This window comes from Zalophus californianus, chromosome 14 (genome assembly GCF_009762305.2).
Source record: "Zalophus californianus isolate mZalCal1 chromosome 14, mZalCal1.pri.v2, whole genome shotgun sequence".
Lineage (NCBI taxonomy): Eukaryota > Metazoa > Chordata > Mammalia > Carnivora > Otariidae > Zalophus > Zalophus californianus.
The window spans coordinates 23,575,594-23,644,148 of record NC_045608.1 but is presented as its reverse complement, the minus strand read 5'-3'; the positions used below and the strand labels follow the sequence as shown (position 1 = coordinate 23,644,148).

General features: G+C 51.7%; 4 protein-coding genes across 6 annotated transcripts in view; 2 read left to right on the top strand and 2 right to left on the bottom strand.

The window, feature by feature from the left end:
- Positions 1–10,596, top strand: part of LOC113913347 (SEC14-like protein 4) — a 15,311-nt gene extending 4,715 nt beyond the window's left edge. Inside the window, exons 3-12 of the mRNA XM_027577641.2 lie at positions 2,053–2,096; positions 2,411–2,452; positions 2,571–2,759; positions 4,207–4,302; positions 4,591–4,651; positions 5,537–5,695; positions 6,030–6,136; positions 6,214–6,353; positions 6,444–6,616; positions 8,110–10,596. Coding sequence (XP_027433442.1) covers positions 2,053–2,096; positions 2,411–2,452; positions 2,571–2,759; positions 4,207–4,302; positions 4,591–4,651; positions 5,537–5,695; positions 6,030–6,136; positions 6,214–6,353; positions 6,444–6,616; positions 8,110–8,249 — 1,151 coding nt within the window. The 3' untranslated portion in view covers positions 8,250–10,596. The remainder of the gene's footprint in view (positions 1–2,052; positions 2,097–2,410; positions 2,453–2,570; positions 2,760–4,206; positions 4,303–4,590; positions 4,652–5,536; positions 5,696–6,029; positions 6,137–6,213; positions 6,354–6,443; positions 6,617–8,109) is intronic.
- Positions 10,597–18,852: 8,256 nt separating this feature from the next.
- On the top strand, positions 18,853–29,517 carry SEC14L3 (SEC14 like lipid binding 3). The gene is made up of 12 exons (XM_027577580.2): positions 18,853–19,001; positions 19,985–20,060; positions 20,325–20,368; positions 20,502–20,561; positions 21,585–21,773; positions 22,725–22,820; positions 23,473–23,533; positions 24,708–24,791; positions 26,897–27,003; positions 27,404–27,543; positions 27,642–27,811; positions 28,661–29,517. Exons 1-12 carry the CDS (start codon positions 18,948–18,950, stop codon positions 28,780–28,782), a joined length of 1,203 nt encoding a protein of 400 aa, XP_027433381.1. The 5' UTR covers positions 18,853–18,947; the 3' UTR covers positions 28,783–29,517.
- Positions 29,518–41,986: 12,469 nt separating this feature from the next.
- MTFP1 (mitochondrial fission process 1) lies at positions 41,987–47,109 on the bottom strand. Its single transcript, XM_027576341.2, has 4 exons — positions 45,264–47,109; positions 44,197–44,324; positions 43,570–43,802; positions 41,987–42,593 (listed from the first exon to the last, which is right to left on the bottom strand). The coding sequence occupies exons 1-4, from the start codon at positions 45,328–45,330 to the stop codon at positions 42,521–42,523; spliced, it is 501 nt and encodes a 166-aa protein (XP_027432142.1). The 5' UTR covers positions 45,331–47,109; the 3' UTR covers positions 41,987–42,520.
- A 137-nt stretch (positions 47,110–47,246) lies between these two features.
- Positions 47,247–67,110, bottom strand: SEC14L2 (SEC14 like lipid binding 2). Of its 3 annotated transcripts, none has more exons than XM_027576338.2 (13): positions 66,927–67,061; positions 66,297–66,400; positions 64,610–64,685; positions 60,300–60,343; positions 59,848–59,907; positions 59,384–59,572; positions 58,208–58,303; positions 57,973–58,033; positions 57,494–57,577; positions 54,193–54,299; positions 53,949–54,088; positions 53,630–53,799; positions 47,247–48,856 (listed from the first exon to the last, which is right to left on the bottom strand). In XM_027576338.2, exons 2-13 carry the CDS (start codon positions 66,357–66,359, stop codon positions 48,726–48,728), a joined length of 1,221 nt encoding a protein of 406 aa, XP_027432139.1. In that variant the 5' UTR covers positions 66,360–66,400; positions 66,927–67,061; the 3' UTR covers positions 47,247–48,725. The 3 variants fall into 3 exon arrangements, with proteins under 3 accessions (XP_027432139.1, XP_027432141.1, XP_027432140.1); XM_027576340.2 differs by lacking the exon at positions 66,927–67,061 and adding an exon at positions 62,428–62,628 and having other exon boundaries at positions 66,297–66,335; XM_027576339.2 differs by lacking the exon at positions 66,297–66,400 and having other exon boundaries at positions 66,927–67,110.
- Positions 67,111–68,555: the final 1,445 nt, after the last annotated feature.

The following is a 68,555-nucleotide window of genomic DNA, read 5'->3' as shown; positions in this document are numbered from 1 at the left end:
GGGAGTTTATCTTAGGTATGCAGGAAGAATTCAACATCAGACAATCTACCAGTGTCATTGAACACATTAATAGAATTAAAAATGAGAAATTATGTGGCTATCTCAATGCAGGAAAAGCATTTGAAAAGGCTCAAATCCTATTCATAAGATAAAAACAAAATAAAAGGGGCGCCTGGGTGGCTCAGTCATTAAGCGTCTGTCTTCGGCTTGGGTCATGATCCCAGGGTCCTGAGATTGAGCCCTGTATCAAGGCCCGCATCGGGCTCCCTGCTCTGAGGGAAGCCTGCTTCTCCCTCTCCCACCCTGCCCCCTGCTTGTGTTCCCTCTCTCGCTGTGTCTCTCTCTGTCAAATAAATAAATAAAATCTTAAAAAAAAAAAGTCTTACCAAACTAGAAATAGAAGGGGATTTCCTTGACTTGGCTTGGTAATGGTTATGCAACAAAGATCTTACAATATACGTTGCAAGTTAAGAAGAAGTTTTAGGGGGCACCTGGGTGGCTCAATCACCTAAGTATCTGCCTTCGGCTCAGGTCATGATCTCAGGGTCCTGGGATCAAGCCCCACATTGGGCTCCCTGCTCAGCGGGGAGCTTGCTTTTCCCTCTCCCTCTGCTGCTCCCCCCGCTCATGCTCTCTCTCTCAAATAAATAAATAAAATCTTAAAAAAAAGAAGAAGAAGTTTTAGATGCATTTTCTTTAAAATCGGGAACAATAAAAAGATGATGTTAAGCAGCATCATAGTTTAAACAGAACTAGAGACCTTGCCAATATTATAAGGAAAAAAAGTAATCTAGTCTATAAAGACTAGAAGGGGTTCATTTTTAAAATAAAGCATCACATTTTCAATTAAAGTGAATTTATTTCTTCAAAATAAGTAATCACAACAATAGTTAACCATTTACTGAGAAGTTCCTGGGAGCCAGGTAATGTGTCAAGCACTTTATGTGCTTTATCTCATGTCATCCTTTGAATAACTGAAAAATATATTATTCCTATTTAACAGATTAAAAAACCAAGACTTAGAGAAGGTAGGTGAGTTGCTCAAAGTTGCACAGCAAATAAAAGGACAAAATTAGAATTTAAACCCAAGTCTGTTTGATTCCAAAGCCTATGCTCCTCACTACCCCTAACACCAAGAGGGTCTGTGCCCCCTTGGGGGCATCAAATATTACAGGCCAGATCAACCTCTGGAATGAAGAGTTTATTTATTTTTATTTTTTAAAAGATTTTATTTATTTATTTGACAGAGAGAGAGATATGAGCAGGGGCAGGGAGCCCGATGCGGGGCTCGATCCCAGAACCCCGAGTTAAGGCAGATGCTTAACGACTGAGCCACCCAGGCACCCCTGGAATGAACAGTTTAAAAAGGCTTGGATACTGAAATCAAGGGCTTCCAAAGTCTTCTAGAAGATTAAGGATACTTGCTTTTTAAAAAATGTCCAGGGGCACCTGGGTGGCTCAGTCGGTTGAGTGGCCAACTCTTGATTTTGGCTCAGGTCATGATCTCAGGGTCTTGAGATTGAGCCCCAAGTGGGGCTCTGCACTCAGCAGGGAGTCGGCTTGAGATTCTCTCTCTCTCACTCTCCCTCTGCCCCTCCCCTCTGTGCTCCCCTCTCTCTTTTTCTCTCTCCAAAATAAATAAATAAATATTTCTTTTTAAAAATTTTTTCTAAAGATTTTATTTATCCATTTGAGACACAGAGATACAGAGAGAGAGAGAGAGAGAGCAAGCATGAGCAGGGAGAGAGGCAGAGGGAGAAGGAGAAGCAGACCCCCCGCTGAGCCAGGAGCCGGATGTGGGGCTCGATCCTAGGACCCTGGGATCATGACTTGAGCCGAAGGCAGACGCTTAACTATCTGAGCCACCCAGGCGCCCCAATAAATATTTCTTAAAAAGAAAAAATGAAATGACAAAGAAATGTCCAGACCCCCAATGTATTCTTGGGGCATCATGGAAGACTCAGGCACCCTCGTGTTTCTTCATGAGTTTTCAGAGAACTGCGAGTTCAAGATCCAGCCTCAAGCCTCCTCTTACTTTGGGTCTTTTTGCAGCTCAGAAATTTGACCTGCAGAAATCTGAGGACATGCTCCGGAAGGTGAGGCCTCATTCTCAGGAGTGTCCTGCCTCCCACACATTGTACCCCAGGGATCAGTGACAAAGAGTAGGAACGTTGGCCTCTCCTGTTCTCCTGTGTTTCCTCCCTTCCTCCTTGGATCCCTTTCTGCATCAGACCTGGGTCCCCCACAGCCCTCCTCCTGGCATTGCCACCTCCAGTTCTAGGTCAGAAGAGCCTGGGGGTGCTCTGGCAGGGTCTTGGGGGCTGTAGGCAGAGGGATCTGGCCCGATGCCCCCAGGTGCCTTCAAGGTCTTTGTGGTAGGCAGTCTTCAGGTCCTGCCATTTCTCCACAGCAACAGGACCTGGACAACATCCTCTCGTGGCAACCCTCAGAGGTGAGCCCCATGCAGCATCCCCCACAGACCATCCGATGCCTTTCATACGTGCCCCCGAAATCCAGCCATCTGATGGCTGATAGGCTGGTTTGAGTCAGGACCTCATCCCCGTGCCCAGGTGATCCGGCTGTACGACTCCGGTGGTCTGAGCGGCTATGACTATGAAGACTGCCCTGTGTGGTTCGACATCATTGGGACCCTTGAACCCAAGGGTCTTCTCCTGTCACCCTCCAAGCAGGAGCTGATCCGGAAGCGCATCAGGGTCTGTGAGCTGCTTTTGCGGGAGTGTGAGCTGCAGAGTCAGAAGGTACGTGACTGGGTCCAGGATGGGAAGCGCATGGTGGGCCCGATCTGTCTAAAGGGTGGCACCAAGGCGGCGACCAGGTGGGAAAGGCATGCTGCCTCCACTTCTCGCCAGGCCTCAGCACTCTGGGCTTTAGTGGGACATGGCTTCTCCTGCAGTCACCCATCTCTGAGCATCTAACGTGTGTGTGATACTCTCTGCTGGCGAGGGCCAAGGATCACCAAATCCCTTTCCCCTCTGACCTTGGGTGAGATGTTGACCTTGGGTGCAGTGAACGCTCTGGCTCTGTTCCCCGGGAACCCTGGGAACAGTGGATGGTCAGCTTGCTTATGGAAAAGATGTCCCCAGTTGGACACTGCACAACCATAACCTGTTGGGGGAGCCATCGCTGTTGGCTTCCCTGAGAGCAGTGACTTGAAACTTGGCACATCTGTCGTGTGTCCCTAGAAGCTAATATGGAATTGCTACCAAAAAAAATATGGAGTCCTGTGGGGCAAAGGCCTTCCAAGCCAGGAGGGACCCACACCCATCTGTACAGATCTTCTCTTTGCTCTGACTCTGTGTTTCCTTGTCCATACCCTTCAGCATGAATCTATTGCCAAGTGTGGTCTGTTGGTTTTGTGAATCTAAGTGTCTCCATGAGTCTGAGAAGACCTCTGGGGCGGGGGGGGCTCTTGTGTCACTTTAGGATGATCTGCCTGATGGCGAGGACAGGGCCTGCATCCCCAGTGTCTGTCACGGTGCTGGACACCAAATAGACCCTTGGCACAGAGATTTGTGGCAATCATGAGAGACTTGCAAACAGTGCCTGGTCCGAATAGATGTGTGTGTCTCGAACAAGATGGCTGATTTTATGGGGTCACAACGGAGTCTTCTACTTCGTGTACATTTCCAATCAGAGCTGGTAATTGTGGTGATGATGATACCAGTAATAACATCTGCTGACATTTACCAGGGGCCAGCTCGTGTCAGGCACTGGGCTCTTTGTGACTCATCTCACTGAATCCTCCTGGAAATTTTGTCAGAACCTGGAATTACCCCCATCTCACAGAGGGAGAAAATAAGGCTCAGAGCTGTTAAAACCCCACCCAAGGCCGCACAGCCTGCCAGCACTGTAGCTCTGGCTTGACACACCCCCAGACTGCAGACGCTGACTGACGCAGTGTACTATTGTACAGGGAGATGCCTGGTGGGCAACGAGTGAGGTCTTCAATTCTGTAGTTAACTAAGTCCGGCCAATCATGTTGAGCAAACAGTGTGATAAGGGGTCACTTTGCCGGGGCTCAGATGCAGCATCTTCTTAGACGCTAGGTGGGCTCGATCTGTTTGGAAGGCCCTATGGGCAGTTAGGGGTGGGGGTAGCAGGAAGGTGGGAGCAGTGCGGGGTCTCCCAGGCCGGGACCCCCTGGCTGGAGTTGTGTGACATCTATCATTGTGCTGTCCCATGTAGCTGGGCAGGAAGATTGAGACGGTGTTGATGGTGTTTGATGTGGAGGTGCTCAGCCTGAAACACCCGTGGAAGCCAGCTGTCGAAGTCTACCAGCCGGTGAGGTAGGCGGCTGGCTGGGGGGCCAATAGGGAGCTACCTCCTCCATGGGGAGGAGGATCACCCCCCCCCCCAGGGGCCCAGAGCAGCCAGTAAAGCTGGCCTGGAGTCCCCCCACCTCCAAGGAGAAAGATGAACAAGAGTATGACAGGGGATGAAGTGCATCTCATGGGGAAGGTGGGTGGCCAGGGGGTGGCAGGGGCTCTTGTGTCAGCAGCATGAAAGGCCATCAAATCCAGGCATAGAATGTGTTGAAGCATGACCTTGACCAGACTCATCTTGCCACAGTTTTTTGCCATCCTGGAAGCAAATTATCCTGAGATGCTGAAGAATTTGTCATTCGAGGTGGGCCCGTGATGGGGATGACCGCTTGGGGGAGGAGGAGTGGGGAATGGGGGGGCCAGTGGGTAAATCACCCAGGGTAGGGCTTCTCAAGCCATCCTTTGTGAAGATCAGGGGTTTTTTGTTTGTTTTTTTGTTTTTTTTTTAGTCAGTCCTTCATAGACCGATACTTTTGGAATATACAAAATCTGCTCTGGTATGTTGCAGCAAATGTCAAATAAGTTATAAGTTTCTAAAAGTGAACTGTTATTTTCTTTACTTTTCTCAGTGTGGAATGGTAACAGATCGTTCATGGACCACACTGGCTGATAGACATGCTTTGAGAGGGAATGGTCCCTGTCTGTGACAGTTGTACAGTGAAGGGAACACCATGTGTGCTCTGGGGTCAAATGATCTGCTTTCCAGTCTAGCTAGCTCTGTGATTGTGAGCAAGTGTACTTAACCTTACTAAGCCTCAGTTTTCCCAGTCTGTAAAATAGGAATGCAGTGACACCTTCCCTATAAGAAAGCCATGAGGTTAAATGAGACAGTCTGTGGAGAAAGAGCCCACAGAAAGCACCCAGTCAGTGTGAGCAATTCAGGTGGGACATGAGGTCTAATGCAGATGCCCCATTTACTTGCACCCAAGAAAATTCCAAGACAACCTGGGAAAACTGTGAGTGTGGACAAGAAGAGGCACCATAGGGAAATCCACATTATTGACACCCTACAACTAGGTGGGGGGGGCAACCATTTATTGAGAGCCAGGAGCTGTGCCAAGTGTTATGCATACATTGTTTAATTTATCTACGTTTTATAGTTAACAACACTAAGACTCAGAGAGGCTGAGTAACTAGCTGAAGGTCACACAGCAGGAAGTAGCAGAATCTAGATCTGTCCAACTCTTGTCCAGCCCAGGCCCCTGGCCATGACTATACCTCTAAGTCCTCTCTAAGCCAGCTTCCCAAAGGAGTTTCATGTGTTTCAGCCCCCAAGCTGTTCCCCGTGGCCTTTAACTTGGTCAAGTTGTTCATGAGTGAGGAAACACAAAGGAAGATAGTGATTCTCAGAGGTGAGTGTCTTGACTTCCTGGCTGGGCCCATCTCTGCCTGGGCAAGTAGAGGTCAACGTGAAAGGCCCCATTTCTCCCTGGCTCGTCCTCTTTACTCAGGCACTGACCTTGGCCTGACTCCCACTGGTCTTTGCACACTCTCACAATGCTTCGGGCCCTAGACCCCAGCCTGGGTGGCCACATAAAGCATTTGGGTGCTTTCAGGAGTAGGCGCTCAAGGGAGTAAGCCAAAGACATATCAGGTTTCCTCCCTGGGCGTGGCCTCTCTGCTCTCTGTTAAGCGCCCCCCCCCCCCCCCCCCCCCCCCCCCCCCGCTGAAACCTTGCTCCCATAGGCAACTGGAAGCAGGAGCTGCCCAAGTTCATCAGCCCTGACCAGCTGCCCATGGAGTTTGGGGGGACCATGACTGACCCCGATGGCAACCCCAAGTGCCTGACCAAGGTACAGGGTACCCAGAGGAGTAGGAGGGAGGGGTGATGACCATGGTGTAGTGCTTACTCACCAGCCTTCACCCACAGATCAAATACAGGGGCAATGTGCCCAAGAGCTACTACCTGCGCAACCAGGTGAGGATGAATTATGAGCACACGGTGACTGTGGCCCGAGGCTCCTTCATGCAGGTGGAAAACGAAATCCTGTTCCTGGGCTGTGTGCTCCGGTAGGGATGGTGGCCACGCCACCCCTGGGCACAGCCAGGAGGGGCCTGCAGCCCAAGCAGGTGGCATTAATGGGACCTTGTCTCCTGCAGGTGGCAGTTCGCATCAGAAGGGGCAGACATCGGCTTCGGGGTTTTCCTGAAGACCACCAAGATGAGCGAGAGGCAGCGAGCAGGGGAGATGGTGGAGGTGCTGCCCATCCAGCGCTACAAAGCCCATGTGGTCCCTGAGGACCGGAGCCTCACCTGCCTCAAGGCCGGCGTCTGTAAGAGCTGTAGGATTCCCTGGAGTCGTTTTCCTCCTTATGGCACAGAAATGAGCCGATAACATCTTGCCAGGCTGTCCTGCTTACCCTCTATTTCCAGCTCTCAGGGAGGGTGTGGGGGTCTATGCGAGCTACTAGATCCCGTGGTGGTCAGGGGAATTGGCTTCAGGACGTTAGATCTGGTGAGTGGCCCCTGGGTATGCGTACAACTGCAGAGAGGCATTTTAGAGAGTGGGATTCACAGCCCGAAGCCACTGACTCAGCTCCTGGGAAGCCCTTACACAGCACTCAACAGGCTGAGGGGCAGGTAAGTAAACAGCCATGGGCTACCCTTTAGGGGTCCCCGGCTGCCCAGGTGCATACGCAGTCCTACTGTGGGAATCCCAAAGAGATGATTCTTCCATGTGTTTATCCTTCATTCTCAGGCCACCCAAGCCAGATGCAGTTAGGTCAGTCTTACCAGAAGCAATGTTCCCCAGGAGCAGCACTGACCTTCCGCCTCTGTCGGGAACAGAGCTAGGAGAAGGGGAACCCCGGGTTGAGGAGCATGAGTTTTACTAATGCTTTGGTTAATCCATATCTAGTTCACCTTTGTGGAGAGGGAGAATTAGAAGGGTGGAGACCGAGAAATCTGGATGATTCATCACATCCCAGAGTTCACTTTGCACCTTGGCATCTAAGGAAATGCCTTCTTTATTTAAAAAAAAATTTTTTTTAATTTTTTTATTGTTATGTTAATCACCATATATTACATAATTTGTTTTGGTGTACTGTTCCATGATTCATTGTTTGTTCATAACACCCAGTGCTCCACGCAGAATGTGCCCTCTTTAATACCCATCACCAGGCTAACCCATCCCCCCACCCTCCTCCCCTCCAGAAACCTCAGTTTGTTTTTCAGAGTCCATCATCTCTCCTGGTTCGTCTCCCCCTCCGACTTACTCCCCTTCATTCTTCCCTTCCTGCTATCTTCTTCTTCTTCTTCTTTTTTCTTAACATATATTGCATTATTTGTTTCAGAAGTACAGATCTGTGATTCAGCAGTCTTGTACAATTCACAGCGCTCACCGTAGCACATACCCTCCCCAATGTCTATCACCCAGCCACCCCATCCCTCCCACCCCCCACCACTCCAGCAACCCTCAGTTTGTTTCCCGAGATTAAGAATTCCTCATATCAGTGAGGTCATATGATACATGTCTTTCTCTGATTGACTTATTTCACTCAGCATAACACCCTCCAGTTCCATCCACGCCGTTGCAAATTAAGGAAATGCCTTCTTTAAAAGGCATGATGGGAAAGTGGCTTATGGAGCTCAGCCCTCTCCTCTGGGGAGAACAGAGCTCCTCTCTCGGTTGGAGCAGTGGGCACTGGGAGGGCGGGGCAGTGGCTGACCCTCCAGCACCACCCCCAGTCCTGGGCCCATTGCCAAGGGCACCAGGTATGCAGATATGTCAGGTTGGTTTTGAGGGATGACTTCTCCACCCTTGCAGATGTCCTGCGCTTCGACAACACCTATAACCTGATGCACACCAAGAAGGTCAGCTACACTGTGGAGGTGCTGCTCCCAGACAAGGCCTCCGAGGAGAAGATTCAAGGTTTCAAGGCGAGGAGACCATCCCCAGTGCAGTGAAGACCCTGGCTGCCTCTGTGCCTGGGCTCCTCAAGCCCTTAGCAGTCCCCTCCCTATCCCCTGCCCTCCCAGGTGGGGTGGTGTTTGGAGGAGCCAACCACCCTGTATCACCATCTCAGCTCCTTGTGGGGCCCACCAGGCACAGGGGCAGAGCAGAAGGGGGACATCCAGTGCATGGCCACACTGAGGATTCAGACAGACACCTGATCCCCTGATTGCAGAGACTGACGATGAGCCAGGGTCCACCAAAGAAGTGTCCCGCCCACAGAAGCTTCTGTCACTCCTGACAAAGTTCACCAGTCTCAGGACTCACCCACACCTAGCGATCTGGTCTGGGGATGTGTGCATGAGCCCCAGGCCATGCAGGGAGCATAGCGTCAAGTCTGAAGAGCAGAGAAGGTCCCATCTCTGCACGTGGGGGCTCAGCAGGGGTGGACAGGGCCAGCTGGAAGTGGCCGGGTGGAAGGATGGGGCCAGTTAGGTGGTAGAACTGAGGGTCTTGGTTCTGGGAGGGCACCAGGGCCCTTTGGACCTGCCCTCCTGCCTTTGGAGGGAAGATCAGAAACGGAACATGAGGCCCAGCAGGGATAACCATCAGGAGGAAAAGCCACGCTCGTCACACAGAGCTACATGGGTGAAGACCGAGTCTCTCGGAATTCTCAGTGACCCCAGCCTCCCCCTCCCCATCTGCCGTGATCCAGCTGACATTCAGCTTGGGTTCTTTCTGGCTCTGAGTAAGGACCAGGACTGTAGCAGAGCTGGAGTGAAGTGGAACATGCTGGAATAAAGTAGAACAAGTTGGGGTGGAGCTGTCATCCTAGCGTGCTTATCCTAAACTCTGATTTTCTTCTTGGAGAACCATCGAGCTTTTTCTCCATCTTTGTGTCTCGCTAGAGGGACTGCTAAGGGTTGGCTGCCAACTCCCCACCACCCCACCCCAAATGCGACTCAGTAACTGGCCGGTAATGGCTTCTGTTTCCCAAAGACTGGCTCTCCTGGTGCCCACAGCCCACAGTCAGGACCACCGTCTGCTCTGCTAGATGAGCTGCCCCCAACAGAGCAGACCTGGCCTGCAATGAGCCAGTGCAGCTGCTCAGTGGTCAGAGGTCCCTGTCCTTGGTGCAAAGCATTAGCATCCTGGCCGCCAAGACCTTTACCAGAGGCAGGAAGCCTCAGCAAACACTAACATCCAGGTGCTTTGTAAAGAAGAAGCCGGCTCAGGCCCCTTTCTTGCTCTCAGATTCTGTGATTTCATTTTTTTCCAGTTAATAGCTTTCCTGGTTTCCCATAGCCCGTTTTTCCCCAGGCAAGAAAACAGTGAGGCTTGGGAAGATGGGGGTCTTCAGGTAAGCTATGTGAGGTCCTCGGGGCCTCTGGCCCTCCACCTGTGGCAGGCTGCATCGCCCATGGTCCAGCACACAGTCTGAACAGGGGCTCTGCTGCTACAGAAAGCAAACTAATGGGAGGAAACACGACTTGAAAGCCAGTGCATGGAGGCATGGCTGGTCCAACAGTGTTTGAGGAGTTTGGCAAGAAAAAAATGGCCCTGCCTGCACCAAGGAGACAGCCCGGGGCTGCCAGATGAAAATCACCGGACATCCTTGTGTCCAAGGGCTGCTTCTGCCTCCCCGCTGCAATGGGCTCTCCCACCACCCCACTGCACGCCGTGGCCGCCCTCCCCAGACCCAGAGGCACTTGGGCGTTCCAGAGCCATCTTCCTGCTGCACAGGTTAGAGAGGGTGCGGCTGGCTGGGGTTGTAAGGGCCCCAGGTCAGGTTTCCCTGGGCCCACCTGTTGTCATAACCGGGTTGGGGTGCGGGGGTTCACAATGCCTCACTTCAGCCTTACATCCCCAGCCTAAAAACAAGGCGTTCACGGATTTGAACCCCGATCCTTGCTTTTCCAACACCCACAGCCCATTTCCCACAATCAGCACAGCCTCCTCTGGCTTCCTTGCAAGTAGCAGATTGTCCCCACCGTGTACAAGGGTTTAATTTACACAAATATGGGCTGCCCAGGGAGTGGCAAGTAACGGAGGGCTCAGGGGTCACGGGTGCGGGCACCAGTGACCTTGAACCCCAGAGCCGGCAGAGTGTACTACATGTGAAGCTGTGAGTACAGTGGTCACCTTCAGAAGTGAGGACAGGATCTTTTGTCTGGCAAGGTGGACAGGGGACATGTCCTCAACAACTCCGTCCCTGACTCAAAGCCATCGCTTCTTTACCAAAAAGATGGGGGGGGGGGCGCCTGGGTGGCTCAGTCGTTAAGCATCTGCCTTCGGCTCAGGTCACGGTCCCAGGGTCCTGGGATTGAGCCCCGCATCGGGCTCCCTGCTCCTCGGGAAGCCTGCTTCTCCCTCTCCCACTCCCCCTGCTTGTGTTCCCTCTCTCGCTGTGTCTCTCTCTGTCAAATAAATAAATAAATCTTAAAAAAAAAAAAAAGGGAGTAGCCCAGACAGGGGCTGGTTCACCTGCAGTTTGTTTCTTCCTTTCATTCATTCATCAGTGTTTATTGAGTGCCCAGGACCAGGCACTTCAGGCCCTGGGGACACTGGGGGTGCTGGGCTTACCCCAGTCTGCTGGCAGGAAGCTTGCCTGCACTAAGGGAGGCCCAAGTGATTCTGATGGCTGTTATCAAGTGGGCAGCTCAGTAGGGCAGGAGCCAAATTCAGGGGGAGCATCCAGCAAAGAAAAACAAAAACAAAAAACCTGATGGGGGAGCAGACGTGCTTTGCCTGAGGCAGGGACCCCAGAAGGGAGAGCTGGAGGTGTGAGCGAACCTTCCAGACGGAGGAATGGAGTAAGGGCAGCTGTGGGGTGTCTGAAGCCACAGGAAAGCCAGAAGGGCCCTTGGGTGATGCTGGTAATGGGTCACTGATGTTTGCTATTTCTTTGTGAATGACTGTGTACACATTAGGTAGTTAATACGATCATTTCATAATGGAGGTTACAAAACAGAGATTTGTTGTTTGTCAGGAAAGAATGGCAAAATCTTGGCAGGAAGCCATGGATCAAAGCTCTTACTCAAAATGAGGTGGTTGGAAATAGCCAGGCCTTCCCTGTCCCGAGGAGTGGAGGCAGGGCCTGCCCTTCCCAGGGCCAATCTCCTAACTGGAATCTTAACAATCTTCCAGGGGAAGCAGGGAAATAAGCGGGGGGTGTGGGGGGGTAACTATAGGGTTTTTTGAGGGCAGTTGGGAAGTCTCCCCTGCCCCCCAAATCTCTACCTCAGTTCAGCTCACCTTCCAAGAGCTCAGGCCGGAAGGGACACCAGTGTGGGACAATCACGGCTTCACAAGCACTCGAGCAAGTCTTTACCGGGGCTCCAGGGCACGGCACACCACAGTTTGTACACAGCCCCTTCTGTGCGACCCCGAAGAGGCGGGGATTCTAGTGAGGACGCCAAGGCTCAGTGAGAGGGAGTGCAGTGGCCAAGGGCTTAGTGTCTCATGGCAGGGGTGAGGCCGGCAGCACCCAGATGAGCCGCCAGCAGTGCCCCTGCCCTGCCCTGCCTTTCGGGGTAGGATAGGGTCAATGCGGGCAGGGAGGGCCAGCCTGGGGCAGAGAGTGGCGCTGGCCAGAGTCTGGAAGCTGCCTCTCTGCGGGATGGGACAGTGCCGGCTCCAGTCCACGTGCCAGGCCCAAGCTGATGCAGGAAGCATCACCCCCTGTTTACCGAAGAGGAGAGTAAGGCCCAGGGCAGGAAGTGACTTGTCAGGTCACTCAACATTAAAGGCAGGGGGGGAGGTAAGACGTGAAGCGAGGTTCATCTATCCAGACAGCCCAGGTGCTAAATGAGCTCATTGGGTGGGCAGGCTTCAGGCTTGATGACTTCAGAGAGGAGGCGGGGGGCAACAGGCTCGGGCAGGTTGGTGCTCAGCTGACGGCGGTGACCTCCACGCTCAGCCACCAGAGGGTGGTGTTGGGCCAAGTGCCCCTCTTTCCCTACGGTGGAAGCCTGAACAGGACTCCTCAGCGTCCAGCTCTCCGGCTCATGAAGGGTTTTGCAGGCAGGTTGAGGGGAAGTTCACCGGGCCCAGGCTGTTTGTGGGCCCATCCGGAGCAGCAGAGAGAGGTGGTCCCACCTGGGTTCAGATCCTGGTTCTGCCCCTTACTGGTTTTCTCTCTAAATCCCTGTGGACTCCATCCTCCATCCCATGTCTGCCACCCTAGTCAGGGCCTCAGTCATCTCTTGCTTGGATTATTAGAAAAGAGTCCATGAGTCAGTCTCCGTGTGCCCGTTCCTCCCGCCTCCCAGGAGACTCCACAGGGCAGCCAGAAAAAGCCTTTCTGAAATGAAAATCTGATCATCACTTCCTGTGTGAGCCCTTCACTGGCACCTCATTTCCTCCCGGGAAAGTTCGGTTTTCATTGGTTGCTTATAAGGCCCTCTGTGACCTGCCTATGACACCCTCATTGCGGCTTCACCCAACGACCTGAACTCACCAATTCCTCAGACTCCTTCCTGCCTCCCTGCTTTTATTCATGCTGTGCCCTCAGTCTAGGACACCCTTCCCAGTCTTGTTCTGTGCACCCTCAAGGCTCCCAGGGCCCTCTTTCCCTAGTCAACCTCCCCCTCCCCAGTGCCTAGCAGAGTTAGAGTCTTGTCTCCATGCCCTTGGGATAACAGGGCCAGTGCTAATCATGCAGGAGAGTCGTCATCTGTCTCCTCTTCCCCAACAGCCTCCCCAGATGTTCAATAAAGCCTTGCAAAAATAATAGGCACCATTTACTGAGCACCTATGTAGGACCGCTGCTCTTGTGCTATCTTGTTTGATCTTCATGGCAGCCTTGTCAAATAAATACAGTCATCCTGGTTATATAGGGGAGGAAAGTAAGGCTCAGAGATGCACTCATTTGCTCAATGATGTCGCCAAGACTGGAATTCAGGATGTCTGACTCCAGAGCAACATGTCTCCCTCACCCATCCACCCCCAGAGGTTAGGTCATACCAGGAGCACTGCCAAAAAGCAGAGCCTAACAGCATGACTCAGCACAGGGAGATACCCAAGTAGAGGATCAGAGAGTCACAGAACAGTGGAGAAGGAACCAGAAAGGATGGGCTCACCTAACTGTGTCCCCATCCTGGAGTTGATGGTAGGCCTGACAATAACTATAAAATCCAACACTAAAAAAATAATAATAATAATAATAAAAGCCAACACTATCCAACACTGGCTGGCTCAGTTGGAGGAGCATGCAACTCTTGATCTCAGGGTCATGAGTTCAAGCCCCACATTGGGTGTAGAGATTACTTAAAAAAGTAAATAAACTTAAAAGAAAAAAGCCAACACAATTGGTCACTTACCGTGTGCCAGGCAGTGGGTGGTTACTGGCTTCTAACCATTTCAGTAGCCTTATAAGAGGAGGATGTTATTAGCCCCAGTTTGCAGGTGAAAAAACTGAGACTCAAAATCACACAGAACATTACAGGTGAAGCCAGGATTCAAACCCAGGCCCCCAGGCCTAGGCTTCAGCTCCACACATTTCTGAACTATTTGGGGATTATTTGCTCAGTGTTGGGAGAGGAATTACACCTGCTTGGGTGGTTTGTTTGTGGTCACCCCCAGACTCAGCCTCCTCACAGTAGTCTTGGGCACTCCAGGTTTCCCAAGGATGGCAATAAAAAGAAGAGAACAGTTTGGAATGAAGAACTTGGAACACTCAATGCCCTTAGGGTGCCCCAGGTATTGTGAGAGGGATATGCCAGCACCTGTCCCAGAAAATATATAAGCTCCCCTACCTTGCAGCCTCCTTCACTCTTCTCCCCCATGTTCCTATCACCATAGCATCCCATTCCTATGATAAGCAGCAAATGAGAGAAGGAAGGGAAGAGCCTATGAACTTGACCAGCAGCTTTGTCACCAACTCAAAGTTCTTTGGGGTCTCCTCCAGCAGGGTTTTGACTTCTCAGTGGCTCTTGGTACTCCATGGCTCTTGGTACTCCATTAGTACTCCAAGGTACTAATGGCCCAGCATCAGAGGCAACAGTAACATCAACATCATCATCATTATCATACTTCATTTTGTTTTTTGATCCCAAAGGGAAATTAAAGAATGAAGAATATACACCAGAAAAAAATTGGGGTTACCAATTTCAACCAGGTTGCAGGATACAAGAGTAATATACAAAAATCAGTTGCATTTCTATACATTAATAAGGAACATTCAAAAAATGAAATTAAGAAAATAATTTCATTTACATCAGCATCCAAAAGTAAAGTACTCCAGGTATAACCCTAACTAAAGAAGTGCAAGATTGGTACACTGAAAACCAGAATACCAACAGTATTGTTGAAGGAAATTAAAGACTACATGTAAAAAGACACCTATGTTTATATTTCAGAAGACTCAATAATGTTAAGATGGCAATATTCCCTAAAGCAATCCACAGATTCAGTGCAATCACTACCAAAATCCCAACTGCCTTTTTTTGCAAAAATGCACAAGCTGATCCCAGAGTTCACATGGAAATGCAAGGGACTCAGAGTAGCCCAAACAATCTTGGAAAAGTAGAATGAAATTAGGGAGGACTTGCATTTCCTGGTTTTCTTTTCTTTTCTTTTTTTTTTTTTAAAGATTTTCGTGGGGTGTTTTTGTTTGTTTGTTTGTTTGTTTGTTTTTTATTTGACAGAGAGAGACACAGCGAGAGTGGGAACACAAGCAGGGGGAGTGGGAGAGGGAGAAGCAGGCTTCCCACGGAGCAGGGAGCCCGATGAGGGGCTCAATTCCAGGACCCTGGGATCATGACCTGAACCGAAGGCAGATGCTTAATGACTGAGCCAGCCAGGCACCCCGCATTTCCTGGTTTCAAAATTTAATATAAAGCTGCAGTAATCAAAACAATGTTGTACTGACATAATGACAGACATACAGATCAAGGGCAAAGAATTGAGAGTCCAAAAATCCACTCATCTACAGTCAAGTGACTTTCGACATGTGTGCGAAGACTGTTCAATGGGAAAAGAATAATCTCTTCAACAAATACTGCTCGACTACAACATGGATGAACTTTAAAAACATTACGCTAGGTGAAATAAGCCAGTCACTAAAGACTATATGAGTCTCTTCATATGAAATATCCAGAACAGGGAAATCTATAGAGATAGAAAGTAGATTTGTAGTTGTCAGAGGCTGCAATAGGGGAGCAGGAAATGGGGAATGGTTGCTAATGGGTACAAGGGTTGGTTTTCTGGGGGGTGATGAAAATGTTCTATAAGTAGATAGTGGTGATCGCACAACTTCGTGAATATACTAAAAAAATCACTGAATTGTACTTTAAGGATGGTGAATTTATGGTATGTGAATTATAACACTTAAAATTTTTTTCATTTAAGAAGGAGACAATACTACCCAAGAGTAAAGATGGAAAGTAGATTGCCTCAGGGTGCTACCCAGAGCATCATTACAACTCTGGTGGGGCACCCCCAAATCCCCTTCCATCTCCTATTTTCAAGACATCCCCACCTCACCTTACAGCCCTCTGAGCTCTCCCCACTTGCCTCTTCCCAGCAACGCTCACCCCGCTCATCCTGTAGAAAGGCTTCTCCTGGGCCCCCTCTGTACTGGCCCAACTGGTTCTGGCAGGACCCATCTAAGGGAGGGTGGATAGAAAGGTGGATATGATCGCCCTGGGGCCTGAGGGACCTGAGAGGCAGCCTTTTCACATTTCCTAGTAACCACCTAGAAGGAGGGGTTTCAGGGTGTGGTGTGGGTGGCCCTGTCTGCCCCCCTGCCATTGTTTGCTTGTTGCCATGCCATGGTCCCCTGAGAGTTTGGCAAACTAGGAGCTAAACACGATCTGGGGATTTACTGGATCTACTGGGAGAAAACATGCAGTGTGGGTGGGGGTTGGAGGTTCTCCTTTGCCAGGGCATTTGTTTCAAAGGAGGGAAATTAATTTTGCTGGCCTCAAGACACTCCACACTCCCTGGGGTGTGGACCCAGGCTTCCTAACACACGATGATGATTTAGACCATTTATTGAGCACTTACAATGTACCAGGCACACTTTCCTCCAAGGGAAGACAGGCCTGGGCTGTGGTTCTGGTGCAGGTTCCAGAGTCAGAGAGGCTTGGGTTCAAATCTTGGCTCCCCATTTCCTGGCTGTGTGTCCTCAGAAAATTTTCTTACTCTCTCTGATCTTCCATTTCTTTGTAAAATGGGGATACCCTTGCCTGCTTCCAAGTGGTCCAATAATGATGTAATGCTCTCAGCACAGAAGAAATGCTCCACTAATGGGAGACTGTGAGCTCCATGCAGACAGAGACCTAATCTCTCTGGTTTATTGCAGTATCCCCAACATTCCCCTCCACATGCTCTTCACTTTCCCACCTCCACGCCTTTGCCCATGCACTTTCCCTCCACCTGGGATGCCCTTTCCTCTACTCCAGTCTCCATCCTTCTTTTCTTGAAAATCTGGCTCAAATGCTACCTGCATCCCATTGCGATGACTTCTGTGCCTGGGTCCTCTCTCTGATTAGGATGGAAGCTCCTGGAGCTGAGACTGTGGGATAACCTAATAGTGCAGAGTGCTTAATTGGGTGGGCTTAACTCTGGCTAAGTTTACTTAACTTCTCTATATCTCAGTTTGCTTGTCTATAAAATGGGCTTAACCATGGTACCCACCCCTAGGGGTGTTCTGAGGTTTAAATGAGGCAATGTACTCAGGATGGGGTTTGGCGTGGAATAAGCCTTCAATAAGTATAATAAACCTGCACTGTCCAATATGGTAGCCACAACCCACATGGGATGATTTAAAGTAAAATTAATGAAAATTGAATTTAATTCCATTCACACTTGAATTCCTCAGTCTCATTAACCATTTTCCTGTGTGACTAGTGGCTACCAAATATGTTCATTAGGACAACCCAGATACAAAACATTTCCATCTTTGCAGAAAGTTCTATTGGGTGGCGTTATAAGTGATGATGCTGTGTGCACAATGGGCGCTCCTCCTGGCTCTCCCTGCCCAGCCTCTGATGTCCCTAGAAATAACTGGGGTGCCTCACATGAAAGGGATGAGGGAGAGAAAGGAGACTGGTGGGAAATAAGCAGGATTAGGCGCTAATGGGAGGGCAGTGGAGGAACCCAATCTCTACCTGCTCCCAGCCTGGCAGGAAGTAGGTGTTGACAGCGGCCAGGAACTTTGCAGAAAGAGGCTGGAATGTGAAGTGGGGCAGGGTTGAGGTGTGGAGTTACCTAACTGCTCCTGGCAGGTGCCTCAGATGGAGGGAGATGGCTAAAGATGCTCCCCCTTCTCCTTGTGGGTCAGATTCTATCAGGGACCCAGAGCAAGGAAGGTGTCCAGCACTAACCAGCGTCAGCTAGCCTCAAGAAGTCCCAAGCTAGCCCAGGGATGGGGATGCAGGATGCCACAGACAGAGAATCAGGGAGAGCCCTGGGCAGAGTGGCTTGAGCTGGCCCAGGGGTTGTTTCAGCCCACATGGACCCCCTCAAGTCCTGAAGATATGGCCACATGGATGTGCTGTGCTCTCAAGCAGATGTGCTCCTGGTTTCTTTGTAGACAGTCATTGACAACGTGGCCTCTGCTCTTTTGGAGCTACTGACAGCTGAACAAGAATAATGCCTTAGATGTGATGACCCTTGACAGTCTATATGTCTCCTTAGATATTCCCTCCAACTGCACAAGGACAGGGCAAGCACTGATAGCCTCATTCCATAAATGAGGCAAGTGACACTCAGAGATGTCCTCTTGAAAGGGAGGTCTCATAGGGGAATGGGGAACCTGGCCAGTCCTGGCAGGCAGGTCTGATGGTGGACCATCAGGCAGCATGACAGAAATCAAAGGACAGGGAAGTCTTCTGGGCTTCCTTCATCACCTTGCATACTTGCTGGACACCCCTCACTGATCAGGTGTTTAAAATCCCAAGAAACACCCTCACCACCCCAAGACCATCAGTATGCCCCACCTCTCCCTTAGGGCCCCCCGGGGAATGTGGGATCCCAGACAAGAACCCTCATGTCCTCATGATCCCAACAATGGGAAGGCAGGCAACAGGGTGGGGGCTGCTCAGTCCTTCCCCATGTTGAAGGTGCAGGGCCCGCATTGCATGATAGGATTTGAAAGACACCAGGAAAAGTAGTGTCAGCCCTGTGGAAAAAACAAACCTTCAGCAAGGACATATTTGAGTTCCATTTCTCTGCCCCAGCCCGTCTCTTCTCGAATATGGACGTTTGGTGCAAAAGGATGTGAGTTTCCCACCCCAACAAACTGAATGAACCGTTTACTAGACTGACCAAGTCCCTGGCTCTTACCAGCCAGAGCTGGGTGTAGGGGGTGACCTTTGCACAACCCTCGGTGTGGGGTCTCTTCATTAGGGAGATGGGAAGATTGATGATGGGAGAGAAAGGGTGCCTGCAGGGGGCAGTCCTCGTTCTTCCTGAAAGTCCCCCCTTCTCTGGAGGCCTGGGAGCACGAGTAGGGGTTTTACAGACATTCAGCCTGGGCTCCCATGCCCTCTGGCATGCCCTCCTGTGCCCGCCTGCCCCCCAGACCTGTCCCAGATCCAAGCATGGGACCTTACTTAATCCCAGTTATGTAACGTGCGATCCAACAGTTGGCCAAGAAGGAAGTGCCTGGTGCCGCACCCAGGAGTGGGGGCAAAAGTCCTCAGCTGGGCAGGGCCACAGATCAGGCTTGGTTTCTGCCGGCAGTGGCCCCCACTCCTCCAGACACCATGAGTGGTCGAGTTGGAGACCTGAGCCCCAAGCAGGCGGAGACCCTGGCCAAGGTGAGAGCCTCTTTCCCTGGAGCCCCAGCAGAAAAGGGCTGAGGAGGGGGGGGGGCGGGGGGGGCCGGAAACCTGCCCCACTCTGTTGGCTCAGCGTGTTTTTGACATTTTCTCTTTACTGTCACCTTACCCAGGGTCATGTTCTACAGTAGCCAGTGGTATCAGCTCTGTCCAGGGTAGGGACTGAGGGAAAATTACCACCTCCAAGCAGTAACAGTGTGTGTGCCAGATCAAACTTGACTTCTCGTGTGGGAGCCAGAACCAGAGAGCTTTACCCACAGCAGCCCCTTCCCCATCCCTCCCAGGCCCCTTAGGTGGGGAACTGAAGGATGTTAATGGTGTGCCCTCTGATTCTGTTCCCTCTCCTTCCCCAGGACCTGAAAGATGACCTGTCTGTAAGAGTGAGAGAGACAGAGCAGGGTGTGTTGTCATCCCCACAACCAATGGGGAGGAGAACATGTAATCACTAACCATGCTTTTGTAGAAAATGGGATGAAAAAAGGCAGAAGTCTTGGTGGGCTAACACACGGAAAGAACTATGAATACACTCATACTCCAATCCACTTACCCACCCACCCACTCATTTATCCTTTCATCCATCCTTCCACCCCACCCACCCATCCATCTATCCCTCCTTCTGTCTATTCACCTACCAATCTCTCTTTCCTCTACTCACCCATTTCTCCTTCCTTCCATTCACTGATTTCTCCTTCCTTCTTTTTCCATCCACCCACCCACTCATCCAACCACCCATTCAACCATCCATTCTTCTTTCTATCCATTTACTCAAGATCTATCCTTCCATCCATTCATCTACCCATCTATCCATATACCCATCTCTCATCCTATCCATCTGTCCACCCATCCTTCCATCATCATGGACCAGACTGCATGGGGAAGAGAAGGGATGATGACAACAATTATTGAGTTTGGGGGCCAACATTCAGTGCAAAAGCCACTTTAACCAGCACCTCCTTTCCTAGTTCCGAGAAAATGTGCAGGAGGTGTTGCCCGCCCTACCCAATCCTGATGACTATTTCCTTCTGCGCTGGCTCCGAGGTGAGGGAAGAGGTGGGGAGATCAGGGTGAGGGGCAGCGAGAGGGGCCTGGTCCCAACTGCTTTGGAACAACTCACGGCTCTCAGGATCCAATCACACCATCCTGCTTCACATGTTCAGATCCAGGAGAGGGGAGGGTGCAGGGAAGGAAGGTCCTACCCAGGCCCCCAGTGCCATGCATAGCTCCTCACAGCCCAGGACCAGGACAAAGTGACTACAAGGCAGCCTCTCTCCTGCCTCACACCTTCCTTCCATCTTCACACAGCTCGGAAGTTCGACCTGCAGAAATCAGAGGCTATGCTCCACAAGGTGAGACCTGTCCACCCCTGGAGATTTGGGAAGGGTTTTGTGGGGGGCAATCCACACCTCGAGCCCCCATCTCCATCCCCTTCTTGGAGGTGCTGGGAGCCCAATAGGGCCTTACCTCTCCTCTCCCTTGCAGTACATGGAGTTCCGGAAGTCCATGGACATTGACCACATCCTTGATTGGCAGCCCCCAGAGGTAAGCCAACACCCCTCCAACACCCCAGTCTTTTACAGACATAATATTAAAACAGCGTCTAGGTCACTGGAGAGCATGAATGAAGGGCAGCATGCCCGAGAGGGCCGTGGAACTGCCCACAGGCATACAGGCACCTCTCCTCTAATAATTATGGATATTTCCTGGGTGCTTATGAGGTCCTGGCCTGAGATGAAACTTTACCTGCATGAACTCATTTAATCATCACAACTCAGTAAGGGGGGTGCAATTGTCCCCATTTTACAGATGAGGACACTGAGGTCCAGCAAAAGTTAAGCACGCTACCCAAAGCCCCACAGCCCCAACGTGGAACTGGGATTTGAATTCGTGAAACTGGCCCTTCACCACCACCATTAGCTTGTGCCTCCGGGCCCTCACCCCTGGGATCTTGCTCAAAGCATCCCATCTGTGTGGGAAAGAAATTTAGCCCACCAAGTTGTTGGAGAGAACAGTCCCACCACTGGCACTTCGGTAAAGCAAGGGGCAGAGTTTCATTTGTAGAGCATGAGCTCTGGCTCAAGCACTGTGCTTGGCCAACATGATATTGGGGACTTTCCCTAAGGGAGGGGTTATCCAAGCCTTCTTACAGAAGAGGAAGTGGAATGGGACTCAGAGAGGTAGGTGTCACTTGTTCAAGGATGCACAGCAAGGAAGCAGCAGTGTCTCTATTTGAACCAAGTATGTTGACCTTCAGAATCCATGTTTTCCATCACTAAGCCCAACTTCTCTCAATGGAAATGGACATGGGAGAGGCTGGGGGACAGAATTAAGAAGCCCAGAGGCCTTCAGCCAGGCCCAGCTGAGGCCTGGCTCTGCCATGTACTCGCTATAAGCAAGGCCCTCCCCTCAGGGTCCCTTAGTTTTCTCACCTGGACAATAGTGTCACCCTTCAGGGAGAGTGCTTGTACCATGCTGTGTGCAGGCTTGGGCCAGCCAGGTCAGCCTAGTCTGGGGGTCTCTGGGGAGGTGCATAATGCCAAGTTCTGTATATCTTTCCATGCCCAGGTGATCCAGAAGTACATGCCTGGAGGCCTGTGTGGCTATGACCGGGACGGCTGCCCGGTGTGGTATGACATCATTGGGCCACTTGACCCAAAGGGCCTGCTCTTCTCCGTCACCAAGCAGGACCTGCTTAAGACCAAGATGAGGGACTGCGAGCGCATCCTGCATGAGTGTGACTTGCAGACGGAACGGGTAAGGCACAGGCTGAGCGAGGCGGGCAGCTGGGTACAGGTGAGGCTGCCAAGGGACATAGTCCCAAGAACACACTGTGCTCTCTGCTATCACAGTCAGAGGACTCTGGGGTCAAACCATCTCAGCAGCTCGGCTGCTTCCTAGCTGTGTGGTCTTGGAGGGTCATGTCACCTCCCTAAGCCTATTCCTCACCCACAAAACAAGAATAATAATAATGTTGCAAAGATTAAATGAGATAATGCAAATGTATGGCCCAGCACACAGCCTCATGCATATTTCTCAATAATACGTTACTGTTATTCCCTCTGAGTCTTTGCCCCTGCTGTTCCTTCTGTTTGAATAACTTTACCTCCCAGCACACCGCTACCTCCCACACTTCTCTTGGTTCTCTCCCTTTTATCATTCAAGTCCCAAACTTAGATGTCACCTTCTCTGAGGTCCCTGTCTGGGTTAACGTGTGTCCCCAAAGCTCCTAAGCTGTTTATTTGCAGCACTTACCTCAGGACTTATAGTGACCTGGTTGCTTGTCAGTCTCTCCAAGTAGACTGTGAACCCTTTGACGACAAGAGTATTATATGTTATATTCTCCATGTCTGGCACAAAATAGGTGCTTAACAAATATCATTTGGACAGAGGGATGGATGGATGATTGAATTGTAGTATGAATGGATGGATGGGTAAATTGATGGGTGGGTGGGTCAATTAATGGATGGATGGACAAAGGGATGGATGGATGATAAATGGATAATGGGTGATGGATGGATGGATAGATGGATGGTTGGGTAGGTGGATGTGTGAGTAAATGCATTCAGTTTTGTCCACTTGTTCCTCTGAGGACAGAGTAGGGGACTGGGAGAATTGCTGAGGGGGTCATATGCTAGGGTCACCATGTCCCAAGTTCTGAGCCTGCACCCTGAACATTGGGACTGGTCTTTGTTTTCATCCTTGCAGCTGGGGAAGAAGATTGAGACCATTGTGATGATATTTGACTGTGAGGGCCTGGGACAGAAACACTTCTGGAAACCTCTGGTGGAAGTGTACCAAGAGGTGAGGAGAAGGCCCCCTGGATGACCCCTGCTTCCTTAATGATGAGCTTGGTCTGCTGTGACCTTGTGGCTCACTCAGAGCCAGGATTTGGTAAAAGGGGGTGGACTTCCCAGGCTCTGGCACTGCAACTCAGGACCCAAAGGGCCTTAATGTGTTTCCCAAAAGACAGGCCTCAGATTCAACACTGTACTGAGACCATAGAGGCCACCTTCTGCCAAACATTCCCAACTCTGTCCTCCCTAGCTTTGTGACTCCAGCAAGTCATTTCATGCCTCCATGCTTCAGTTTCCTCACCTACAAAATGTGGATACCAATAGTCTGCATTTCAAAGGGAGGTAGGGATATTCCAGTGGGTTGATATATAAAATGTGTACACAGTGCTTGACAAATTGTGAACATTTAACGAACAATAGTCATTATTATTGTTATACTACTATTACTATAAGATTTACTCTGAAAATGATTATATTAGAGTGTGGTTGTAATAGTCTGAAGTGAAAAACTCTCCTCCAGGGGCCAGTGGAGGTGATGGAAATAAAGGAAACCCTCCTTAGCCCTTTGAACACTCCAGAGGGGAGATTGCAAAGGCCATGGGGATAGGAGAAGATGAGATGAGATGTGGGCTCTGATGGGGTCTTTCTTGGTTCTACAGTTCTTTGGCCTCCTTGAAGAGAATTACCCAGAGACCCTGAAGTTCATGTTCATTGTGAAAGGTGTGTGGCAAATGACTTCACTTTTTTGTGCCTCTGTTTCCTCATTTGTACCCTGGGAACAATAAAAGTGCCTTTTTCCTTGGGTAGTAGTGAGGCAGGTTGGTTGCTTGGCTGCATGCAAATCACTTAGAGTGCCTGGAACAAAGTAAGTGTTCCATAAATAATAATTTCAATGGTTGGCCTTACTGCAAGAAGAGGCATTTCCCACACTAGCTCTTTCAGGAATCCTTGCTCATTTCTCCCACCCATGTTGATCTCTCCATTCCCAAACTGCCTGTGGCACTGACATCTGGAGCAACCAAGTCTGGCCTTTCCTGTCTGCTGCCTTCTGGAGGTCTCTAGTTGTCTTGTGTGTGTTCATCCTGGTTTTTTCCTGAGTTGTCTGCTCCTTGAAGGCAGGGCCTTTGATTTTCCACTTCTGTTGTACCCTTCACAGGCCTGGAACCATGTGGATGCTTAATAGGTATTTGTGTTGTTGAATAGGTTGATGGATAGAAGGATGGATGGATGTTTGATGGTTGGCTGGTTAATTGGTTGGTTGGTTGATTATTTGGTTAGTTGGTTGTTAGTTTACTGGCCACTTGGTTGGCTGTCTACATGAATGACTGGTGGCTGGTTGGATAGTTAGTTGGTCAGTTAAGTGACTGGTTGATCGGTTGGTTTGTTGGATAGTTGTTAGTTTGGTTGACTGATTGAATGACCAGCTGGCATTTTGTTTGGGTGGGTAGGTGAGTAGCAAGTTGGCAGATTGGTTAGTCTGCTGGCTGATTTGTCATTTGGATGGACCTTGGGTGGTTGGCTGGCTGCAGAAGGCAATTGGCTGTGTGGTTAGCTTGTTGCTTGATAGGCTGATGGGTTTTCTGGTTGGCCGATTTGTTAGTTGGTTGTATGACTATTTGGTAGATTGGCTGACTGGTTGGTAGTCTGATTGGTGGGCTGATTAGAAGGTAAATTGATTGGCCATTTTGTTGGTTGGTTGATAGATTGGATGATTGACTGGGTAGCTGGTTAGTTAACTGCTCGTTGGTTGTTTGACCAGTTGTGGGCATGGTTTGGCAGTTGCAGGGCATTTTCCAATTCATGACTCCTCCATATTGTTGGCTATGACTATGACAGAGAGAGTGTCCCAGTGGAATAATTTTCTTCTCCATTATCTTTGTTTGTATCTCTCCAGCCACAAAACTGTTCCCTGTAGGCTACAACCTCATGAAGCCCTTCCTGAGTGAAGACACTCGCAGAAAAATTATAGTATTGGGAAGTAAGTAATTCTAGCTCTATCCCCTGAGCTCTGCGCCACCTAGAGTCAGAAATTCCTCCTCAAAAGTGAAGTGAAATGTGTTTTACACTATAGAGTCTGTTCAGGTATTTCTGCCTCATTCCATGTCATTGGTGACAGAGGCCTCACACCTTCCTCCTCATTAGTTTCAGTTTGGTTGATAGACAACCTCTGGGCTATGGGCCTCATTTTCCTTTCAATACTCATTACCTCAGTGCTTCTAAAGGCAATTTGGGTTGGGGAGGATGAGGAAGAACAGCAAGAAGAGGAGATGTGATTCAGAGAAGGAAGGGTCAACAAGAAGGGACTGGATAAGTAAATAATAATGCATCCATTTGATGAATTATTGGAAAACCATGAAAAATGATTTGATGCCAAGGGAAATGTTATTAAGTTTTTAAAAAGCAGATTATAAAGTGGTGTGGATAGTATCATCTTCCTTGTAAAAACAAAAATATATTGCTAGAAGAAAATGCAACAGGGGCGCCTGGGTGGCTCAGTTGGTTAAGCGACTGCCTTCGGCTCAGGTCATGATCCTGGAGTCCCGGGATCGAGTCCCACATTGGGCTCCCTGCTCGGCGGGGAGTCTGCTTCTCCCTCTGACCCTCTTCCCTCTCGTGCTCTCTATCTCTCATTCTCTCTCAAATAAATAAATAAAATCTTTAAAAAAAAAAAGAAAATGCAACAAAATGTTGATTTGTGCAGCGTATACACATTTGCACTTGGGTTTGGAAGGCTAAGGGTTAACAGAGGAGTAGGTTGATGACTGGAAGGAGCTCTTTACTAGGAAGTTCACAGATGGATCATAGACCAAAAAATATTGAGAAACTTTGTTTGTCACTGGGCCATGCTTTCTTCTCAAAGTGGTTACACGTGAATTACTATAAAATTCAACAGTAGTCTGGGCTTTAAGGTGGTGGCTGATGGACAAACTAAAAATGTGCATTTGGGATAAAGAACCTAATGCCTGGAGTTTTATCTGAACCTTTTGAGTGTAAAGAAGGAAAATCATAAAATAAAACAAAACAAGACAAAAAAAATGTTGATTTGTGGATGGCAAGAAATCAAGTGGTTTTTTAATTTTATTTTTTGTATTTTTTCTGTTTCCTAAAGTTTTTATAATAACATGTATTACTTTTATAAGTAGAAAAAATCATTATTTTAAAAAATGATAAGGAAAGAGAAAGAAAAGAAGAGAAATAGTTCTTAAACTCAAGCCAATGACCTTGAACTTAGAGACAACTTCTTGCAAGCAGAATGGTCAGATCATCAAATCAGGAGATCTAAGGATCTGGGTGGGTAGAATCTTACAAATCCTGCTTTCTTTCTCTTCCTGATACTTGAGTCTCTGTCTCTGCCCAGTTCCACAGGGATAGGGAGCTAGGTGGATCACAAGGTAGCCCCCCAAATCCTGGAGCAGTGTGGGTAATGCCACACTCCAGGTCCAAGTCCAGGGCTCGTCCTACTTAGTGGCACACAGGGCCCTGTGCATTTGGCCCTGGTTTGCCAGGCATTGTGGTCTTTGTTTTTATCCCACTGGTGGCAAGGAATATCCCATGGCCACAATAGGGCTGGGAGTGGGCAAGGGAGATAGCCTGGATTGGTCATAAAACCCAGAATGCTTAGAGCTTTGCACAGGACATGAAGAACAGTAATGAGCATTATGGCTTTAGTGATTAAGCAGCACAGAAAGGGAAGGTCCATTCAAAGGCCCAGGACTATCCATCCCCCACCAAGAGGTCTGTCTTGAGTATGCCACTTACATGTTTTATGGCCCCCAACAAGGTCCTTGACCTCAAAGGCTTTAAAGCCTCCTTGAGACAATTAGATGATTCTTATCTTCACTACTCAGGATCGGAAGACCCTCAAAAATGTGCAAACCCATTAGCTCAAAGGAAACATTTTTCCATAGCAACACAATGCTGGAGGACATTTTCTGCAGCCCGAGTCCTGGAAGGCTGGGGAATTGGTCCTGGTAGCCTAGTCCCTGTAGGGCTTTCCCCAAGCTCAGGCCCCCCTGGTGGGAATGCGGGGCTGACAAGTACCCTCCACACCTGATAACAACCCTTCAAGCCCTCTGCCTGCAGGCAACTGGAAGGAAGGCTTGCTGAAACACATCAGTCCCGAGGAACTACCTGCTCAGTTTGGGGGAACTCTGACCGACCCAGATGGGAACCCCAAATGTTTAACTAAGGTACGAAGAGCCCCAGACAGGGGAGGGGAGAGGAGTAGAGCTGAGTTCCTTTCTCACCCTATCACTCATTCCACAAATGTCTATGGAGAGACCCCTGTGAGCCAGGTATTGAGCTAGACAGTCCTAGCCCTACTATCACCAGGCTCTCAGCAGCTGTGCAGGGAAACAAGAAATGAGGAAAATGACTCTGAGGGATGAGCTGGAAGGGGAAGTTTCCAGACGAGGCTTTGACCCTGGAGGGTCAAGGAAGGCTTTCTGAGGGTGGTGGGAAGAGGACAGGGTGAGTAGGATACTTCCAGAAGATGGTAAAGCATCTCAGGCAGGAGAAACAGCATGAAACAGCACAAGCAATGCAATGGTCAAAAGAGGGAAGCAAACCCATTCTGTCCTGTGTCTGCAGATCAACTATGGTGGGGAGATCCCCAAGTCCATGTATGTGCGGGACCAAGTGAAGACTCAGTATGAGCACTCAGTGCAGATCAATCGTGGCTCCTCACACCAGGTGGAATATGAAATTCTGTTCCCAGGCTGTGTCCTCAGGTAAGGGCCAGGACATCAACCCATCTCTGGCTGGTCTTACATCCTCAGGGTCCCATCAGACTGAGCAGCAACTTGTCCCCCTCCCACCACCCACCCAGGTGGCAGTTCTCCTCTGATGGTGCAGACATTGGCTTTGGGGTTTTCCTGAAGACCAAGTTGGGGGAGCGGCAGCGAGCCGGGGAAATGACAGAAGTACTCCCCAGCCAGCGTTACAATGCCCACATGGTGCCTGAGGATGGGAGCCTCACCTGCTCAGAAGCTGGTGTCTGTAAGTCTACCCTGGCTGGGCCCCAGCTCTGGAAGGCTGGAGACACCTGTCCCATGGTTTAGAGGAGGAAACAGAGAGGCAGTGACTCTCCCCCACCCCAGGAACATACAGCCTAGGTTAGTGCCATTCATTCACACAGTTGGTCATTCAGGCTACACTCTCAAGCATTTACTACACACCAAGAGTTAACGACACACAGGCCTTGAAGAGGCTGAGAGCACTCAGGCCACAGGCCACAGGCAAGGGACAATAAGGCAAGTGTGACATTTCCCAGGAAGAAACTGGGATTCTGAGAAGTAAATCAGCTTGTCCAGAGCCACACAGCTGAGTGTGATGCCAGGGTCCCACCTCAGCCTCATGGTAGCTGCATAACCCTGGGCAAAGTCTTAGCAATCTGGAGCCTTGGTTTGCTCACCTGTGAAGAGAGGTTACAACCTCTGCCTCTTGGGTGGTTGTGAGGAAGTAGAAGGTATGCACTGGCCTCACCCAGCACCTCACTTTACCCAAGGGGACTGGGAGGACTCTGACATTCCCAACTGCCCCCCAACCCCTATCATGGCAGTGTCCAGGTGTGGAGACAATGGGACGCAGTGGCCATTGTTCTCATTGCCAGTTGTTGCAACTAAAGCCAGGCTGGGCATGTGCCAAGAGGAGGTCAGTGTCTGTTTACAGACATGGCTGCAGGCTGACAGTTCCCATGGGAAAAGGAACAGGAGTGATGGGAACTTGGCCCAGCTTAGCAAACATAGCAGGTAGAAACACAGCTTGTCCTCCCTCCTGTGGCCGGGGCAGGTACATGGGGAGTGTGAAGCCAGACCTAACTACCCATCTGTCCATCTGTCCCCCCAGATGTCCTGCGCTTTGACAACACTTATAGCTTTGTCCACGCCAAGAAGGTCAGCTTCACTGTGGAGGTGCTGCTCCCAGACGAGGGCATGCAAAAGTATGACAAGGAACTCACCCCTGTATAGGCAGCTCGCTCACTTCTCTGAAACCCCTGACCCCCTCCTTTCTCTATCAATATCCTACCATCCTCCCTTCCCTCAGAAATTGATCATTAATCCTCTTGACTCTGTGAGATTAGTGAGTAGAGAAAGAGTTGCCTTGGGGAAGACTTATGTGCTGTGGTTAGATCAGGAAAGGTATGAGAGGCACAGTTTTGGAGGATGCCAAGATTGCATAAGAGGAAGAAGCAAGGTGAAAGCAAGAGGTGATGTCATTGAAACCCAAGAAACCAGAAAATGAATCCTTAGCTTCTGTCCTCACTTCTCCTAAGGCATTTGTGTGTGTTCAAATTTCTTCCCTATGAGCTATGAGCCACTTGGGTTACAGATATATCTAAATTCCTTTTACTTCTACTCCTTATACGGTAGATGCTCAATGTATACTTGGGAAGTTGAATGAAGGTAGTGAGCCTGTAATTCACCAGTATGCAGGACAAGAAGGAGCTTACCCAGAGCAGATTTCAGCACCTTGGACAGAGACCAGGCTGTGGACGGGGTAGGCTTTCCTGGAGACCCAGGTGATCCAGCCCCCTGGTTTCTGGGAGTGGCTGCCCCCTCAGGTAGGTAGGAGATGCCTACATAAGGCTTTGTCTGATTCAGGGCACACAGCTTTCCCAACCCATCACTCCCACCTTCACCCCCTTCCTTTGGAACTCACAGCTTATATTTTAAGCAATTAAAGAAACTTTACTGAAAGCAAAAGAGGTCCTATCTGGCTCAGTCTGTGGCCTGGTGATAATAATTTAAAAGTCTCAGCTATCATCTGGTTAGTGCTTTCTTGCACACCCCACATGGTGCCAAGTGCTTTATGAGTTTTGCTCATTTCACGCTCAAACCTTCCCTGGGGGCCGCTTATCATGGTCATCTTATGGACAAGAAAACTAAGGCTTAGGGAGGTGACCTGCAACATCATATAGCTCTTAAGTGGCAGATTCAAGACCTAGGGTTTGTTTTTTCTTTACTCCAAAGACATTGCTTTTAATTGTCCATAATACCACTTCTTAAGACCCTACTTTCACAAAGAAGGAGAGAAGGAATGACTTGTTTGTCCTAGATCTTCCAGCAGAAGTGTCCTGAGTGTCACCCTCTCCAATCTTAGTTTGTCGGCAAAGTATGTGTTATGCCCATTGGTCGGCTGGGGCAATAGAGACCCCAGTGCTCAACTGCATGATGTTTGTCCAAGGAAACTCACAGCAAAATGGACTAGGGCTTTGCTTCTAAGCCTAGCACCCTGTCCATTCACATGGCCTCTGGGAAACATGACCCCCTGACACTCACCATGCCTTTGGGTGACTGAGGGAGAAGTTGGGTCTCCAAGACATTCCTGCTCCAAACCAGGGACACAGAGACACCTAGGACCTCTTACCAGAAGGTACCAAATTACACAGAGAACGTGGGTAGGTGGGAACCAAAGGGCTGGCTGGTCCTTGGGAACGAGCTGCCCAGAACCAAGGCTACTGGAGTGAGCCAGAGTGGAAGGCCTGACTCCAAAACCGATCAAGCAAATGTTCAGCAATGGCTAGCACTTTCCATCCGCACTTATGGGCACAGGATTTTATCTCCATTTTATAGATGGGAAACTGAGCTCCCAAAAGACACTGGCCTGGTTTCCTTTGGCCTATGGGTGGCAAAAATAACACTGAAGTTAAGGCCACCCTCCCCCACCTACTCACTCCCACCAAATTCACATTACTGTGGCAATTTTCCAGAACAAGACAAGACTGCTGACTCTCAGAGTTGGGGAAGGTGAAGGAGGAAGGAGAGGAAGAGGAAGAGAGGGTTGTCAGATTTATGAGGGGGGAAGCAAGATATGGAACATACTTAAAATTGTTTATCTGAAATTAAAACTTAATGGGGCATCCTGTATTTTATCTGGCCACCGTACAAATGAGGGAGAGGGAGAGGGAAGGGAGAAAGAGGGGAGAAAGGAAAGAAGGGCATGGGCTCATTCTCTTGGAAGACTGTGGTAGCACCAGCAATGTGGGTCAAGGGGTTCCTGGGAGTGGTTGGCCCAGAGTCGATGGTGCAGGGTGGAGGCACAGGGCAGCCTTATCCTTGCCCCCAAGGGAAAGGCTCCCATATTGCAGCAGGGTCAGAAGAAGGATAAGGGGGTGGACCCTTTGCATCTTTGAAGCTGAGATGGCTGTGAGTACCACCAGATGCCCTCATTTGCCTGACCTCCTCTACTGCTGATCACAGACCTCACTCTGAGCAGAAGGGTACTTGCTACCTGGAGGCAGGGGCAGCACCGGGAGCCTAGGCCAGGGCTGAAGCCAAGAATCAAAAAGCGCCCCTCAGCATCTGCTGACGCCCAGCCACGGCAAACCAGCTCCTACTCCATTTCCACCATCAGTGGGAAATAGCCTTCCCCGGCTCCCAGCCTCACTCAGGGGCCACTTAGTTCCAGTTCTGAATGTCCAGGAGGTGGTGAAGGGGGGAGGGGAAAAGGTCCTACTTTGTCACCATGAATAATGGGCACCCCAACCAGCAATGGTCAGCAAGCAGTGTAGGGGCAGGAAGACCGAGGCCTGCATGCTCCCTACCGTGTGTGAAGGGCAATTACATTTCCATTCCAACGGCCCAGAAGTGACCAGGAAGGAAAGGTCTCGGCTGCCCTTGGTGGCTGCTGGCTATTTCCCATAAGACAGATCAAATTTGACAGTCTGGGCCACTTACCATGCAGACTCCAGGCCAGGGCAACCCATGGGCAGAGAACAAGCCAATTGGTGCTAAACAGGCACCCTCCTCAGGAAGCCACTACTGCAATGGCCTCTCCAGAGAGCCCACTTCACATCATGCAGTTAAGAGGTCATATTTGTCCAACACACACGAGTGCCAGGGAGAGTTAAGGCACGACCAGAGCACTAGAGAAATAGAAATCTTTATTGTGCGTAAATAAAAGGGTGGTTTAGTTGTCTTCCGAAGGGCTTGCCGCCTCCCAGCTTTCCTTGATGGTAGACTGGGACATCATATCAATCTCCTCTTCAGAAGAGGTCTCTCCATTGCCCCGGCCACTGACTCCATCTCCTGGGTGTCCTGATCAGACAGGCCACCCCCCCCACCCCAGCGTGCTCCCCAGGCAGCCAAGGGGGCAGTGCAGCTAGAAGACCTTGCCCACTTTCTTCAGGGTCAGCAGCAGAGTGACCCCACTGAAGGCCAAAACCACCGCCACCAAGTCCTTCAGCATCTTGCAAGAGACTGGAGGGAGGGGCGAGGGAGTGGCTCAGGACTGCCCAGAGGTGCGGGACAGGCCATGTAGGACAGCTGGAGTGGACCTCAAGCCCAGAGTTCTTCAAAGTAGGAAAAGAAAAACCAGGAACATGTGGGGAAGCAGGGTGTGGCTGGGGATAGGACAGGGCAGTGAGGTCAGGACTGAAGGCAAGTGTCCATGAATGTGGATGGTGGAGGGGGCGACCAGACATTTTCGGGCCTAGGCTGCCTCCTAGCCCTGCACCTCCCTTTAAACCATGATGTCGGCAGCTTCTTGAACCTCAGTGGCCCCACAACCACCATATGGGTGTTCCCTTAACCTGGGAATTCTGGGGAGGGGAAGCTGTTAGCCCTGGCATCTTTCTCCCTTCCCAGCCCCTGGCAGAGGCTCCGAGCCAGCTAACTCCTAAGTAGGTGTGTGTTCACCTGCTAAATGGGGGCAGGGGGCAGTGAGGTGTTATGTAACAGGAATTAAGAGAAAATAACTGAACAACACAAATAGCCCTCCCCAAGGTACTGATTCAATTCTAATACCTCCATCCCATGGATATACATCATCAATGTCAAAGAGGTATCTGACCTACAGAGCTGTCTGTAGAGTATTCTAGAAGGTTTTATAGAATACCATAAAAACTGGACCATTATATTCATGTGTACAGACAACAAAACCTGCCTGGATATGGTTACACTAAGCTGTTCATTAACGATGGTTTGCGTTGTAGGATTAGATCTTTTTGAAGTCTCTAAGTTGTCTTGGACGGTTATATATTTGTTTGGTAAAGGAGGGCAGGAGAATGAGTTATTAGTGGCCCCGGCATACGTCCTGGCGCCAAGCAGAGCAAGCTGCCCCCTCCAAGCTCCATGGGACAGAAGAGGCAGCTGCAGGCGACCTGATGGCCCACAGCCTACCCCACCCCAGCTACAATTTCTTCCTGGCCCCTGCCCCCTGACTTACCACCCTGTCTACCCTCCCAGCCCAGGGGCCATGCCGGTGGCAGATTCAGTGACATCCATTGGCCACACAAGCCATGCCCTCCCCCTAGTAGCCCCTCTAACCTGGTTCTACTCTGCCTTACCACAGCGCCAGCCTCTTTGTGGATGGGAGCAGCTAAAGTCACAGCCATCATGCACAGAGCTCTCCCACTTACCAGCTGCGAGCTGCCAATGGTCCAGACAGAAAGACATGCTCAGTCGGGGGGGGGGGGGTAGGGGGAAGACAGTCTGCCCCAGGGGAGAGGCCTGCCCCGAATCCCAATTCCAGCATGGCCCCTATTAGCTGGGTGACAGCAGTCCATCCCCTGGCCTCTCTGGACCCCCCTCTCCCTGGTTTGCCTATACCAGGGAGAGGCCACCTACATTTCCAGCATAAGGATTTCCCATGGTACAGATGAAGCATCCCAGTAGAGGGCCAGGTGGGGCCTTCCACCACTCCCCATTGCCCAGCTTCCAGGACCCAGGGCCCACACATCACGGCAGCAAACACTTTCACTTTGGAAATGGGGCCCCCTCCCCCCAAGGCCCAAAATGGGGAAGGGGTTTGCCCAGTGTCCCACAGCTCGAAAGAAAGAACCCTCACCTGTATGAGGAAGTGTTGTAAGAACAGGATTTCCGACCAGTCTCAAAGGGTCTTGTCCAACTCCAGATGCTCACCAAGCAAGTGAAATACACACCTTGGAAGGATGGACTAAGGAAGAATCTTGGAACACCAACACCCATTGAGAGGGTCCTCCTGGGCTCCCATGGCTCCTCTGGATCCCTATCCCACTGCCATTCGCAGGGGTTAGGGTTGCCAGATAAAATACAGGCATCCAGTTAAATCTCTTAAAATTTAGTCTAAATGGGTCTCGGGGAATATGGGTGACTTGTTTATACTAAAAAAAAATCATTTTTTATTTGAAACTCAAGCTTCACTGGAAATCCTGTAGTTTTATTTGCTAAATCTGTAGATCCTATCAGGAGATTCAGTACCCCTCTCTGGGCTGACCCCCAGCTCTACCCAAAACAGTCCTGGGAAGGGAAGCAGAGTAATAGGAAGAGAGTCCCCGGACCTCCAGCTGGGCCTGAGGCACAGCCCTCACCTCATTCTCTTCCACATCATTGTTGAGCATGAAGGCCTCCGCGCCGAACTGTAGTGTCTCATCCTGCTGGGACCAAGGGCCAGACCTGGGGCCTACTGAGTGGCACCTGGGGACAGCCAAGGGGGCCAGAGGGACCTTCAACTCACAGACTGGTCAGACCAAGTTTCCTGGGAAGCCATGGAGAGGCTCATACTCTGGGACCTTCTTGCCACTTAAAGCCACATTAAAGAATGTCCACCCCATTACTAGAGCTCAGGGACAATTGTGTTTAGCCTGAGCAAAGAGCAGATGTTAGAAAATCAGCCCCAAGTGATAAGACTCTAAGGTTTCTGCCGCTGCTCAACAGCTTGCACCCTGGCTGGGAAGGACAGCCCATCCTTTGCCAAACTCACAGCCCAGGTGGACATGTTCAGACCCAGACAAGTTCAAACCAGACACAAAAAAAGGCTGGTCACCAATGACCAAGTGCAAAAAGAGAGACCTCTATACGTGATTACACCAACGGTCCAGCTAAGCAAGATCCCAGGGTAGGGATGAGCCCCCTGCCCTCCCTCTTGCTGCCCCCAACAGCCTCATAGACCCTTGGTGGAAGACAAGGGTGTATATCCTCTGGGAGTGGTTCAGGTACCAGTTCTGAGAGCCCACACACTCATCCACATAGAGTTTCATGGCCCAATTTGACACCGGCTGGATGCAGGCTTCAGGAGTCCGCCATGAACCTTCTACATAGGCAAGCCATCTGAGGGAAGAGAGGGAAGGGGGTTATTCCCAGCAAGTAGTCATGGTCGCCTCCTAACAAGCATCTACTGCATGCCTATTAGGTCACAACCATAATTCCATTTATTCCCGAATGGTCCTAGAAATGTTTGCTATACCCATTTTACAGGTGGGATGATGGAAGCTAAGAGAAAAGGTTGAACTTCAGTTCTCTTACCCTGGTCTCATCTACCAAATGGGTGCACACCTGTCCCACTAAGGGCAGAAGACTGAGGCCCAACACAGGATGGTACAGGTGGCCCACACTCTGCCCTCCTTAGGCAATCCTCAGGGGTCCCCACTCCAACCCCACCATGGCTACACACACCAGCCCTGAGACTCACCGTGCAGTACCTGGAGGGTAACCTGCAGGGGCTGTGGGGTATGGGGTGAGGGCTTCTGGGGGGGTGTCCTTTGGAGGGCTCTGCGGGGTCCATGATGGGCCGGCTGCCGCAGAACTGTTCACTTCCTGCCTGAGGAGCAGCCTAGGCTGGGTGACTGCAGAAGAAGGGGCACCATAGGTCAAGCGGGTCTGGTGGGTCCCCACAGACAGGGGAGGTGGGAGGTGAGGCTTGGCATCCTGGGCATACCTGGAGGAGGGAAGTTCTTTCCTAATGGCCTATGAGTTGCTGTGCTGGTTGCCTTTCAACACTTGGCCTCACCTCCCATAGCCTCCAGCCCTGGAGTCCCTTGTTTCTTCCCCAGCTGAGAGCTGAGGACACCAGAATCCTGGGTCGCCCGTTCCTCTTCCCTGACCTTCACCCTGTTTCTTGGGAGACTTTCAGCCTTGTCCCAGGCTGAACAGGACCATGCTGGACTTCAGGGCAGTCCTGCTTCTTGAGGCTTGGGCTCCCCAGCTGGGCCCTTGCTGCTGCCCAGGCCAGACAGTGTGGGACGAATTATCCTCAAGGAGGCTCACCAGGTGCACTGCTGGCAGCGCTCAGCTCAGGGAGCACAGGGGGAAGGACCCCCACCCAGCACTCCAGATCCTAAGGGAGCCTCACTGCCCAGACCTCATCAAGCTGCAGCAAGAAGAGAACAACTTGCAGGAGCCTGCTGGGGGTGGCCATAATGAAAAGAAACATGGCCAGCCCCCCACAAGCTTCCTTAAATTGGCCCAGAAGAGGCTGGGGAAGGAACCGTTTCACCTGAGCCCCTATGGCTGAGTGGGGCACAGGCCAAATATTTCCACACTCCCCCACCTGCCCGCCATGCCTCCTGATTTTAGAAAGGACCCCAAAGTCCCCCTTACTCGTGAGGATTTAATAAGGTTAGTTAAGAGTTAACGCTGACAGAAGGCTCACCTCACCACAAGGATGGTATGGCGCCTATTGCATTGGCTCTTACGGAGGTTATGTAACACAAGGCTTAGTGCAATGCCGGGCATACAGCAAGCGCTCCATCCAGGGTTTATGTGGGTGTCTTTCATAACTCTTGTCCAAGGGGAGGGGGGGAGTGTGATGACTGAGGGTGCTGTACGGCAAGATGATCCTGTCTGGGAGGAAAAGCCGAGAAGCATTCATGGGGCAGATACCATCAGAGCTGGACGCTGAGGGCTGGCAACAGAGGAAGACAGATGGGGAGAGGGCACTCCTGGCCGGTGGCATGGCCTGAGTGAAGGCACAGAGGTTAACGTGCAGGGCACATCCGGGGAATGGCAAGGCCTCAACGGAGGCAGGAATGCAGGTGCGCAGATGTGTCACGGTGAGAGAGAAGGCTACCAAGACCTTGAGGCTCTGAATGCCAGGCTGAGGTGTTCAGATTGGATCCTGGGGGCCGTCAGGAGTCATAGAACATATCAGAACAGAAGGTCTCTGGGGAGATTCAGCCACCAGCATGATCAGATCAGAAGAGTGTTCCTTTATGCATCGGGCATTTAAGGAGTTTCCAAGATTTTTAGTTCCTACAAATAAGACCATGACAATGACCCTCAGCTGCACACCTTGGGATGACCGCCCATTATTTCCTCTGAATAAATTCTTAGTAGTGGAATCCTTGAAGCATATAATTGGCATAATTTATATCTGGTTGGTTATCAGGTGGAATGATTCAATCATTTGTCCTTGAAGGAGAGGCCTCTTGACACACTGATAATAGCCAATGTTTGTGGAGCTCTCTCTGTGAGCCCTGCTCTGGCTGAACGCTTTGTGAGCCATTTCTCCTGTAATCCTGGCAGCAGCTTCAGGAGGTCATTACAGAGAATTGTTTGGTGAGGAAACCAAGGCTCAGAGAAGTTAGGTAAACTTGCCCATGATCACACAGCCTGTGAGTCAGGTGCTCCCCAACTGTGTAGAGAGCCACAGGCTTGGAGGCAGTAGATACAGAATCAGAACTGGGCTGGGGGAGGGGGGTTAGGGAAGAGGGAGAGAGGGAAGGTGGAGGAGGTGGGAGGAATGTTGAGTTATGTGGGTGGGCAGGGAGGGGTAGGGGCCAGACTGTGTGAGCTTGGGCCAGTGACTCCAACTCCAGGAAACAGGGACCTAACTATGATGTGATTGTAAAGAGTAAATGAGCCACATCACAGGAAGTGCTTAGCACAGGACTTGACCCACACTGTTCTCAATAATCCCAGAGGCAGTTTGAACCAGCCAACAAGAGCATGTTTTGTGGTGCTGCCTCCTTGTGGTGATGCTGAGCATTGCATGAAGGTGGCCACGGGATTCCCAACTCCCAGAATGCTCTTGGACAAAGCTCTGAAGGGGGTGGGAAAAGACAAGCCTCCCTGCCCCCAATCCCAACAGGGGTCTGGCCCTCCTCTCAGGCAGTGGAGGAACTATTGGGCTGGAGGAAGCACAGAGGAGGCTCCAATGCTAGTCCTAGGGGATCAGAGGGTACTTGAGGGGGCAGGAATTAAGTGGGCTATAGTCAGGGGAGGGTGCGTGGGCCTGCAGGAAGCAGTGGGGGAAAGATTGGAAGGGAGTGTCCCAGCTGGAGGGAACAGTGTATGAGAAAGCCCAGTCGAGACAAATGCCAGATCCAAGAAACCAGAAAGGACAGAACAGCTGAAATGAAGATTTAGGGTAGGGGGCAAGGGTGGGGTCTAAGGGCTCTAAGAGCCACCTCAAGGAGTCTGGACACTGTTCTGAACATTTTAAGAAGTGGTTGGCTAGATAGAAAAGCTGGCGGCAGGAGGGGGGGAGACAAGCCAGAGGCTGCTGCCCTCATCCAAGGCTGGAGGGGACAGAGGATTGGGGCCAGAAGCTACATGAGTGAATGGAAACACCCAAGGAAGAGTGAGCGAGAAGGGCCTGAGCCCAAGCATCAGGTGCTGGGGTACCAGCTGGAGGAGGAAAAAGCCGGAGTGAAGGCTCCAGACAAGCAGGGGCTGCAGCCAAGGCCACCTTCCCTTCTCCCTGCCTGGCCTTTTGGGGAGGAGAAAGAGCAGAGCAGGGCTGAGTCTTACCTGTGACCCTGTAGACTGTGAGGCTTCTGCCAAGTCACTTGCCCTGTCTGATCCTAGATGGGGTTCTGCACAGGGGGATGGTGCTATGACCCACCTCCTGGGTCGGCAGGAGGGCCAGAGCAGTGGTGTGCTGGTAAACATTTAACCCCTGGCTGCCACGGCGGGCGGACCCTGATTTGTTGATCTCCATGGTGTAGAAAGTCCCCTGGTGACCTATTTCAGGCTACCCAAGAGAAGTCACTAAGCAGAGTTGAGAAGCTGTACTTTTTTAGTTACTGCACGTTGCCCATCAGAGTTGGGCAGGTCCAGAAAGACGGCAGTGGCCTCTTGCCCCACCGGTCGCTCCACCGTGGCCAGACCTAGACAGGAGGCTCCTCTGGTTATTACAGCAATCAGGCCCTTCACGCTCCGACATGCCTCAGCTGCCTTGTGCTAGCCTCTCCCCATTATTTAACCTTTTTAAAGATTTTATTTATTTATTTGGGGGGGGGATGAATGGGGGAGGGGCAGAGGGAGAGAGAGCAGCAGACTCCGGGCTGAGTGGGGAGCCCAAAGCAGGGCTGGATCCCAGGACCCTGAGATCATGACCCGAGTCGAAGGCAGACGCTTAACCGACTGAGCCACCCAGGTGTCCCTCCCCATCATTTAATTTTTAATAATGGCTATGTTTAAAATGATTCCTAAAAAGGCAACGATCTCAGTTCTGGCCCCTATGAACACCTCTAGTACACCACTCATTGGCCCACAGCAAGAGGATGTGCAAAGTAAGCCTCCAGATGGGCCAGGTCTCAGGCATCCAGAAGAGGCCCTACTGCTGCCTAGGGGGCTGCTGGGCCCCTGAGCAAACATTAAAGGAGCAAAGGGAGAAGCACCCTGATTCCAGCGCCCCCAGGCAAGCCACGGGTTTGCCCACCACCCCAGCACTCCTGCCCAAGTTCACATGTGGCAGGCACAAGACCTGCTCATTCCTAGGGGCATCACCTCCCAGGAGACCCAACACTAACTCCTGCTCTTGGAGAACTAATTTCCTCCAGCCCCACCTCAGGAAAACCATGAGTGGCAGAGTCATTGGTGAATATCTTTTTCTTTGAAAACCCCAGTAGGCACTGGGGACTCCTTAGACCCCACTGCCTAGGCCTGGAGCTAGACATGCCTGCAAGGCTTTGTGTCCTGAACCAGAGGCAGTGGGTCTTCACCCACTGCAGGCCTAGGATGGACATCAACACCACCGTGAGCAGAGTCCCTGTCATGGGTGTGAGGGGGATGGGCAACAGCTGCCACCAGCCAGACTGTATTGAAGACGTGGAGAGAGTATGGGAGTACTGGACTACCTTGTACCTATGTGACCTCAAGCCTCAGTTTCCTTATCTCTAAAATGGGGATGATTTGGGGGCACCTGAGTGGCTCAGTCGTTAAGTGTCTGCCTTTGGCTCAGGTCATGATCCCAGGGCCCTGGGACTGAGCCCCACAGCGGGCTCCCTGCTCCTCGGGAAGCCTGCTTCTCCCTCTCCCACTCCCTCTGCTTGTGTTCCCTCTTTCACTGTGTCTCTGTCAAATAAATAAATAAAATCTTTTTAAAAAATAAAATAAAATGGGGATGATTTTGTCTACTGCATAGGATTCTTTTTTTTAATTTAAATTCAATTAATTAACATGTAGTGTATTAGTTTCAGAAGTAGAATTTAGTGATTCATCAGTTGCATATAACACCCAGGGTTCATTCCATCACGTGCCCTCCATAATGTCCATCACGCACTTACCCCATCCACTCCCCTCCCCTCCAGCAACCCTGTTTGTTTCCTCTAGTTAAGAGTCTCTTATGGTTTGTCTCCCTCTCTGATTTCGTCTTATTTTTCCCTCCCTTCCCCTCGTTTTGTTTCTAAAATTCCACGAGTGAAATGTAATTGTCTTTCTCTGATTGACTTATTTCGCTTAGCATACCTCTAGTTCCATCCACATTGTTGCAAATGGTAAGATTTCAATTTTTTGATGACTGATTAATATTCCATTGTGTATACATACCACATCTTCTTTATCCATTCATCTGTCAATGCACATCTGGGCTCTTTGCACAGTTTGGCTATTGTGGACATTGCTATAAACACTGAGGTACTGCGCAGGATTCTTGGGAGAATCCCATGGTCATCACAGAAAAAGAGGAGCTGCCTGGCAGTAAAAGGGTAGCATTTATTAACCATATACAGTGGACAGCAGTTATTCTTCTTCAGGATGAGGAGGCTCAGAGGTGAGTGGCTTCCACAGTGATGGAGTGAATGAGCTCACAGCTAACTTGCCTGAGGTTTCAGGCTTTACTCTGGCAGGCCATAAATGGGGGCCAAGTGGGGGCAGGGGGAAGGGAGGAAGAGGCCAGAACCAGGTTCTGCTGGGATTGCCAGGGGGCCCCTGAATCTGGGGCCCCAGTGTCTCCCACTGTGAAGGGGATCCCAAGAAGGGCCCAGGCTCTGGAAAAGGGCTCCCTCACTCACCTCTGCAACCCCTGGAGTCAGAAGCCTGACTCAATTCAAAGGACCAGATCATCCTGTGGGAAGCCTCCTCAGTGGACTTCCCAGAGACAAAGGGAAGACAAAGATATCCCACCGGAAGGCTTGAAGCCATCCACCCACCGAACCTCTATACACCTCTAACCTTCTGACCTGGTTATCTGCTCACTGATGCTCAAAGTTGAGAGAAAATGAAGCTATTTGTCCCAAGGCAAGAAAAGAACATGTTTACACCACGATGTCAGTGACCAAGGTAGAGACCCTGTGAGCAGGGAACTGGGTGGCAGTGCCCAGATGTCATAGGGATGCAGGTGTGGGTCGACCCTGGTGGGGAGATGGGGAGGTGCAGGACTGGAGAGGGGCCTAGAAGGGGGCTCAGTGCATTGAAGGGAGCCGGAGGGAGCAGTAGGAGACTGGGCACAGGGCAAGGGGAGCCTGGGAAAGAAACCCAGCTGCTGTGGGATGAGAAGGGCAGCAGAGAAAGGCCCACCATCAGAGAGATTTACCCTGTAGCTACAGACTCCCCCAGAGCATGAGCCACAACCTGAGCCCCCATCCTGTCTCACCAGCAATCCTGCCCAGTCCCTAGGCCCCTGTAAGTCCCCATCCAGTTGCAGGGGGTCTCTCTGGGGAGGGGGCTAGCTGCCAAGCCTGCACCCAAGCTGCGAGGGGCATGGCCAGGGTCTCGGCTGGAACTGATTTGTGGCTTGGGTCAGGGCTGAGCGACAGGGACCTAGGCCTGCTTCTGCCCCATGCTCCATATCCCAAACCCCACTCCCCATCTTTCTACCCCTCTGAGTTGTTAGCAGCCAAAAAAGGGCCTGGCCCAGAATCAATGAGGAATGCCCCCTTCAGTGCTCCCGGGGACAGCCTCCTGGGTCGCTCCCTTTTCTCCAAGGTTCCTGAGTCTCCTCCTGGGAGTCCCCCGTTGATACTCATATGGGAGTTGTCTTCATCTTGGGCACCTTCAGGCTCAGGTGGTATCCCTTCCAGAGGAGCTGGTGCTTTAGGAGGCTTGCAGAGAGGTCAATGGCCAAAGGAGACTGGCAGCACCAAGGGTGGGATCCCAGGCATCTGCAGGGGAGCGTTGGTGGGTGAGGAGTACCTGACATACTGTGAGCCATGCGTGGCCAGAGAAGTCAGCTCCTACCTCTGAGGGCCCCCAGGGCCTGCTCCCCAGCACCACACCCCTGCTCATCCCCAAGAGAACAGGAGAAGAGAACTCAACTTCTTGAGGATTTATTGGACCGGGGACTGTCCTGCCTTCCAGCCAGGCCAGAGCAGGTCCAGCACCAGGGCTGGGCTAGCTGGAGAATCAGTCCTCAGGGTGCCCATGACTGCACTCCTGCATTTCTGAGTGTCTGCTGCTTCTCGGCCCAGCCACACTGCCATGGGGCCAAGCCACTGGGGCTCCTGGGGCTCCAGCTTGCTAAGTGATCTTGGCTGTATTCCTTGCCCTATCTGGGCTTCTGTATCCTCCATGGGAGGATGTTACTTTCCTGTCAAAAAAACAAGTCCACTCCCCCTCAGTATCACGGATTCCATGGAAGCAGATGGGGTTCAGGTCTCCCTTTCTGTGAGTCACAGCAGCTGCCGCTCCTTGAGGCCTTTGTCTCTCAGTTCCCATCTGGCTCAAAATACTCAGATGCCAGGGCCTCAGACCCCAGGGAGCCAGGCATCCACATCCCCTGGCAGGAGGAAGAAGTTGGACCAGAGCAGGGAGTGGGCCAACCCACAGGCCAAGTACCAGGGTGGGGTCAGGAGGAGCTGGGCTTCTCCACTGAGGGGTAGAGCTTGCGCAGGCTGGAGTCCAAAAGGAAGTCCACTGACCTGTGGGGTGGTGGATAGTGATGAGCAAGTGACCCCTGGGAGGAAGGGAAAGGGGGGTAGGAGATCAGGGCTAGGAAAGGGACTCCTAGATGCAGGACACAAGTGCCATCCAGGCGACAGACATCACCCTTTTCTTTATTCAGTTGGGGAAACTGAGGCACAAAGAAGGTAAAAGCCTCACTTAGGGTCTTTGGGTCAGCTGTGTTCCCTTGGGAAAGGACTGCTCCTCCCACTCTCTGTTGGTCTGGTTGAGTTGGCCCCATTCTCTGGTTCTAAGAGCAGGCACATGACCCAAGTGTGGCCAATCAGAAAAGAGAAATTGGCTCAGGGGTGGGCACTCTGTCCAGAATAGACCAATGACAACCTTCCTTGGGATTTTTTTGGTCAACTATGAGAAGCTTCCTATGCGGCTTGCTAAGCTGGTGGGAAGGAAGCTAGGAGCTGCTGGAGGCCATCTCTGCTCCCAAGTGGGGAAAGTGAGTGAAGCCAACATGGGGTGGTGTGGGAAGAAGGGCAGCAGGCTGGGGAGACCAAGACCCCTAATGACACCATTTGGGTGCCTCAATCCAGCCATGCCTGAAAGCAGCATAACTCTGGACTTTTCGGTTTCATGAAACAATTCATTCTTATTTTACTTAACCCAGTTTCCGTCAGGCTTTCGTCACCAAAATCTCCCCAAATCCATCCCCTCCAATGTGCACCTGTTCCTGCCTGCCTCAGACTGTTCTTTAACACTAGGTTTTCTTTCTAGAATTTACTGGTCCTATGTCCCATACCCTCAAGGCACCACCCGTACCTTTACTGCCAAGGTACTTGCCAGAACACAGGCACAGACTGTCCTTTCTGTCTCAGAGCCCTGACTACTAGCCCTGCCCCCGCTGCTATTGTTCTATGCCAAGTAGGGTCACCCCACGTCTCTCAGAGCTTCTCGCCACCTACAGAGTGGATGATCCCTGAGGCTGGAAGGGGCACCCACCTGTCAATGGGGTGGATGATGCCAGGGATGACCAGAAGCCCCAGTGCAGTGGTGGTCCACTTGCGGACGGACAGAGGCCAGCGCGTGGCCGTGCCCAGGATGTAGAGAGAGGCAGCACACACACGGTTGATAGTGAAGCCTGGGATAGCCACAGAAGCCAGAGCCTGCCACACAAAAGTGTCCACCACAGCCACAGCCACCCTGGTGCTGCGGCCTGCTTCGGAGCTCGGTATCTGGTGGGGACAAGAGATAATTAACCCAGCAGGGGCAGAGGTGGGAAACCCTGTGGACAAGGGGCATGAGGCTGGACCAGGGGAGGGAAGTGGCCAGTGGGGGGCGGGGGTGGGAGTGGGGACAGAACCACACTACTGTCAGGTTCTGGACTGTACCAATTCAGGGCTGAGGGTGGACTCATTCACATCCAGAACTGTAGGGTACAGGCTAGTTCACATGCAGGGCTGGAGGCGGGGGGCGCGACCCTACAAACAGGACTGGGGTATGGACTGCAACAGGCAAGGTTGTTGGGACTGGACTGTTGCACCAGGGATTTTACCACATGCAGGCTGTGGATGGAATCACAAAGGGACTAGACTACAGTAAGGGGTAAAGGGACAAGCCAACACTCACAGCTCCCGCCTTCTTGCCCTTGTCAATGGCATCAGCCAGCACGTAGGAGCTAGACACACCATAGCTCAGCCACACCACAGCTGCTGGCACCAGGGAGCGGAATGCCTCTCCCACCTCATTGGCATAGCCTGTTGGGGAGGAGACATTTAATTTCGATGGTGGGGGGCAGCTGAGTTGCCCAGTCCATTAAGCATCTGACTCTTGATTTTGGCTTAGGTCATGATCTCAGAGTTATGAGATCGAGCCCTGAGATGGGCTCTGTGCTGTGCGTGGAGCCTGCTTAAGATTCTCTCCGTCTCCCTCAGCCCCTTCTCTCTCTCTCTAAAAAAAGACAAAAAATAATAATAATAATTCCAGTGCTGGGGCCGGTTTGCTCCACAAGGAGGCACTGGTCCTAATCCCAGCCTGCTAAATAGTAGCTGAGTGACCTTAGATAAGCGATTTTATGTCTCTGAGCTTCCGTTTCCCAGTCTATAAAAAGGCAACCATTAAGTCCACCTCGACTCTAGGACCATTGTGGGAGAGCTGAGTACAGTCACAATTATCATTCCCTTGCCTTCCCAGTCTAGGTTCTAGAAACATGGGCACCAATGCAGAGACTAAGAGCAGGTCGGCTGATGAGGCACTCACCATGTGCCAGGTCTTTCCTGTGCCTTATCTCATGCTACCCTTCCAACTACCACCCCATGAGAGAGACAATGTTCATCTGTATTGATGCCAAGCAGAAAACCGAGTGTCAAACAGAGCCAGTATGAGTGTCCAGACACCAACTCCACAGCCAGGGCCCAGACATACCCGAGAGGGCAGCCCGCTCACCCCGTTCCTCCCTGCCCGGTTGGAGCCTACACCTGGGAGACTGACCAGCACAGACCCCGAGGACCGGGCTGGGCGGACCTGAGCTGTGTGACCTTGGGCAAGTCCCGAGCCCTCTCTGAGCCGTCTCTGGCCCATGCAGAATGAGAACTATGATCCTTCCACCTTCTCCAGGGCCCTGACCGGCGTCTGGCGACCTCTGCCTCTCCAGCCACATGGTGGGGGAGTTGCCGTGCCCCTCGCCCCCCACTCACCTAGGTATCGCACCCACGTGTCCCGGAAAAGGTCGCGCTCCGCATCCCGTGGGGGTGGCTCGGACATGGCGCTTCTGCCTCGGTAGGAGCCACTGCAGCGGGTCCTGCTGCCGTTACCACCTCAGCTTCCACTACCGCTCAAGTCGGCCGCGGCGGGACCGGCTGAAGGTCCCGGGCTGAAGGAAAGGTCGTGTGGTCCCCGCCAGCAGGGAGCGTCTGCAAATTACCCCGCGCACAGAAGCCCCTCTCCCAGGCTTGGGTTTTACAGATTAATATTCTTCACGTTTTCTCTGGGGTTGAGTGGTTGGAGCAATCCTTTCCCACGACTGACTAGTTTTGGAGCCAAAGAGACTGGGATTCAAATGCGGCATGCTACGCTTCCTAGTTACACTTTATAGCTGTGTGACCTCAGGCAAGAGACTCTACTCTGAGCCTCATTTTATTAATTTATTATATGGGGAACACAGTGTTCATTTCTGGGACAGTTGCAAAGATTAATTATAAGAAAGCATTTATTAAGTTTACTACTGGCCAGACCATTGGCTAAAGACTCTAGACAGATTACTTCCTTAAAGCCTCCCACCAACCTGGGACCCCTACTTTACAGACGAGAAAATAGAGGCAAAAAAAAAGAAAAAGAGTCACTTTCCCAGGTCATCCAGCGAAGTGGTGAAGCTGGCATTTGAATCCAGGCCGTGGCTCCAGGTCCCGTGCTCTTAAGTTGAGCTGAGTTAATGAGGCTGGGGATGGTGAACAGTGAGCACCCTGGTGAGGTGGATATTTAGATTCGAGTGCCTTCCTGCCAGGTACCCTGTTCATATATCAAGCTCTGAGGTCTAACTGGATCGGCATAACCCCTAGACCAAGATTCTTTGGGGGCAGGACCTAGAATGGATGAATGAATGAATGAATGAATGACCTAGAATGGATGAGTGAATGAATGAATGAATGAACGAACAAACGAACGAACGAACGAACGAGGCAAGGGAAACAAGACGTCAGGGAAGTGAGAACAGAATGAGTGGTCTTGGGTGGTAGTGATTACTAAGAAACTCTTCCCCAGCTGGACCTCAGTTTACTCACGTGAGCAATGAGTGCACTTCGCTAAAGCTGTGAATCCTTTGGATTTGGGAGGTATCAGGCAGTGAAGAGGCAGCCATTAAAGACAGGTGGTTCTGGGTTCAAATCCCAAGTTGTGCCACCTATTAGCTACGTCTGTAAAACCTACTAGTAGCCCACATTTACTGAGCACTCACTTGTTAAAGCTCTCTTCTAAGTGCTTTGCACGTATTGTTTCTTTGAATCTCTGCAACAACCCAGGGCCGTAAGCACAGGGTTGTTGCTTGGTACCCAGTAGGCGCTCATTTTAAAGAATTAGCTTTTTATCATCATCAAATAAAGATGGAGAAAATAAAGGCCATTGGTTCAATATTAAGGACTCCATTTTCAGCCCTGGGCGTCTCTGTCATTGCATGGTCGTGTAGGGAAGCCCGGTCAGCGGTGACCTTGCGGGAAGCTGGGCTCCGGACCAAAAGCGCTCTCCAGCTCCGGAAACACCAGTAGTGCTGGCGCGGAATTAGGAGACGGTCCCTAGCACCACGTGAGCGTCGCTCGTCCGCTTCCCTCCTACCCTGTGCCCACCGCAGGCGTTGCACGTTCTCCTCAGACCCGCACATATCTGCGCGCTAGAACCTTCCGGCACGTATCCACAAACCGAGTGGGGCGGGGCCTCCGCCCAGACCTTGAAGGCGGCCAGGAGCCCCCTTGGTGCCCTTAACAAAGATGGCGGAAGACAGCCAATCGGGAAGCAAGCTGGCCGTTGGGCACCATGGGAAAGCGCGCTAGAGGGGGGGGGGGGAGAGCGGGTGGCTTCTGCGCATGCGCCCCACCTATTGGCGACTAGGTGATGTTCCTGAGACGTAAATTTTGTCAGTCTGAGGGGCAGCGAGGAGCGAGGCGGTGGGCATTGACTTCCACTCCCTGTGCACTGAACGTTGCTTTATTCATTGGTTAATTTTCCTAACAGAGCGCTGTAAACCAAGGTTGGGATGACCCCTCCTAAGCGGTGTGGCTGGTGCCGGCGCAGCCTCAGGCCGCTCTCGTCAGCGCCAGCCTTGCCCCTTCTCCTTCCTCAGCTTCCCCAGACCATCTCCCCACGCTGGGCCAGGGGGTCTGGCCCTCGGAGGGGAAGGAGTTCCTGCGAGGGCCTGGGGGAGGGACGGGGGGCGCTCTCCAGTGTTCGTTTGCGGGGCGTGGCGGTGGGTTATGGACTGTGGTTGCCCGCAGGGTCCGTGCCCTCCAGTCCGTGGTCGCTGAGCGCCCCCTTGGCCATCCCTGCTTGTCACTGTGGACGGCGAGGCTGGGGCCCTGCGAGGCTATTTGTGGCTGCCCCCAGATGCAGGGCCGGCCTTTGGCCTCCTGCCCGGGCAGCCTCCCCGCCAGACACCAGGAACCCAATGCACCAGCCATACGCCTCCCACAGAGATGGGACTGCCAAAGCCTTGCTGAGGTCAGTCAGGAAGCGGGCTGGCCAGCACCGTGGGAGACTCAGACTGGGAAGGCCTTCACTGGGATCTACTGTCTTGATCCCCCACCTGTCATTTTTGTGTGGGGTGCTCAAATGGAGAGTTAACTTGATGAGAGGCTGACAGCACTGAAAAGGGGAGGGGGCGTTGGAAGCCTCAGGATTCACTCTCACCCTTAGCCTCCCGGGCCCATCCTGGAGCTGGGATCCCTGGAGGTAATTTCCCTGTGCTTTGTTTGCGTTGGAGGACAGTGGCTGGGTACCAAATCTCTGTCCTGAGAAGCTCTGAGTCACTGACAATCAGTAATTAAAGAGACAGCCAGTGGGTCCCAAGAGTTGCGGAAGTCTTGAGGTGGCCTCCCTGTCTACCCCTGAGTGGGAAGAGCTGTACTGACTCAGGCCATCCCTGAAACCTGGTGGGAAAAGCCACAAGGTCCCAGTCTTGGAGATAGAAAGTCTAGAAGAGACTTTGACCCCCACCATAGCTCTAGCAACCTGCTACCTTGCTACTCCTCATAATGATCTAGACTTAACATTTTCATTTGGGAGCAAGTTCCCTACAGCTGGCTTCCCTGAAGTGTTAGGTCTCAATCTCTCCCCGCTTTTCTAATTTCTGCCCTGTCCGCATCTTCCCCACCCCCATCCCTTCCTGTCTCAGCTCTCACTGGACAGGTGAAGTTGGCACAGCTTATAGGATGGTAGATCCTATCATGGTGCCCAGCCCCTGGGGACTCCTAAGTAATTTGAGAGGCAAGGAGACCCTCTCCTGCTGCTCCCCCTCTTCCTAATTCTGAAATGAAAGCTCCCCAAATCCAGCCCAAGGTCTTTCTTGTAGCCTGGCTTTTTTGGGCATCTGGGTACTGGGAAAATGACTGTTACAAGGGACAGAAACTGACAGGGAGACACTGCGGGAGCCACACCTGCTGTGGGAAGAGGCATTACTTTGGGGTGACTGCCCCCAGCTGTTTCATCTTTTCTTCTGAGGCTTTGTCTGGAAGCAGGACCTCCACAGTGAAACTGACCTTCTTGGCATGAATGAAGCTGTAGGTGTTGTCGAACCGCAGGACATCTGAGGGAAGGCAGAAAACCAGACATTCAGGCAATTCTAACAAAGGACAGCGATTTTTGTTGTCTGAACAAGGCAATGTACGTAATGAGGACAAAGGTGACATAAGGAGTGGTCCCTCACCTTCTGAAACTTAAGTCAATCTCGGCTGACAAAATATTCACAGAGAGAAAGAAATATAAGACAGAACATGCTGAGCGCCTGATGAGTGAGACAACCACATCTGTCACAGCTTGCAAGGAGAGGGTCCTATAGACTGACATCATGTAAAAGGCTTTTCAGAGGAGTTAGAGCTTGAACTGGCGGGGCAGAATCAGTAGGAGCAGTTGTCACAGCAATAATAGTAATGGTAACAATGGCTGCCTAAGTGTCTCAGCCCTGGGTTGGTAATCTATATATATATTATATTATTGCTCAAAATAACTCTATGAATTCAGCATTAGTCCTGCTTGATAGCGTATAAAAAGGAGGTCACTGTGTCACACGGTGAGGAAGTGATGGAGCTGGAATTTCCCTCTGACCTGCATTGCTGCCTGACTTGGGCCCTGGGAAGATAAGCCCCGTTCAGTTTCTGGCGAAGGTAAAATATACAGAGTTGTTGAAACAGGAATGTATCCCACAGAAAGATAAATGGACAAAGATGCGCACTGCACCCGTTCGTAATCATAAAAGATTAGGAAAACTCAAAATGGGCATGGGTTGGCAGAGAAGGCTTTGAAGCCTTGGCCGAGGAACAGACTGCTTTTAATCTAACCCCTTTCTTTTTGAGAAGTTGTTCCCTTTCAGTCGAACAGCCCTTCAAGAGAACAGAGTGTGAGAACAAAAACACTGACTCTGCCTTTTCCCTATCCTGGTCTTCTCTCATTTTTCCCAGGGAGAAAAAAAAAATTAAAACAAACCAAAAAAAAAAAAAAACCAAAACAAAACAGTGTATTTATTCCTGAAATTTCACCTCTCCCCTTTCCTGCCCCTAGATAAAATGCATAGTTTAGACATTGGGTAGAAACACCACCCACACTTTCTTCATGGTGGGAATTATTATCGATCTTCTCTGCACCAGAGGTCTTTCAGAACCAATAGTCCCTCTGAAAAGAGGGACATTTCCTCACTGCCCTGGATGACAGAGTCCCAGCAACCAGAATCAGTCATGCTGGAGGAGAGGTCTGAGCTCCTTGGATCAAGCACCACAAGATGCTCTGCTTTGCATATTCTGCCCTCAGAAACAAGGAAGGGGCTGTTCAGAGGTCTGGGCCCAAAGGAAGTGGAGTTCATGAATTGCATGGTTCATTTTGACACTAATCATGTACTGATAGACCTGTAGAGCCCCCTCAGAGATGCTCCAGGCTAGGGATCCTCCACTTTTGTTGGGGAACTGACTCCCTTGAGAATCTGATGAACGCACACAACTTCAGATCCTCTGGAGCCCAACACGGACCCTTGGCAGCACTTGGGTGTGATCATCCCCTCTCATTTATATATGGAAACAAATACATATTCTAAATTAGCTTCCTTCTATTTCTCCTGATGGGAGATTATAGTGCTTTTTAAATTATGTGTTTAGGTGGGTTATATTACCCATGAATTTCATTTCAGAATTGTAAAGGGGATATTAGACACTGTATGTTATAAAAGAGAGGTGTTTGGTCTTTAAGATTTAGTCACTGCTCTGGGGAGTCCACAAACCCCAGACTAAGCCCTCCTGCTAAAGAAGTGCCTGGTTGGCTCAGTCGGTAGAGCGTGTGACTCTTAATCTCAGGGTTGTGAGTTCAAACCCCACATTGGGGATGGAGCCTACTTAAATAAGTACGTAAATAAAAAGACCTCCTGCTGTAGCCCATTCTTCTCATTTTAAGGAGAAGGAAATCAAAAGTAGTTATTTAGAGACACTTGCTCAAAACACTTGGGAGAGTTGGTGGTACAGGTGGACTCAGAAACCAGGCCTCCTGGAGCCTGGCTGGGCTCCCCAGCACTGCCTGGCAGTACTGTGGAGCCTTCATCCAGTGTTTTGGGTCTTCTAGACTACCTTATGCACTCCTGGTGGACAAAGTCCAGATCTTTTCTGCTGAGTCTTCTTCTTTCCTAATAGAGTATTCTACACTCAGGTCCTCCAGAAATTTTAGTGTAGAGAAAATAAGTGAAACCAATTCAGGTTTTGTTTCTCCTTCTCCCTACTTAAGCACACTTGGGCAAGCACCAGAATGGCCTGGGGAGGATTCATGTCCTCTTGCCATTGGAGGCTGGCACGGAGTTTTAATTTCACCACTGGGTGATTATGTTCCACTTTGCAGGGAGTCGCCTGGTTCTTCAAGGGCACTGCCCTCCCACAGGTGAGCTTGTAACCTAACACTGGCTTCTCTCTGGGCTCAGGTCTAACCTGAGCCATGGCTCCAGGCAACAGCTGATCCCACCTCATTGTTTTTACACCTGGGAAGGGGACGTGGGTGCTGTGACCTGCCTCTAATCCTCCTTGGAATGGACAAGAAGCAACTCCAAGTCAAAGTCCCGCAGGCAGATAAGTGGTCCATCTGGGAATGTAACGAAGAAGGGCTAAAATAAATCTGGGGTTTGCAAACCTAAGTCTGGTTATGTTGTAAGGTTCCCAGTCCTTTCTCAGGCTGCATCCTTCAGATACTGTAGACGTGCGATGCTGGAAAATGGGATTGGGCGCTGCTGCTGGGTACATGATCTCAGATAAATTACTTCCCTGGTCTGGGACTCCACTCTCGCCTCTGTCACATCGGGGACAGACCTGCTCATCTCTAGGATAGGTGATGGCCTAGAGATCTGGACCAGGACTCTAGGATTCCCTCACGTCTTCAGTCTTTTGGGGTGTACACAACCTACTTTGTGGGAAAGATACCATCCCTTCTCTATACCTCAGCTTCCCTGTCCATTAAAAAAAAAAAAAACAAGCTTAGGGGCGCCTGGGTGGCTCAGACCTTCAGCTCAGGTCATGATCCTGGGATCCTGGGATTGAGCCCCGTGTCAGGCTCCCAGCTCGGCGGGGAATTTCCTTGTCCCTCTCCCTCTACTTCTCCCCACCACCAACCCCTGCTTGTGCTCTTGCTCCCCCCCTCAAATAAATAAATAAAATCTTCAAAAAAAATTCAAGCTTCTATACAAAATATGGTCTGTGGATAATAGTATCCGGGCTGGTGTGCTAGGCCTTGTTCTTACTGAAGCTTACATTAATATGCCTTCTCCTCCAAGGACCTGGCTGCTTGCTCACTAACAAGAATACTCACCCCAGCGAGCAATATCACAGAGCATCTATGAGGAAGGGGCAGTCGAGACTGAAGGTTGCCTGGCAGGTGGGGAAGTACGCAGCATTGGAGGTTGGGGTGATGGTGTAAGACATCTGGGGGCTAGCTCCGATATCTCTTGGTGACGCTGCCCTAGAAATGGGGCACAGGGCTTCTCCCATCTCCAGCACCATCTCCAGGATGGTCCTTCTCCCCACACAGGTCTTGCCCTAATGATAATGGTGTCTACAGTGTGTTGAGTGCTTGTTGTACACCAGGCATTAAGCTAAGTGCTGCCCATTTAATCATCATGTATCCCCATGAGGTAGAGAATTTGATCCCCATTGTAGCAATCAGGAAACTGAAGCACAGGGAGGCTAAGTCACTTGCCTAAGGACTAGTCAGTAGGCAAATCCAAGTCAGCTCGATGATAAAGCCCTTGCTCTCATTGATTTTCCACGTCTGGCACATTGGCTCTGATAGAAAGGAAACTGGAGATTTGAAGGGCTTTTTGTGTGTGTGTATGTGGTTTTTCTGCTTACAAATGTAGGACATGGTCATTGTAAAATAACCTAGTTGCAGAACTAGTGTAAAAAAATAAAACCCTCTAGAAGCTTCCTACCATCCCAGAGATAATCACCATCACAGTTAGCATACATTCCTCAGAATTCTTTTCAACGTATATCCTTTAAAAAAACAAAAAACAAAAAACAGAGAGTATGCCATATGCTATGTTTCATTCTTTGTTTTTTTCAACATGTATTAGACACTTTACATGTCAATTTTTCTCTCGAATGGGTATAATGTATTCCATGTACACATGGACCATAATTCATTTACATAATTCTTTAACAAGACGTTTTTAAGGCCATTTGGTTTATTGCCAGTTGCCCAGGCTGCTAGGAACATCCTTGTACCTCTATCTCTGTGTCTTTGTGTAAACATTTCTGTAGGATAAATTTCCAGAAGTAGAATTGCTGAAAGGGAATTTTAATCAAAACCGTGAAGTTGAGGGATGTAAAACACTTTCAAATGCCTGTTTGCCATTCTTATTCCTCCCAGCTAAACTTCCTGTTCGTGTCCTGTACTTGGTTTTTGATCAAGGTGGAGATAAGTGAAGCTCAGAGGGGTCAGGACTGGGCTTTTCAGCATTCTGCCTACCCTGGGATCCCTGCACCCACCGAGGCAGTTCTGCCTCTCTGACATCTGGGAAAGGAGCATTCCCCAGAAACGTCTGGTCATAGTCACAGATCCAGTTAAACTTGGACCGAGAGCAGGTGTTCTGAACCCTTGTGATCACCTAGCACCATGATTCACCTCGACCTGGAAGTATCAGGTCAGAGTCCCGCCCTGGTGCTAACCAGCTGGGCCCCCTGGTCATTTCACCTCTCCAAGCCTAGGTTCGTTCCCTCATCTGTATAAGGAGAGGGTTGAACACATGGAGGCCCACGTCTGATTCTCATAGTCTGCGAAAGAGGGACCTCACAGGCAGACAGCTAGGGCAGGGGCTTTAAGCCAGGACAGAGGTACTTACAGATGCCAGGATCAGTGCAGGTGAGGGTCCCATCCTCAGGGACCAGGTGGGCATTGTACCTCTGGTTGGAAAGCACCTCTGTCATCTCGCCTGCCCGCTGCCGCTCCCCCATCTTGGTCTTCAGGAAAATCCCAAAACCGATGTCGGAACCATCTGACATGAACTGCCACCTGCAGGGGACATCCGCCCATTCAGACCTGATAGTGTCTGTGTGTGCACTCTCTGGGGCTCCTGCCACCAGGGCTTCTCCCACCCCAGCCCGACCACTGGCACCTATGGCTGAAAGGCACAGGTGGCCTCTCAGGGTCCAGAACACTACCTGAGGACACAGCCAGGGAAGAGGATCTCATACTCCACTTGGTGGGAGGAGCCTCGAGAAATCTGCACACTGTGCTCATACTGCTGTTTCACCTGATCTCGCACATAATACTCCTTGGGAATGTCACCCCCATAGTTGATCTGGAAGCAAAGCACAGAGTGAACTGGAATGTGCATTTGAGCCAGGCTTCCCTGGTGCAATCCCCTGCCCCTCCGGGCCCTGCAGGGGACTACGCGGCCCATACCTTGGATTTGCACTTGGGGTTTCCATCAGGATCAGTCATGGTGCCCCCATACTCCACAGGCAGCTGGTCAGGGCTGATATATTTCAGTAAAACCTCCTTCCAGTTTGCTGGCAGCAGAGGGAAGGAAGGAGAAAAAAAAAAAGGATCACCACTAGGCAGGATTGCTTCACAGCCCTGGTGGTCAACACAAAAGGGGCAGGAAAAACCCATCTGCCCCACAGCCCAGAAAATGCAGACACTAGGAGCACATGATGTGCACGCAGCTCGGCAGGGGGTTCAGGAGGAAGCATCACCCAGAGGACTGCCCTTTCGCTGGACTAAGAATCAGAACACCTAGAGTCCTGTGTCCATTGCCTCTGGCCAGTTGAGCAACCTTAAGTAAAGTCACCTTATTCTGAGCCTGGTTCCTCCTGCCCCACATGGCTCCGGTGGGAGTGAGGTGACCTAACTGCTTGAGAGGGTGCTGTAAACTGTTAACTCCGTACACGTATGAGAGTATATGATCACCTCCCAGGCAGGTGGTACAAATATCTGGTGTGCAATCAGAGGGAACAGAGAAAAGAGGGAAGGGCATCCCACGCGGAGGGAACAGCATGTGAGGCAAGCAGGAGGGCCTGAGTCAACATGATCTGTCCTGGTTCAACTGAATTCCAAGAGGGTCCAACCACGTGTCCCATCCCCTGCTTTCACCTACACATAATTGTGCTCAATCGTGACTTACCGACTGCACCACAGTCGAGTAGCCCCTTAAACAGGGCTCCCTTGGCTTTGCCCCAGCCACGACTTCACTTCTGCTCTGTTTTTCAGGCTGTCTAGCTGTTGGTGACTCGGCTCTTTTTTTTTTTCTTTTTTAAACAACCAAGCCCTTTCCTGACTAGGAGAGTTTGACTCTAGTGCAACCAATGCTGAGAACCACGTCACCACTCCGAATTCCTAAACTCGTATCAGCCAAGCACAATATTTTGATACTGGAAACCTTGTCATGCCGACTCTATAGCTGAAAATAGGCAGCAGCTCCAAGTCATGGGGTACGACCTGGGGTCCTCTGCTGCTGAGGCTGGCTGGAAGCCCACAGGGGCTGTCCAGGGTCTCCCAGCCCTCTGATTTCTAGGGTCCTGAGACCATACAACTCCTGGAACACAGCATCTGTGCTCTTGGGCGGGGATATAATCTGTGCTTCCTAAGCTCCCCTGACCAGCCAGAGTGAATGTCTTCCCTCCTCTGTTGGAGACCCGGTAGCTTCTGAGCCCAAGGCGGGCTTGGTTGAAAGGGTTGCAGGTGTGGGCGGGGAGAACAGCCTGCACCTCCTCCATAGTTCTACTGCCAGGAAACCCAACCAGCTCATGCTCACGGTGGGCGGTAGCAGCAGCAAAGCCAAAAATCATCAGAGCCTTTTGCTCAGATTTTGTATTTCTTCCCCCAGCTCAGCTGGAGGGTTGGAATAAGGCCAGAGGGGCCCTTCCCATCTTACAGAGAGAGTAACTGAGGCAACAGGAAGCCAAACTTGTTGCTGCCAGAGTTAGGACCAGAACCCAGAAGTTCTGAACTTTCCAGAATGCTTCACGCTACTCCCAGGGCTCACCAGCGCACATCGGGAAGATCTCCACTTTCCATGTGTCGCCTAATGGTGAACATTCAGAAACCTTCAGAATCCCTGTTACCTACCCCCAAGCTCAACTCCATAGGCGGCACCAGGCCTGACATGAGGCGGTCCCAGTCTACCTTTCTGGCCTTTTCTTCCCACCGACTCCACTTAATGCTCCGGCAAAACTCAGCTCCTCTCTGTCCCTGGTTGGCTTGATTCCTGAGCATCTTCCTTGCTGGCTTCTTCTTGTGCCTTGATGTCCTCCCAGCTCCCTTGCATATCCAATCCCTGTCGAGTGTGGCCCTACCAAGCTCATTAACACCTCTTGCTCCGCCTGCCCTTGAACTCAGATAGTCCCCAGGGTTTGGCCTCTGCTCTTCCATGGGCAGTGTTTACTCTCAAGATCTTAGCTGCTGCCTATAATTGAGAATTTCCAAATTTCCAAACCGGAGTCCTCTCCTCAGCTTCAGGCTCATGTACCCTCAACATCTGTATATCTCACAGACTCCCAAACTCAACATCAAGGTTATGTCCCCCAGCTGAACTAATCGCACCAGTCATTGCAATACTCTGTTACTCACGCTAGACACCAGAAAGTCATTCTAGATTTCTCTTCCTCCCTTCCTACGCCCAGTGGATGGCGTTCTGCTGTTCTACTTCCTAAGTAAGTCCCAAATCCCTCCTTTCCTCTCTATCTCTACCGCCATGGCCCCGGCTTAGGCTTGCAACAGCTCTTGCATATGGACTGTGGCCACGGTGTACAAACTGGTACCTGTCCTTCGCAAGCTTGCCAGTCAAATGTTTCTCCGTTTAAAGTCTGAGCCGGGTCCTCCCCCCACTCAGAACTCTTCTCTGGTTCCCAACAGCCCATGGAGCTGTGTCCCAGCTTCTCAGCACAGTGCCCTGGATTCTCCGTGCCCTGGCTCCCAGCTGCGTCTCTAGCTGCACCTCACCTCTTGCCACACCCTGGCCGTGCCATGCTCTCTCCGACTGCCTGAGCCACGGTGTATGAGGCCTTCGCTCAGTGCTATTCTTTCCACCCAGCGGCTTCCTGCCTGGCTTCATCTGGCTGCCTCTTACTCATGCCACAGCACTTGGCTGAGGTCGGCATCTGCTCCCGCCTGGGTCGGGAGGGCTGAATGCCCCAGCTCCGTGTTCCCACCCACTTCTTGATTTCCTTCTTTTACATTTAACATATGGTGCTGCTACACATCTGTTTGCAGCTCCCCTGCCCCAAGAGGGCCAGGAGCTCCTCAGGGGACTCTGTATGATGCATCTTTGTCACCAAGTCCAGGGTTGGCCCATGGTAGGTGTGCATCAAAGGAAGCCCCTCCTAGTTGCTCCTAACTAGAAGCAACCTCTCCGCTCCTGTGGCCTCCGTGGTGCTTTGCCTCCATTTCCCGTAACTTTTCTAACCTGTATCCGTCGCTTTCTCTCTAAAGGCCTCTCTCCTGTTACACTGTCAGCTCCCTGAAGACAAGACTGGTGTTTCATTCATCTTTGCATCTACAGAGCTGAGCTCAGTACTTTCTTCTAGAGTGTCTGAGAGGAAGAGTCCTTGTGAAAACAGAGAGGAAGACCCTAGCCCGGCCCCCGCTTGCTCCAGGATCCCACTGCTACCAGCAGAGGAAGTCTTCGCCCTAGACACTTCTAAAGCCAGCCCCAATTTGGGCCACAGACCAACCGGTGGTGCTGAGAAGAGTCTGGGCTACTCACCCCCCAGGACCATGATCTTCTTGCGCGTGTCCTCACTCAGGAAGGGTTTGATGAGGTTATAGGCCACAGGAAACAGCTTGGGGGCTGGAACAGAGACCAGGCGATGAGAGACCGGGAGCAAGGCCCACTATGTCCCTGACAGTGTCCTCCACAGCCCCGTGTCAGGTCACAGGTTCCCCAGTGCTGTGGAGCCCACACAGGCAGCCCAGGGTGTGAAGCTTGACACGGGCACCTGTCTAACTTCCAGCTTCCCTGTCTGGACAGCGAGCGAGTCTAGCCTTCCTACGTCACCGGTCTGAGTGGTTCCAAGGAGGCAATAAATCCTAAAAGGTTTGTAAATTGCAAATCGGTCTGCCTATATCAGAGGTCCCTGGATCCCCTCCTCTGGCTCACCCCGTTCTACTCCCCCGAATCTGTCCCAGCAACATTGTTGGCCCCTCTTTCCCATCTGACTTCATTGCAGAGAGTTCCCAACTTACCTTTAACAATGAAAAGACGCTTCAGCGTTTCAGGGTAGTTTTCCTCGAACATGCAGAGAAACTGTGGAAACAAAATTACTGAGTTCAGTGGGCTCAGACCTCTGTACCAGGGAGGCAGGCCCCGCCTCCTCCAGGCCAGACTCGGCCCCCATTGCCTCACCCACAGGGCCTCCTAGCAGAGGGGCCCACTCCCATTTCTCTCCTCTCCCACTCCCCTCCCAGCCCTGCCCCTCACCTCCCCATAGGCCTCCACCGCAGGCTTCCAGAGATGCTTGAGACCAAGCCCCTCGCAGTCATAAATCAGGGTGACGGTCTCCACCTTCTTCCCCACCTGCAGGGGACAGAGGAGCAGAAAGTCACAGTAGGCTGCCACACCGCAGAAGCCTACCCCAGTCCAGGGCAAGAAGCTGATGTGTTCATGTGCCCATATGGCGACCAGGTCTGGGCAGGGCCACATCTACGGTTTTCCAAATTGAGATAAGCACCCCAGGCCAGAATTCTGGCCTAGGCTAGTCACTCTTCCTGCCTAGGTGTCCCTGTTCTCATCCAGTAAACAACTGGGTAGATCTAGATTATATCTGAGGTCCCTTCTGTTCTGCAGTCTGACCAGGTGGCCTCCCTCTTCCTCTGTGCGCAGTGCCTGGTAGCGTTCCATCCGTGGGGCCTCGTGGGGCCACTGATCTGGTACACAGGCCCAGAGCCTCCCTGTCCACCCTAAGCCCTGAAGGGTGCCCATCTAATGCTTCTCTGCCTCCACGGGCTGTAGGGTCTCTGCACATACTAGGCCCTCAGTGCATGTTTGTGAATGACAGCGTTGAAATGCCCCCAAATTTATGACGTCATTTTGCTGGATCCTTACATAGGCTAAAGAGGAAGGCAGGAGAGAAGATCAGGGTGGCTCCAGCACACTCCTTTGCCTTTTTCTCAGAGAGGGAATCACATATCCTTCTTTTTTTTGAATACAGAGCTAGCGAAGCACAGACTCTCAGCTCATCTACACCAGTGGTACCCAAATACTTGCTCAAGGAGAGGCTGGTCCATGACAAAGATCTTACCAGTGCCCAGATGAACGAGAAAAGCAATGATACTGTAGTATGTTACTTACGAAACTAAATTTCTTTGATTTAAAGGACTGCTCTTTATTCCGAGACTATACCATTCCTATAGTTTTGGGAGTTAATTACGGCAATAGTAGCCAGTAAATTTTCCTTTTAAGTCCTTACTTGGAGAAAAATAAAAATCTAGCAACATGGGTCAGTCCCTAAAACTTGGAAATTTCACTCGTCCGTGAAATCCAAACGCCTGGGCCTCAGTCCTGAAGCTGTGCTTAAATCCCTGTGTGATACACCTGCTTCTGCTAGAACACCTCCACGGTGGTGAACTCATTCTCAACCGTGCTAAGCCCACTTGCCTTTTCAGTCTGGCGGGCACACTCCTGCAGGAGCCGCTCGCAGTCCCGCATCTTGGTCTTGAGCAAGTCCTGTTTGGTGGCTGAGAGGAGCAGTCCCTTGGCATCCAGAGGTCCAATGACATCGTACCAGATGGGGCAGCCGTCCAGGTCATAGCCACACATGCCCCCTGACAGATACTGCTGGACCACCTGGGCAAAGACACAGAGGGGGCACCTGGTCAGCAGGCCCGGGGGTGGCCAAGCCTTCCCTGTATCCCGGGGCCTTCCTATGGGTTCTTCAGGCTCTCCCTCCACACCCTTTCCCCCTGGGTGCCAATGGATACCCACTCTGGGAACCATTAGAGCTCACTTGGCATCGTCAGACCTTTGCTCTTGAGGGTCCCAGTCTGACAGACTCAGGACACAGACTGTGGGTGCAACAGACCTAACTAACACAGGGGTGGGGCAAGATCATTTGTCCTCACCTCTGGAGGCTGCCAGCTTGTGATGTTGTCGATGTCCTTTTGCTTTCGGAACTCCACGTGCTGAAAACATAGTCAAGGCTTTTAAAAAATGTGGGGGTAGTGGAACCCTTTATAGGCATCTAGCAACAGATGACACCGTGTCCCAGGTACATCATGAGAAGGCAAGTGGCAGGATTGGAAAAGAGGCACTGCCTGTTTTAGAGATCTGGGCAGAACAGATTGTAATTCTTAGCTGGCCCAGAACTGAGAAAGCTCTGTCTTTCCAGGGAAGGGAATGCACTTTGTCCCAAAGGGATAAGGCAACAACAGTGGCCAGCTAATACTCAGATATGCCACACGAGCCAGAGGCTGTGATCGGGTGGGCAGGGTGGGCAAAGCAAATCCAAGCCCAGTGTGATTCTGATGGGTGGGAACTGAGGCAACAGTGGGCTATGGAGCCAAATGGAGCTCACCTTCCGGAGCATGGCCTCAGACTTCTGCAGGTCGAAGTTTCTTGCTGTAACAGGGAAATGTGGTCAGGGTTAGACCAGTGGGCTGGGCGTCCAAGGACAGGGAGATTTCTCTATTCTCATGCTGGGGCTGGTTCTTCTCCATCTTCACCCCAGCTGACTCCCAGATCACCCCACATGCAGAAGCTTAATAGGAGGACTTTCTCTGGGGGCTTCTGGAACACCATAGCCCCTGAAGAGCAGGTCAAGGACCAGGGCAGGTGGGTGCAGCCTTGTAATATCGCGGTCAAAAGAATTTTACCCTAGTGGATGCAAGAGGTGAAAGATCTTATCTCCTCTCAGGGAAAGTGAACCCTGGACCCCCTTATCATTCAGCCTTCCCCCTTTACACAAAGTTAATCTCCTTCACGGTCTAACATCCAGTTCTGAGAACTTGACCTACAGTTCAACGATGAACACAGCTGCCCTGTCATCTGGGGTGGATCTGGCAGGCCATCCCAGTAGGATAGAGGGGTTGATGAGCCTCCAGTCAACCTTGCCATATTTTCAAAGGACCCACGCATACCCTAATGGGACACAGAGGGACCTCCTCCTGGGGTTCCTGGAAAGCTTCAGAATTAAAGTCCACCTGGGCCACGTCTTCATTTCATGCTCCAACCCCAAGTCATCCTGCTCAAGCTTGAACACAAAGACCTCACTGCCCCCCAAAAGCCACCTGCTTCCAGGTAATCTGAGCAGTCATTTGCACTCAGCACTCATTGTTACGCTGAGCAGAGATCCACTGCCAAGACACTCAGAGAGTACGGTCCCTTCCTCAGCCATGTGACAAACTTTCCAATACGGGTGAATTCCGTGCTGCCACCTGCATCCCCTCGGCTGTCATGTTGCCCATCCATGGATCCTTCCTCTGACCATTCCTCATGGCCTGGTTTCAAGTCCATCCACAGAACTTCCCTTTGGATGTTTTCCAGTCTGCAAGTGCCCTACTTAAAAAGTGCACCCTCCAGAACCGAGCACGGCACCAGGTATTGCCTACCCTTCTCCGATAAAGCCTAAGAACTTTCTTGGCCACAGTCATACCCTTAACTCAGATGGAGCTTACAGTCAACTGAACCTCCCAAATCCTTTTCAGCTGTGCCGCTGCTAAGCCTCCTTCCTATATGTTGTGAGGTGGTTTTCTGGATCCATCCCTATCAGATTTCATCTTGTTACAGTTAGCTCGCTCCATTTCATCCTTTAAAGAGTTTCTGAGATCCAGACTCTGACCAATTTTGCCAACTGACCTATGAACTGTCCCTCCCAGCTGTATGTCCTCTGTGGATCTGATTGACATCGAGATCTGCTGACGGCCCTGGGACCTGTGCCAGACAGGCTGCCCTCCGGACTGTCACCGGTCCCTTAATCACTGATCTCTGGGAGTGGCCAAGCACATTCCCTGACTCTGCTATCACGAAATCCACTCCACTGTCCTGCACCCAAAGGGTGCATCAAGAGATTTGACCAATGCCATGCCCGTCATTGGTGCTGGACACACATTCGTAGAAACGAACGGCCTTTACTCTTAGGAAGTTTCTTCTGATGGAGACCTTTCACGCGCCATCATGGCAGCAAGGGGCAGCTTTTAGAGGAACATAATCTGGGTTTGCATCTCAGCCCTTTCCCTTTCTCCCAGTCTGACCTTGGACGAGATACTGCACATCTCCGAATGAATCACCTAATGATCTAGAAACGCATGAAAGATACAAAGCAACATACTCTCACAATGGGGGAGCCCAGTTGGTCTGTGAAAGTGGGAATGCTCCATAGGAACAGAAGTGGTGGTGAAGTGTGAGCCCCCTTTTCTCCGAACGGCTCTCCAGTTCACCCGTATCTGCCAGGGTCCAACACCCAGGGTCTTCTTTCAGGGCCCTCCCCAAGTTGCCACTTGGCCCTGGCAGTACCCGGCCTGGTGCCTCCCCATGCCCGCTGAGTCAGGCCTCTCCAGGGCTCCTATGCCCTGGTCAGGGGCAGATCAAAGCTTGGCTTTTAGGGAACTGCCAGAGAAAATGACCTAGGAGCAGCTGTCCTGGGTTCTGATTTGATCACTTCCGAGTCCTGGAGGAGACTTCAACCTGCTTTGCCCCCTACCTACCCGACACACACACAGCTTCTACCACCTCCTTGTTTTCATTTGGCCGTCAGACGCTCCTTGCTGGGAAGCCCAGAGCTCAGCCCCAGGCAGGGGGAAGCAGTAGAGATTTTTGTGCCTGCTCTCAGGGCTGGGGGTCGAGGGCAGCAGAAAACTGAATCCATGTGACGGGAAGCGGCCAAGAGTGTGAGCCCAAGCTCATACCTAGGTTAAAGACATTTTGCTAGCATGCACTTTGAAAATGTTTACTTTAGAATTAAAGGTAGAGAGGGAAAAGGTTTCCTTAAAAAAAAAAAAAAGAAAAAAAGGCAACAAAAACCCTAATTGAAATTCACAGTAGAGTCTGACCAGGCCTGAGCTCCTGCCCAGGAAATGTGAGGCACAAGTTAAGTACTGAGGAGACACTTCCTCTGTCTGAAGAGGCTGAGCTTGGCTGGGGCGGGGGGGGGGGGGGGGGGGGGGGGCAGCTGTGGCTTACTGGAGAGAATGCTGGCCTGGGAGTCTGAGGCCCTAGGTTTCCGCCCTGATTCAGCTTCTCATTAGCTGTGTGCCCTCAGGTACGTGCCCTCCCCTCTCTGAGCCTCCGCCTCTGAGCCTCTGCTGTTTCGTCTGGCAAATGAGGATGACAATAATGCTTTGAAATTCTTGCAAAGAGAGGGGTTATCCCAGGACTGGGGTGTTGGGAATGTCTGGGAAACCAACTGCCAGGAGCCCGAGCAGCCTCCTCTCAGATAAAAGAGCTGTGTTATTGTTCGGCTCTCTGAAACCACAGGTCTCTACCTACCAGCAGCTCCGTGGTGTGTTTGATCATCTTGCAGCTGGCTCTTTAAGGCAGCACAGCCATCCCACACTGCCTACACACCCGCTTCTAGCTACAGCCCTTCAGCAAATGCTGGACCAAAATATCCTCCAGCCCTGGACTGACTCCTCTGCGCCCCCGTACTGCCTCTTCACCCAATCTGAGTGGGCTGGTGGGGGGAGGGAGTGTCACAACATTTGGGGGGGAAAGGGGCAAGTGACACCTCCAGAGGCACACAGTGCCCCACATGGCTTTCCCAGCTGCACCTGCCCTGGGGTGCCTACTAGCAGTCCCTCAGAGTGTGCCAGCTCCATTTCTGGGCAGAAAAGAAAAATACAACCATTCACCTGTCCCAAGACCCCTAGGGGATGTACGTGTGTGTCTGTGTCTATAAATAACTGGACATGATACGTATTTTAATACGTTGGGCTATGATTCTACAATACAACTGAATCTCTGTTAACCTAACACAGTGGAATTTTCTCTATTATTTCAGTGTCTGGTAATAAAGTTTCTATAAAGAAAAAAAAGTGTGTCACAGGAACCAGAGAGGGTGGCACATGACTTTAACCACAGGAGAGGAGAAGAGAAAAAAGAAAGGAGAGATTTCAGGAGTCGGGGCATGGGGTTGAGTTGGACTCTGATACTAGTGGAAAGCTGTACCCTTCATTAGTGCATGCAGAGTTCTATCATGTTACATCTTGCAATAAGCAGGGCACCCTGTCTGGTCCTGTTCTACCAGAGGGGAGCCTAAAGCAGATGTGTGCCCCTGGTCCACATGCCACAGCCAGGCCAAGGCAAGCTGGAACTAAAACGTGGGGCTCTGGAGCCGGGTGGTGGCTTGAGGGCAGTCTTGTCAACTGAGGCCAGGCTGAGTGCCCCCCATCTTTTCCCCCTATGCCCTCTGGCCCTCCTGCAAGCTGCCTAAACTGCTGGTCTGTCACCCTAAAAGGCCACAGAGGGGGCCAGCCTCTCCCAGGGGCCTGCACTCTGGTTCTAAACTTGGCTCTGTGCTGACTTCCCACGTGGCTGGGCCTTCCTGGGCTTTTCCTCAACCCACTTCCCCAAGCCCATCAGCAGAGTGGATTTATCAAATGGAGAGAAAGTGCACCGGGCTGGGAGTCAGCCCACGAGCTCCAGTCTTCTCTCTGCCTGTGGCTCAGGCGCTGTGTGACCTGGAGCAAGTTACTTCACCTCTCTAAGCCCCAGTGTTGTTATTCCACCCAATAGGAGGGTCAAGGCTATGTAATTGCCCAGGGCCCTTTTGGTTCTAAAGGTTGAATTCTCCAGATTCTCAGATTGCCAGGGGCAGGGTTTCCAGAGGGTGCCATTCTGCTACTCAGAACCAGCCCCTGACCCAGCCTCCCACAGCCCCTCTTCCCTCACCTCGGAGCCAGCGCAGGAGAAAATAGTCATCTGGATTCGGCAGGGTGGGCAGCACATCCTGGACATTCTCCCGGAACTGTAGGGAGAGGTAGGAGGGTGAGTGGCAGGTCCCCCCCTGACCACCCTCTGCCTGGGGCTCTCCACAGGGACTCTGCTGACCCCTCTTCAACATGGGTCAACTCTGCAGACACTGGCTGAGCATGTGGGCTGCATAGTGCACTCTGTTGCCTCAGTGGACAGCAAGGAGGAGGCAGGAAGGGAGTAACACATGACCCCTGCCCGGCTGTGCGCACTTGCACACTCCAGTGTGGCGGGCGGCCATAGGCGATCCCAGCTAACTGTGATAGTGGACACTCGGGGAGCGTGCCACAGTCAAACCTGTCCATTCGCCAAGCATTCCCTGTGTGCCCAGCACTGAACTTGGCACTTATCTTATTCATGCCTCACTCAAGAGTCCCTAGAGGTATTACTGTCCCCATTTTACAGATGAAGAAATTAGAGCTCAGAGAGGCTAAGTAACATGCCCAAGGCTGAACAGCTAGTAATCAATAGGGCTGGGATGCAAACCCCCGTCTGTCCGAGGCCAGAGCAGGCACACTTTCCACTGGGGTCTTTGGCCCCTTAGTAATGGACTGGTGAGCAATGGGCTGAGGGAGCAGAGGGAAGGAAGAGTTTGATTGTGACAGGCCCAGGAAGATGGTGGTCTCAGACGACTTCAAAAAAACATATTTGTGTTGGGCTTGAAGGACTTCAAAGGTAGCAGGAGGAGGGAGGAGGGCAAACCAGGTGGAGGGAACAGTTCTAACAGGAAGCCACGACGGGGGAAAGTGCAGGGAGTGCGAAACAAGGGATATGGACGGTGACCCCAAGGGGTGGCCATGTCCACCTCCAACTGCTCCCTACCCTGTGGGTGTGCTCACCCCCACACGCTCTCCCCATGCCTCCTGCTCCCAGTCCCTCACCTTTCTCTAGTCACTGACCTACAGGGCAGCCACAGAGGGGACCAATGAGGACCTGCCACCTCTGCCCCTTGCCGAGGTCAGCCGGGGACTCAGACCATCCCATCCCATCCCCCAAACAGCTCCCAGACTCCCAGGGAAACTGCTCCTCCAGGGCCCAGGCATGAAGCCACCCCTCACCAAGGACCCTACCCAGCCCCTGGTTTCCAGTTTAATCACCACCTAATCCCTCCTCTGCCTGACTTCCCCTGCAGGTCAGCAGTAAAACCTGAAACCTCCCTATCCAGCCTCCTTGGGATGGGGGAGGCCCAGCCTGGGGCAAAGCCTTCATGGGGTTGGCGTCTCAGCTCCACTGCCATGGCAGGAGACATCTGTCCCACCAGCAATGGAGAACTACTTGGCTGTGGAGCCTCCAAACCTTGAGACCAGACCCCATCAATTCTGGGTCAGAGTACAGCCAACCTCCCCTCTGAGGCCCCAGGGGCACAGGTGTCTCGTCCAAGGTCACAAGGTGAGCTAAGGATCTAAGAATAGATTCAGATGGTGGACAGGGGGTCCAGCCTTCAAACTGTTGCCACCTCCTCTGCTCAGGTGCCAAGGCAAAGCCAGGCTTACCTCCTAGCCTTCTGAAGAGCATCTGCCCAAACCGCCAGCCAGGGAGGGACCTGGATTGCAGGATGCGGGGGCCGGGGAGGGGGGGGGGGGTGCTGGTCTGAGCTCAAACTAACCTCAACCCAGTGAGTCACTCGTAGGATCCCAGGCTTCACACACGAGGGTGCTCCCTTCAACATCGTGGGATCCAACCCCTCATTTCATTTCATCGAGAAGCACACTGAGAAGGATGGTTTTGAACAAGGTCGCAGAGAGACTTGGTGCCCCAGCAGGGGCTCTCCAAGTACCCTAAGGAGCTGTCAGGGCCCAGTTCATGGTGCCAGCGCCCCTGCAAGAGGAAAACCTCCCGGAAATGGGAGGAAACCCGGGGCCCTAGCCCTGCCCCCAGGGCCCGGCTGCCAGTCTTAATGAATATTGTCTTTGTGCCCTCGGCTGCCTCCGAGAGCTTCCAAGCAACCACTTCTTCCCAGGTGGCCCCGCCAAGGGCTCGCTCAGCGCTGAGGCTGGGGTAGCCAAACTTCCCCCGGGCCTCCTCCTCGGCTGGCCCAGGGAGGGCCGGACGGGCCGCGGGGGCGAGGGGCGCGAGGCGTCAGGTGCCGCCGGCCGCAGCTCCCTCCTCCGCCCGCCGGTCCCGCACCGTCGCCCGCTTCCCCCCACCGCGCCCGGCCCCTTCCCGGCTCGCTGCCGCGGGAGGGCGACGCCCCGGCCCGGCCCGGAGCGGGGGCCGAGCCAGGGTGACGGCTCACCTTGGCCAGTGCCTCCTTCTGTTTGGGGCTCAGATCGCCGACTCTGCCGCTCATCGTGGTTCGGGCTCGGGGCGCGGCGGTTGCGGCAGCCGATGGAGCAGGGGCTCGTTCTCTGCCGCGGGAGTAAAGTCCCAGCCTTTTGCCCTGGCCGCGGCGCTGGCTGCCAAGCCCCGCCTCTTAAAGGATCCCGAGGGGTGGAGTGGGGAGGGATGCGCTGGGCGCTGAAGCCTCCGGCGCGTCCCTCTCTGTCCTCCTGAAGGCGGAGATCCTGGCAGGAGGCGAGCAGGAGGGTCCACCCGGGCCGAGGCCAGCGGACATTAGAAAGCCAGGAAGTCTGGGTTCTAGTCTCAAATTTATCCTTAGCTCACCTTGTGACCTTGGACGAGACACCTGTGCTCCCGGGGCCTCAGTTTCCCCATCTAGATGCTATCTAATGAGCTGTCCGGAGATGGGGTCCCCTAGTGCAGAACCTCACTCCCCCAGACGGGAGGGAGCTTGCCCCGTGCCACTGTGGGGGGCCAAGTCCTGAAGCCTAGCATCGCCCTGCGATGGACTGCGCGAGGTATTGGCCATTTCTCTCTGCGGCCTTTGACCTTTTCCTGTTTGCCACGGGTTTTGGTCCACTGCTGCCAACCCAACTTGGGGCCTCTCGGTGTTGACACGCTTTCTCCTCCACCTGTGAGGCAGGCAGGCCTAGGGGACAAGGAAGCACAGACCCCGTCTCCCGGCCCAGGGCCCTGACCTCTGCTTCTGACCTTCCCAGCTCTCCAAGAGCTGCTCCAAAGGTGCTCACAGCCTCAGCGGGCAGGGAGGAGTGGTTTCCTCTCTGGGAGTCAGAAGACCTGGGTCTGAATCCTACATCCTCCACTTCTCTGTCAGACTTCAGCAGGCGACCTCACCTCTGTGAACCCAAGCTGCTCTGCTCACTACACGGAGGTGATGATCTGATCTCAAGTCAGCTTGAGAGAAGATCAAGTGAGCTACTGTACCTACGTCGCTCAGCGCAGTGGATGCCTAGCCAAGGGTTCGCCTCTGTGACCCTTCCCTAGTCTGCCCTGCACAAGCCTCCCTTTGCGGCCTGCCTGGCCAGGCTTTGGCCTCTGGGTGGGGATGTAGGGTGGACATGGAGGAAGCCACAGTAAAGCTACCACTCAATGAAAGCAGGCCTGCTATCAGCTTATCTGCTTCCCTTCCTCCTGCCCAGGGGCCAGAGCTGCCAGTTCCTATAACTGCAAGTCTGACTTGTGTGATGGATGCTTCAGTGCCCTCTGATTGTCCTGCCATGCCTCACAGCCCCTTCCTCATCCAGTGAAGCCATTTCCTCCTTTCTGAGTTCGATAGTCTTCCCCCTCTGCCTGGGCCCCCCTACCCCCCACCACATACTCTATTCCTACCTTCATGGTATCAGCTATTCACATGCCCTGGACCATTCTTTCCTCCTACTGTGTGCCAGGCCCTAGGCACTGTTCTGGGGACCCTGAAATGAATCAGACACCATCTTGCCCTCCCAGAGATAAGATACAGGCACCATCATCCAGAACCCAAGACCAAGATAAATGTGCCAAAGAGAGTAAGTACCTGGGAGGTTAAAGGAGGAGAATTTGCTTTGGGTTATAAGAATCCTAGAAG

Excerpts from the sequence above, each read along its gene's own strand:
- SEC14L3 (XM_027577580.2), top strand. The coding sequence starts at position 18,948 with ATGAGTGGTCGAGTTGGAGACCTGAGCCCCAAGCAGGCGGAGACCCTG. Across the intron at positions 20,562-21,584 it reads TTGATTGGCAGCCCCCAGAG|GTGATCCAGAAGTACATGCC; the intron begins GTAAGCCAACAC and ends TTCCATGCCCAG. Across the intron at positions 27,004-27,403 it reads ACCCCAAATGTTTAACTAAG|ATCAACTATGGTGGGGAGAT; the intron begins GTACGAAGAGCC and ends CTGTGTCTGCAG.
- MTFP1 (XM_027576341.2), bottom strand. The coding sequence starts at position 45,330 with ATGTCCGAGCCACCCCCACGGGATGCGGAGCGCGACCTTTTCCGGGAC. Across the intron at positions 44,325-45,263 it reads CACGTGGGTGCGATACCTAG|GCTATGCCAATGAGGTGGGA; the intron begins GTGAGTGGGGGG and ends CCTCCCCAACAG. Across the intron at positions 42,594-43,569 it reads ATCATCCACCCCATTGACAG|GTCAGTGGACTTCCTTTTGG; the intron begins GTGGGTGCCCCT and ends ACCACCCCACAG.
- SEC14L2 (XM_027576338.2), bottom strand. The coding sequence starts at position 66,359 with ATGTTGAAGGGAGCACCCTCGTGTGTGAAGCCTGGGATCCTACGAGTG. Across the intron at positions 57,578-57,972 it reads GCGTCTTTTCATTGTTAAAG|CCCCCAAGCTGTTTCCTGTG; the intron begins GTAAGTTGGGAA and ends TCTCTGTTCCAG. Across the intron at positions 53,800-53,948 it reads TTCCCTGGCTGTGTCCTCAG|GTGGCAGTTCATGTCAGATG; the intron begins GTAGTGTTCTGG and ends TGTCCCCTGCAG.